Here is a 56714-nt window from a genome sequence, read left to right on the forward strand (position 1 = left end):
AGTACCTCCAGTTTCCGATGTCCAAGTCACTGAGGGTCAGTATTGGAAGGGCCAAGCTGCTCCCCTTTTTGGGTGGGATGGGGAAAGCGTCTTGGGAAGCAGCATGGCTTAGTGGAAAGAACCCAGGCCAGGGTGTTAGAAGACCCAAGCTCTAATTTTGGCTCCTCTCCCTGCCTGCTGTGTGACCTCGGACAAGTCACTTAACTGCTCTGTGTCTCAGTTTCCTCACTTTTTTGTAAAATGGGAATTAAATGCCTGTTCTCCCTCCCCTTTAGGCTGTCAGTACCATGTGAAAGATGGACAGTGTGCTGCCTGTTGATATTGTATCGACCCCAGCGATAAATGCAGTGCTTGGCAGGTAAGTGCTTAACAGATACGTTATTAGTATCATAACTTACAGCTAGGAGGAAGAAGGGAAAGGGGTATTCATTCAGATGGGGTGTTTGGTTTTGGATTGTCTCATTAGTCTCTGCCTCGGGAGAATTGAATTCTAGCCCAGAAATGTGAATGTTTGTTGACTTCACTCCATTTTCCTCTGCCCTTCTCCCCTCTCCCACACCCACCCTAAAAAGAAATGGAAACACGTTTCCATAGTGCCTGGGGAAGGTTGATGGGGAAGACGTCCTGGGAAAAAAAAAATCAGGAATCCAGGAGCTTCAGGGGAAAAGACTTTCGTCTGCACCACTCTTTACTCTTTCTGAAGCTGCTTTTCCTCAACCTCAACTGCGGCATTTCTGAATAAAAATATTTATTCCTGAGCTGTTGTTCCAAAACCTGTCACTTCTGGCAACGGAGATCATTTATATTGATTAAACACCATCCCAACTCCGAACACAAACCAAAATAAACTGCCTCTGCAGTTGAAGGGGTGAGCCTGAGGACAGAATTTGGGCGATGTTAGTTGTTGGTCCTGGATTTTCCCTCCCTTCTCCAATAACACTAATTACTATTATTGTATTTATTAAGTGCATACTTTCTACCAAGAGCAGAGGTGAATACAAGAAGATCAAGTCTCTAGCACTCCTAGGGCTCATAGTCTAAGAGGAAGCTCCTTGTAGGTTGAGAAGATGTTTACCAAGTCTGCTATGTTGTTATAGTATACTCTTCCAAGTGCTTAGTACAGTACTCTGCACTCAGTAAATGCTCAATAAATATGACTGATTGATTGACTGATTAAGAGCCAGCATCCTATTCCCATGTTGCAGATGAGGAAACTGAGCCCCAGAGAGCAATCTCTTTGTTGAAAATTAAAGAAAAGATAAGACAGATGGTAGGATTCAGGTAGGTTTAGAACACAGGACCTTGTTTAACTGTGGAACATGGTTAGGACTGCAGGGCTTAATTTGGATGGAAAGATGTCCCAGGCTCAGGTGATGATGATTGTTAGTGTGCCCTGGTGCTTGAATGGACCACTGATCTGACCTAGAAATGGCGATGCCTGATGGCACCACTGATCCAGCAGAGTTGTTATGGGACTTGGATGGATTGTTGTTCTGGCCCAATAACGGCCAGAGCTTGGACGGACCATTGATGTGGCCCTGTAATGGCAGAGGTAGGGATGGACTTTTGGTCTGGCCCTGTAATGGTGGAGTTTGGGTGGGCCAATTGCCTGACCCAGTAAAGAAAGACATTCTGCAAGGCCTTATGCCCTTATTTCTTCCAGTTCAGGAGACTTACTGGTGACTCTTCCTCCGCTTTCCTGGCTGGGGTCCACATCCGCCTGATTCTGTCTGATGTTTTGGCTTCCTTCCATTGGGTTTGTTTTTTTAAAAATAGTTTCCTATTAAATGTCTCTGTAAAACGAGCACAGGGCAAAGGAAGAGGAGATTTGACACACAGAATTAATCTCCGAAATGTTAAAGCAGCAGGCCTCTGCCAACTCTGCTCGTTTTGAACCGAGCCTACTGCCCAGACCCAAACACCATATTTCAAGCAGATGATGTCATTATGATAGAACTGGACGGGAGTGACCGGTCAAGGGTAGTTCTGCTTCTCCCCCACTCTTCATTTCGAGCAGAGTTTCTTAGAGGAAGGTGATGGGGCCAACTGGTTCCCCTCCCACCTCTCCCCAAGCTCCTCTGGAGCCACAGCCGGAGATTCTGGCTCTTTTCCTCTTTCCCCTGCTGAATGACTAAAAAAATATAAGGAGTGAAGAAAGTGGGATCCCCTTCTCTCTCCTCCAACTCTTCTTTTGCTTCTTTTGGAAGAATCGGGGAGGACAAGAGTGCCAAGAAGTCCCTCTTTGGTTTGACCTGTACCTCTGTTCCCTCAGCTATAAAATGGGGATTCAATACTTGTTTCCCTCCTGCTTGGACTGTGAGCCTCATGAGGTATAGGGACTTTGTCCAGTCTGATTGTCTTGTTTCTACCCAATGCTTGGCACGTAGCAAATGCTTAACAAATACCACCCCACCCCCATCAAGAAAGTGACCACGCCTGTTGCCTGGATGAGGTTGGGGATGAAGACTGATGCAAGTATAGCGGACTACAGGTCTAAAAAGGCAACAGCTGTCATGCCCGGGCCCTGGATTTTCAGCCTTGCCGACCCCAGATCTGTTGACAGTACCTGAATTTCCAATAAGAGTAATAATACTATGTTTTTTATATACCACCTAAAAAATTCCCACCATGCTTTTACATTTTTTTAAATGGTATTTTTCAAGTGCTTACATTGTGACAGGTAGAGATAAGATAAGCAGGTTGGACACGGTCCCCATCCCAAATAGGGCTGATGGTCTTTAATCCTCATTTTACAGATGAGGTAACTGAGGTACAGAGAAGTTAGGCGACTTGCCCAGTATCACACAGTAGACACGTGGCGGAGCCGGGATCAAAACTCAGATACTTTGACTCCCAAGCCCGCACTCTTTCCACTAGGCCACTATGTTTTACCCTCACAATGGCCTAATGCCCTAAGGAGAGGAAGGTTTAACAGTTTTACAGATGAAAAAACTAAGGCCCAGGGATTTCAAGTGACTTTCCCACATCACAGAGCCAAGAACTAGGACTAGAACCCGAGTCTCCTGACTCCCGATCCTGTGCTCTTTCCATTAGACTTCCCTCCATCCCCAACCCTGAACTTTGGGAATCATCAGCGAGCAGCAAGGAGCCGCCGAGTTGAATCCTTGAATCCCAGGAACAGGGTGGAGGGTGAAAAGATGGAATAGCTGCAGGCCCCCCCTTGGAAACTGACAAGGCTCATTTAGCAACTACAGCATTGTTTGGTCCACAGGCTCTCGGTCAGAAAGAAAGCTGAGCGACAGGAGATTGGAAGCAGATACGAGGGCGGGCGGGAACGCGGAGCCACTGAACAGTGCCCAAGTTTCAGTCCTGCGTCCTTGGATGCTCTGGGAGTGGTCTGGGCACCCCCAAGAGAAGTGGGTCCCACCTCGGAAAGATTTCAGAGGAAACGGGGAGGGTGGTGACTTGGGTCCAGGTTGATCTGGGGGAAATTAGTCTGGATAAAATGCAGCATCTTGAAGTCAATCAGGGGAAACTGGAACCCAGGCCCGGAGTGTCTGTAATTTTAAGACAGGATTTGGGGACACAGGGTGGTGCTTGAAACTCTCCTATTGAGTGGGAGGAGGAAGGTTGGAGGAGGAAAGGGAATGAAGTCCTGAGGTCCTGCCCACATTCTGCTGCTTCAACCCCTTGGTGGAAGCCCCTTCCTCCTGCCCCCAACCGTAATCCTCCCTGCCCTCCTCTCCCAGGACCCCTCCTGCCTGTCTTCCCCCCCACCTCCTGTTAGCCCATCTCACACCAGCTAGAGCTCTGGACAACCCACTCAAATCACCCTCTTCAGATTCTCTTCTGGGAAGGAAGAATGTAAGCTCCTTGTGGGCTGGGAAGACATCTACCATCTCTATTATATGTTTATATCGTATTCTCCCAAGTCCTTAGTATAGTGCCGGGCACACCGTAAACACTCAATAAATACAGCTGATTGATGGATTGACTGATGCCGCAGCCCTCTCCTTCAGAGGCGAACTGACTCTAAGCGAGGCCAAGCCACTGCTGAGCCTGGCTTTAGGCATCAAAATAAGACTTTATATAGAAATGGACCTGAATCAGATTGGCTCCCAAAGAGAAGCAAAACCTCCTCCAGGCAGCCTTCCCTGATCAATTCATCATCATCATCAATGGTATTTATTGAGCTCTTACTGTGTGCAGAGCACTGTACTAAGCATGTGGGAGACTACAGTACAATTTCCAACAATCCCATTCACATCAACAAAACAGTTTACTCTTAGCCCGTAACACACATTTATACCCATTTGGCACATGTGACTGCAGTATATGTATTAAATAATTTTACACTCATTTCTTCTGATCATTCATCCTGCCTTATTCACTCTACCCACCCACCTGGTATCCTGGTTCTGTCCATTGCTCCCACTGCCTTATGGAATTTTTGCTTGTCTCTCCATTAGATTGTAAGTCTCTCGAGAGCAGGGACTGCGTTCTTTTACTCTTATCCTCTCCCAAAGGCTTACTACAGGGGCTGGCACTCATTGGAGACTCATTAAATACCATTCATTGATTGCCCACGATTACCAGCTGCCCTTCAAGGGATCAGAAAGGAACAAGGCCTCAACTTTTCTCTGACCTGACCTGCTTCTGGCATAGGCCCTCCCTGGATACTAATGGATGAGGATGACAAATAGAGCCCAGCTGTTAACAGCTACTTTGATCATTAGATTGTAAATTCTGGGAGGATTAGTTTCTCATTTTGCAATTACCCACAGAGTCCAAAGCAGAGGGATCGCGGGCAGTCAAGTGTTACTGTTACTGGCTCTTTCAAGGCCACCCGCGGACTTTCTCACTCCACAGAGATAAATCCATCTCTCCCAAATACAGCTTCCCATTCTTCGTGCTGAAGAGAGGGCGAATCTAAAGAGAAGGCCTAGTGGGGGGAAAATGGGAATCAAGAACCCTGATTTCTAGGTCCGGTTCTGCCACCGGCCTGCAGCGTGACCTTGGTCAAGTCACTTATCCTCTCTACTCCTCGGTTTCCTTGTCTGTGAAATGGGGATGAAGGAGATACCTGCTTTTCCCTTGCTCTTGAGAACCCCATGTGAGGCTGCTACTGAGATGGCAGCAGAGGGGGAACAATCCCAGCTTGAAGAGGGCTCCTTCGACTCTTACCGGGCTCTTCACGCAGAGGGTGCTGCACCATCACCACCATCATCCTCATCATCAACAGTATTATAATAATAATAATTCGGGTATTTGTTAAGCACTTACTCTGTGCCAGGCACTGTCGTAAGCCCTGGGATGGACACAAGTAAGTCAGGTTGGACCCAGTCCCCGTCCCACATGGGGCTCACAGTCTCAACCCCCATTTTACAGGTGAGGTCACTGGGGCACAGAGAAGTCAAGTGACTTGCCCAGGGCCACACAGCAGACAAGTGGTGGAACAGGATTAGAACCTATGACCTGATTCCCAGGCCCGTGCTCCATCCACTACACCATCCTGCTGTTGGGCACTTTCCAGGATAGGGCACTGTCGAGGCTGTATCTACCATGGTGCATAGCACAGAGTAAGCACTTAACAAATACCTCAATTATTAGGATGTTTAAGACCATAATGAAGTAAATACATCAGCAGGCAGCTACAGAGAGTCTACATTTTTCCATCTGAGGGACTGACGTGAATGTGGCCAGCTGCAGCCTCCTGGCCAGCCTGGTATGGATCAGGAAACACTGGTTTGATTTCCAGGCCCTCTTGTTTAGATTCAGTTGATCCCCCTCGATGGGAGACAGGAGTCTCGACGATATTCTGTCAGAGCGCAGACAGCGGGAATCCAGGCCCAGAAACGGGAGCCTCTGAGAGGCAATTCAGACCCCGGCTTGTCCTGGCAGGTGCCCAGACTTATCTGGCTCAGGCCCTGGGTCCAAATGCTCAGCCAGAGCGCTTGAGAAATCAATCAATCTGTGGTATTTATTGAATGCTTATTGCAGGTACTGCACTTCCCAAGCTCTGCGTAGTACTTTACTCCACACATGCAGTAGGCGTTCAGTGAATACTCTCCACAGATTGTTTGATTTCCACTAGGACACAGCCCAACCATGCGATTAATCCTCTCACATAACTGTCTTGGGCAAGTATGTATTCAGGACTCATGGAAAGAGCTCAGGATGGGGCGTTAAAGGACTAGGATTCTACCCACCACCTCCTCTTTTGGCCTGCTGTGTGTCGTTGGGCACAGTATTTAACCTCTCTTTGCCTCACCTGTAAACTGGCCGTAATTACCTGTTCTCCCTCCTTCTTGGACATGAAAACAGTGAGGGACAAAAACTGATCGATTTGATTTCTTGTCTCTACCCCAGCATAGTACTAGGCACAGAGAAATCGCATACTACAACTACTAATAATAATACTATTTATTCTGGACAAAGAAGCAGAAGGCAAGGGGAAGTTTGGTGTGGGCTGAATCACTTTGGCCCTAGCTTAAAGTTTATGTCTGAGCTAAGTGCCAAGCCCCCAGGAAGCCCCCAGAGTGGAGGTACGAGGGAAGGGGTGGGGGGTTAATGTGTTTGGTTTTTAAGTCTTTCCTCTCTCTGGGTATGAGCGCTGTGTAAATTCTCTTTCTGAACGGGAGTCCCAGTAACATTTTGGTGCCAAAGAGGTCACCGAGAAGAGAATCTGAGCTCTGGATTAAAGTCGGTCCATTGTTCATGTTTCTCTTAATGGAAATAGCCTGCTCTTTCCCAGTGAGACGATCCTGACAGAGACTGTTCCTTCTCACTCACTATCCTGATTAAATGCTAGCCAGCCTGGTTTTAGGGGAGGAAGAGCCTTTTCCAGCCCTGTCAGAGATTCTGGGACCGGCCCCAACGGGACATTAAACCCCAGCACTTGGGACAGAGCTTGGCGTGTATTGATGGTGAAAGAGTCTCCTGTTGAGAAGGATAGGCGAGTCTCGATCCAGGCACCGAGACTTCATTCTAGTGCTAGTGGTTTGCGCACAGTTGCGCGCACTCTGTCGTCCCTGCAGATTCATACCCCCTTTCCCACTTTTCCTTGCCTGGATGGCATCTGGGGGCAGGAGGGCTTGAGGGGTGGCAGAGAGCCTTATTAAAGTCAGATCTCCTCCAAGAGGCCTTCCCCAATTAAGCCCTCATTTCCTCTTCTCCCACTCCTGCGTCACCCTTGGTGTTTGTCTTTATGTCCTTTATTCACCCCTCCCTCAGCCCCTGCTCCCCACCTCTGCTAAATCTTTCAATTTTCTTGCCTTCAAACCTAACGTGATCTTTGGCAGGTCAAATGCTATAGTCAAGAGCTTAAGAGTCCTGCTTCCTGCCCCTATTCTGCCCTCTTTTCTCTCCCTGGATGGCCACAGGGCTCAGCTGATATCACTTCTCCCTGCCCCAGCCCATGCACCCCCCAGATTCCTTGGACAATTCAAGCGCAAATCCCTTTCCATTTGGGAATATATGTACCTCTGTCCCCGCCCAATAGTTTATTACCGTAGGGCGGTCGGCCAGGGCTGTGCTCTGTATCGCCGGGTTGTGTTCTATCGAAGTGTTTATTTTCCTTCTGCCGAATTACATTATTGGAAAAACAGGCCTAATTGAGTTCTTCTGGACTGGCGTTCCGAATAGCTGCCAAAGACCCTGGCTGGAATGGTGTGGGCATGAGACTAGAACTGGAAGAAGAAGAAATGGTCAGAAGAGTTGGTGGCCAGTCAAGGCTCTCCACGGGTCAGGGGGTGACCTCTCCCTGTGCAAGTCCAATATTTAAATTTCAAAGTCTTCTCTTTCCCAGTCTATTTAGCCAAAAGGCATCTTGCGCTAACACGTCAGGATTACCTGTCATTTGCTAATGCTAAATAGAGCAAAAAATGGATGTTGAAATCAGTTTTAATCTCCTATTCAAGTTAGTCGAAATACTTTAAAAGTTGAGGGAAAGGAAAATATCTGAGCCTTGAGTAAGTCATTTAACCTCCTTGTGCCTCAGTTTCATCTGTAAAATGGAGATGAGATGCCTGTTCTCCTTGTGAGCCCCAGTGAAGGACAGGGACTCTTTCCTGTCTGATAATCCTGTATCCACCCATATATCTTCCCCGAGAGAGCCAGGAATGGGCAAGACTCCTCTTCTGTGGACTGGCCCCTCTGGGGTTTTGGGGGACTTGCCCCTCCATGAGATTTTCTCCAACTCTCTGTCTCCCTCTTCCCCATCCCTCATACCCCGATTTGCTCCAGTTTCTCTGCCCTGGTATTTTGACCCCGTGCGGTGACTTTGGCATGGGCCTTGGAAACTCATATTTTAACATTTCCACCCCAGAGGCTGTTGAGAAGCAATTAGGTTCCACTTCTGAGCATCCCATATTTCTTCCTTCTCTTCCCCAAGATCGGAGCACAAAAGATCAAAAGATCCCTCACAGTGTGAAGGGGGAGCAGGGGAGGGCGGGGAGGTCAAGAGACAAACAGCTTCGTTTGATCTCCGACCATGCAAGTTTACAGCCAAATGAGACATTTTCCTGAAAGAAAAAAAGTAAGTGAAAACAAATTGCCTGTTTGCTGCAGAGTGTCACCCAAAGAATAAACCAGGAAAGGCAATGGGGAGAGGGAGGGGACAGAGCCATCCCTGGCAGGCAAGGCTGTGGGCAGCATCCTTGTTTTCTCAGTCAGCCCCGTTTGTGATTTATCCCAGTGATGGGAGAGACCACTTGGAGAGTTGAGACCCTGCCTCCGATGCAGAAGGGAAGCCACTGACAGCCCTCAAGACTTCCTCACCCTTTCTCTTTCGCCTTCTGCCAACCTCACCCAGCTCTTCCCCAGCTCCACCCTGTTATGCGTACACATCCCTTTTGAAATCCCAGCCACTCCAGGAAACTCCATTCTTAATAATAAGAGTGATAGTAATAGTATGTGTTAAGTGCTGGCTAAGTGTCAAGAACTCTTTTAAGTGCCGGGGTGGTTACAGCTGATCAGGTTGGACACAGCGTCTGTCCCACATGGGGCTCCAAGTCTTAATCCCCATTTGACAGATGAGGGAACTGAGGCACAGAGGAAGTGAAACGACTTGTCCAAGGTCACACAACAGACAAGTGGTGGAACTGAGGCGTAAACTTTGACTAGACTGGCCTCAAATCAGAAGAGAGTTGTTTGGATTTCTCCAAGCATCTCGATGACAGAAACTGTAAACTCCTTGAGAGCAGGGGTCATGTTCACTACTTCTATCGTACAGCCCCCTCCACAGGCTCAGTTTAGTGCTCTGCACATAGTAGGGGCTCAGCACACGTGACTGATAATCCATAATTTATTTTATATATCTGGAACTCATTTATTTATAAGAATGTCTCATTCCCCCTCTAGATTGTCAGCTTATTGTGGGCAGGGAACATGTCTGCCTACTCTCTTGCATTGTACTGTCCCAAGCACTTAGTTCAGTGCTCTGCCCACAGGAAGTAACACACGGACGTTAAGTTAGGTGGATTCCAAAGGTTCTGCAGTGTAGTGTAATGGCGTCATTGAGAACATTTTGTGTAAATCTTCCAGAGGGTCTTCTAACCCCCACCCCAACCCCTGCTTTTCTACCTAGCTGCCACTTCTGAGCCACGGGACTCTGTGTTGAGAGCTACAGTGAGGGGAAGCTGGGCCCTGTGAATAAAAATACTGGACGGAAAGGCATCCAGGTCCCTGTCTGTACCTGATGGGGCAGACCCGCCGAGAACCGGGGTGTCCGGGTTGAACTCGGACAACCGGCCGCCCTGATCTCATCGGAGTGGTGTCGACCTAGATGTTTATTCTCATTTGGACATTTGAATCCACTGTTATTTCCCCGGGCTCGGATCTCTAAGAAACATAGGTCCCGTTCTCTGCCAGTTTCCCCGAGAGCCTTCAACAACAATGCATTATCCAGACAGGGGAGTTGAATCATGACTCCTCAGTTATCCAGAAAGAGTGAAGACAGGTGGTTTTGGAGGAAAGGAGGCGGAGGGTTTCTGGATTGTATATAGGGAACAGCCAAGTCCCTGTAACAAGTGCCCAGATAAAAATAGTGGTGTTTGTTAAGGGCTTACTCTGTGCTACATACTGTAATAATAATAATAATAGTGGTATTTAAGTGCTTACTACATGTAACACACTGTACTAAGCGCTGAAAGCTCAGGGGAAGTTTCAAAATAATCAGGTTGGACATGGGCCCTGTCCCACATGGGGCTCACTAAGTAGGAAAGAGAACAGGCACTAAATCCCCATTTTACAGATGACGAAACTGAGGCACAGCGCAGTTAAGTGACTCGCTTGGGGTCACATAGCAGGCAAGTGGCAGAGCTGGGATTAGAACCCGTGTCTCACGACTCCCAGGCCTTTCCAGTAGAGCATGTTATTAGATAGTGGGACTGCTCAGGAAATGACTGCTGGATTAGCTTCTCTAGACAAGCTGCGATGAAGCAAGAGCCATTTCTAAGGGCTCTGAGAAGGCAGAATGAAAGGAAATATGTCCCCTGCCAGACTGACTTCTAATTCTTTTATGCGAAAGGGCAAAGAAAATAGATCTGCATTATGTTTGACGGGCTCTCTCTCTCTCTCTCTCTCTCAGTCCCTCAGTCACTAGGCCCAGGCGGATGGCACCTGCCATATATCCTCTTGGGCTTGAAACATTCAAACGTTGGGAATTATTTGGAGAGATAATTCATTTTTATTTCCCCACTATATGTTTTCATTTTCATCATCCCTCATTTTTTACACCCCCTAAGTCACCATCCATCTCTAGTGCTCCTCAGAGCCCAGCTCCGGAGTCGACATTTACTGCTTCCAAATGCTCAAACGTTATCACTTCTCCTCGCTGCCTTCTAAGTGGTTGGGAGTGGCTGCAAGCCATGCAAGCACACAGAAACACATACACACACACATAGGCAATCACAGTCTCTCTCTCTCTCTCTCTCTCTCTCTCTGTCTCGCACAGTTCTAGCAGCAACAAGAAGATTTGGACCGTACTCCCTCCCTGGCCAGCTGCCCGGAGTCTCGTGGAGGAAAGCAAAGAATCTGGGGACAGACCAGCTGGCTGGACCCCAGAGAAGACAAGAAAGGCCTCTTGGAAGCAGCAGCAGCTAAAAATTAAGCCCCGACCTGCAAGACTCCCACATCCCCGATGCCAGGCAAGAGGCACCTGAGAAAGCAGTGAGTTGACCCACAGGAGAGGAGCCCCCTTTGAGCCATCCAGAAGTCCCAGGCCAGTTAATAGGTCCGTATTAAATGCACAAGTGGGCCATCAGCAGGGGCAGTGGTCATCGTCGTGGTATTTCCTGAGCTCCCGCCGAATCCAGTGCACTCTCCTGAGCCTTTGGGAAGTGCAAAGGAAGCAGGAAGCACCACAGACACACATGGGGCCTGGTTTACGAAGCTGTCATGGTTCTTGCTCTTAAGGAGCTTCCATTCTGGCAGGGCAGACAAGACAGGTGACACTCCCACGGCATAATCAGTGGAAGTCTTCTTCTCCCCTCCTCTTCTTGCCCACCCCCTCCAAGGAAACTGCTTAGTGGGAAGATTGGGCTAGCTGTATCCATTTCTTTGCTCTAGCTCTAGGGTAGGAGCTCCAAGCCAGGGAACAATCCCGTCGGTAATAGGATCTATTGGGTCAGGTGTAGAATTTAGCTGCATTGGGGATTTCGGCTGGGTCCTCAGAGCCCAAATGAGTTCAGCAGTGAGCCCGGTAACAGGCGGTCAGGCCAGGAACCAGAGAAGGCAGAAAAGAAATTGGCCAGGCACCTGATAAAATCAGGCTGCGGGACAGCAAGGATTTTAGCCAAACCTCCAATACGACCGTAGGCCCAACTATGTCCTTCTTAGCATAGCTGGTGTTCATCATCCGAGTTGGGATGGTGCCAAGACACTCGATTGAGTGGGGTGGGTCAGGCGGGATTCCGTAGAGCAAAGGAGGCCTACTTTTATATTGGCTTTTATGATCTGGATCAGACAGACGTGGCGGAGATCACCTGTCTGGCTTCTGTTGTAATTTCCCAAGTAGCAGTAGTGCCAGTTTTTAGTGAGCACCAGCTAATAATAATAGCAACTGTGGTATTATTAGCACTTATTGTGCATAAGGGACTGTGCTAATCACCGGGGGAGATGCCATCTAAGAGAATTGGAGACAGTCCCTGTCCCACATGGAGCTTGCAGTCCAGATGGGAGGGAGAGCGGCTATCCGATCCCCATTTTACATGTGTTGACACCGAGGCACAGGGAAGTTAAGAGACTTGCCCAAGAGCATCCAGCAGGCAAATGGCAGAGGAGCCGGGATTGGAACCCAGCGTCCTCTGACTTTCCAGACCTGGGCTTTATTCACTGTGTATGCTGGGCACAGTGTACTGCATTAGTACAAAACAGAGAAGTGACGTGTTCCCTGGCCACAAGGGGCTAACACTGATGGGAGACAGATGTAAAATCATTTGCAAACAGTGTAGCTAAGATGAATAATTAAATGTTCAATTAACTCAATTCTCCCTCCCACGTGGACCGTCCGCCCCATGTGGGACAGTTATTGGGTCCGATGTGCTGCTCTTGTACCTCCCCCAGCACTTAGTACGGCACAGCGCTTAACAACTATCATCATCATTATTATCAGTAGCAGCAGTGTATTATCAGTCTAATCAACATACATCCCAAAGTACCGAGTTCACCGTCTAGTGGAAAGAGCACGGGCCCCGGAGTCGGAGGACCCGGGTTCTAATTCTGCCTCTGGCCTCTTGTCTGCTGTGTGACCCGCGGCAAGTCAATTCACTTCTTTGGGCCTCAGTTACCTCACCTGCCAAGTAGGAATTAAGACTTGGAGCCCCATGAGGGACATGGGCTTTGATGTCTTGAATCTACCCCAACACTGAGTCAGTGCCTGGTACATAGTAAGTGCGTAACAAATACCATTTAGAAAAAAGAAAGACTTACTAGTAAGGTACTTTTCTCTCCCTAGAGACTTAGCAGTGATGATGATGACGATGGTGGGTGTTGGCAGCGGGAGAAGGATCCGTGCCCCGGATGGAGCCCAGAAATTAGAATGCATCAGGTGACCGTCTGTCTCCCAGAGAGAGAACTCGGAGAAACGGAGTCCTCCCGAAACCAAGTGGAAAGATGCCGGCCGCACTCAACGGCCCCACGGCGAGTCGCAAGGTAAATCGTTCCCGTCCCTGGAAGTTATTGCCTCAGAGCGAGAAAGATCGGAAATCATTAAATAAAGTTTACCCGCCGGCACTTTTACGGCTCAGTTAAGAAAATACTGAATAAACGGTGAAATAATAGCCAGGAGAGGGCTCCTCCCGGGAGACTCAATGGAGCCGTTTGAAAGTTTGGAAATCCATGTTTATTGCACTTGGCAGGGCCTGACAAATCTCCGGGCCTGGAAAAATCGCTGCCCTTGGATTTGTCGCTGGAGGGTTATGCGGCAGTAAATTCTCAGTCGGACTGGCAATCAATCAATGAGTGGTATTTATCCAAGGCGTAGCATGTGCAGAACGTAATAGTAATAATAATAATAATGATAATAGTACTTGTTAAGCACTTATTATGTTTGCCGAGTACCGTTCTAAGTGCTGAGACTGCTTGGGAGAGTACAGTACGATAGATTTGGTAGACCTGATCCCTGCTCATAAGGGGTTTTCAGTCTCCAGGGAGAGACAGACATTAAAATAAACAGGAGCCCGGACCTTCCTGGGGGTGGAGCAGGGACCTGACACAAGCCGTGTTCCAGAGTGGCCTACTGGATAGAGCACCGGTCTGGGAGTCAGAAGGACCTGGCTTCTGATCTCGGTTCTGTCACTTATCTGCTGTGTGACCTCGGGCAAGTCACTGAAATGCTCTGTGCCTCAGTTCCCTCATCTGTAAAATGGGGATTCCCGTGAGCCCCGTGTTTTAGGAGGGACTGTATCCATCCCTATTATTTGCGATGACCCTAGTGCTTAGAACAGTGCTTGGCACATAGTAAGCGCTTAACAAGTACCACGTATATTATTGGTTATTACTGGGCACTGGCTTGCTGAGGCCCCAGAGCCAAACCGGGAACTAGAGAAAACATGAGAAAAATCCAGATTAGAGTAGTTTCGAGAACTTTAACTGCCAGGTCTTCCCTGATTGAGCCTCCATTTCCTTTTCTCCCATTCCCTTCTGCGTCACCCTGATTTGCTCCCTTTATTCATGCCCCCGCCTCCCACAACCCCACAGCACTTATGAACATATCCATTAATTATTTGTTAATGTTAGACCGTAGGACTCCTCTGGACCGTAAACTCATGGTGGGCCGGGAATGTGTCTGTTGTATTACGTTGTACTACCTCAAGCTCTTTGCACATAATAAGGGCTCAATAAATACACTTGATGGATGGAAAAATCCAGCCTAGAGCAGATTGGGGAACCTTCACTGCCAGCCCTTCGGGCCAGTGCCGGCACACAGCTAGCTCTCCCGGCGCCGCAGCCGAGGGAGAGCAGAGTAAAGCCCCTGGGCTGATTCGGCCCTGGTCAACCCCTGGGTTGACCCGGGATGCAATTAGCTCTCCCCACACCACCAGCTCGTTCTCTGGCCCAGTGCACCAGCCTCCTGCCATTCCCCTGCCAAACTTTCTTCCCAGTGGAAAGACAGTGGGCTGCCAAGAGAACGTTCCAACAGGAAGGGGTGAAGGCTGACAGCCACAGGCCTCGGCTCCCATCTGTCTGCAATTACTGTGGAAAGCAATCCAGGGAGGAGAGCGGGGCCGGGGGGAACCATCCCATTCCGACTCTTCAAGGAGTGCAGGGCAGGACTTCAGGGTGACCAGTCTCCTTCAGCCGGAGGTTGAGTCAGTCAGTGATCTACTGCCCAGTGGATGGGAGAGTGTCCTAGATCGAGTCTCCTGATGTAAATGATAAACACAAGGATTCACGTATCATCCAATAGCGGCTATCGAGCTTCTTCAGAGTGCAGAGCACCACAGAAGCAAGACACTCATTCCCTGCCCTCACGGAGCTTACATTCTAATGGAAGGATGTGTTGAAGGAACTCCAGCTGATTTTTGAGAAGCCACTGAAGGCATGTGAAAGTCCTCTCTGACCCTGGGCTGGGGAATTGAGGATGGAGGTGCCATACTTTTGTGGGAAAGACCTTATTCATTCAGTCATATTTATTGAGCAGTTGCTCTGTGCAAGCGCTTCGGAGAGTACTTTGTAACAATAAACGGACACGTTCCTTCCCCACAACAAGCTTACCATCTAGAGGACGAGCTTACAATCTAGAAAAACATGACTTCCAAAGCCCCGACTCAATGCAATATTATATTCTTTATTTATTGTTAGGCATCGACTCTGTGCCAGGCACCGTCCTAAGTCCTGGGGTTGATAGAAGCTTATCAGGTTGGAAACAGTCCCTGTCCCGCGTGGGGCTCTGAGTCTTAATCCCCATTGTACACATGAGGAAGCTGAGGCACAGGGAAGTGAGGTGACCTGTCCAAGGTCACATAGCAGACAAGTGGCGGAACTGGGATTAGAACCCAGGTCTTTCTGACTCCCAGGCCCCTGCTCTATTTGCTTGGCCACGTTGCTTTCTCTGTATATGTTCTGATCTTCAGAGCCAGTCGGTCGTATTTATTGAGCGCTTACTGTGTGCAGAGCACTGTACCGAGTACTTGGGTGACTACAATGTAATAGACACATTCCCTGCCCACAACTCTCCAACTATCACCCCCATCTCCCCGCCCAGCTCTTGTCCCATGGGTTGCTGCATTCTTCCAGTGGGTTGCTGCCTTTTATCATCATTTTGCTGCATTCTAACCGTGGAATGTTATTTTCTTCCAGTAGGTTTTGGCCATCTCTAAAATCATTCATTCATTCAATCGTATTTATTGAGAGCTTACTGTGTGTGGAGCACTGTATTAAGTGCTTGGGAAGTACAGTTAGCAATAAGGAGAGACAATCCCTGCCCAGTCTAGATGGGTCGTTTCAGGCTGCCAGTGGGTTTGGGGCATTTTTAGCCGCTAACCTACAGGCTAACGTAGAGTTGGGGGTTTCCAAGGTGCTTTTAGGCTTTGCTTTTGGCATCCCGGCTGTCTCGTGGTTTCGTGTCGCTTACGTTCTGACTTCTTCATCGAGCCACAGGAAACCACCTGGCTTTGTTTAGAAGTGTTCTTGTGGCTCTCTGGAGAATGTGCCTAAGAGATAGTCTCCTGGGCATGCCTCAGGGCTTAGTCCAGTGTAGAGAGAAGAGACCCAAGTCCTAGGAAAAATAAACAAAAGCCTCTCGTTTCCCAAGAATCGAACAAAAAAGAAAAACTAAGATGATCCGATTGCTGTCACCCAGTCCACTTTGGGTGACCAGCATTTTGTCGGTTACTGCCTTTGGAGCAGTGCCTTTGGGTATTTTGGGGAGAAGGGAAATGTCAGGGTGTCGACTGCATTTTCTTAGACCCGCAGCCTACCAGGACTCTCCCGACTTTTGTGCCTCCCTCGAGTCACCAACTTCGCAGGCTGGGAACGGTGGATCTGAGTTCTTACCTGAGGAAGTGTCCGCTTCTTGTTTTATGGCTCTTTCCCCGGGGATCTGGATTTGAAATGCCACAGACCAGTGGCATGAGTTGAGTTGATACCCACCAGTCACCCACCAAGACAGGGCCAGCTCCACATGGTAAGAAATAAAGACAGCAGCCCCGGGGCGCACCGTCAGATAGGGGAAGGGGAAATGACAGAAAAAGCAGTTGAGCAGGTGAAAAATTCCCAGCTCTGGAGGTTTAATCGCCTCAAAGCAGAGAAACGTCTGAAGCTGGCCCTGTCGACCTCCCAGTCAATCAGTCAGTCGTATTTATTGATCATTTGTTGTGTGCCAAGTCAAGCATTGTTCTAAATACTATTAAAAAACCTATTTAGGAGGCCCTTACCATTGTCCAAGTAGCAAGTCAGATACAGAATAATCTGATGAGACTCAATCCCTGTCCCAGATGGGGCTCCCAGTCTAAGAGTGCAGCGTGGCTCAGTGGAAAGAGCACGGGCTTTGGAGTCCAAGGTCATGAGTTCGAATCCCAGCTCTGCCACTTGTCAGCTGTGTGACTGTGGGCAAATCACTTAACTTCTCTGTGCCTCCGTTCCCTCATCTGTAAAATGGGGATTAAGACTGTGAGCCCCACGTGGGACAACCTGATTCCCCTGTGTCTACCCCAGCGCTTAGAACTGCTCTGCACATAGTAAGCGCTTAACAAATACCAACATTATTATTAAGAATGAGGGAAACGATTTTATCCCAGTTTTACAGATGAGAAAACTGAGGCCCAGAGTGGTTCGAGTGATTAACAGGGTTACTCAGCAGGACACTGACAGAGCTGGGCCAAGATTTCATCCCACATGGGACAGGGACTATGTCCAACCTTATTGACTTGTATCTACCCACATGGTACATAGTAAGCGCTTAACAAGCACCATATTTATTATTATTCCTGCTCTCCCTCCCCCCTCGGTTGTGAACCCCATGAGGGACTTAAAGTCTGTTTATCTTTCTTAAGCGTCTTCTCCCCTAAAGAGACTGCGAGTCCTTTATGGGACAGAGGCGAGTCTGAATTAGCTTATTCTGTATTCACCCAGGGGCTTAGTTCCGGGCTTCGCACGAAGCAGGTAGCATCAGTGCGACTCCATTGCGATGGACCGGTGCGACTGTGTGTGATGCCGTATAAGACGGTGTGTGACCAGGGGTGGGTAGGATGCCTCTCCGTCTCACACTGTCTTCCCGAAGATCCTCACTCGGCTCCGAGTCGGCTGCAGTCCCATCTCTCGCCAAACCATCCAGATGCTGTGCAGATTCCCAGCTCACCCCGTGAGCCGTAATTCACCGGGTCCAGGCGGCCTGGGCCGTCGCCACACTAAGTTCAACTGAAGAACCGGTTGGCGGGGGGAGGCGGGAGGCAGGAAGGCATCCAGCTACCCATTAGCCCTGTCGCTGTTTTCAGACCACTTCAAAGCAGGGAATGAAAAATATGTCTGCCTCTAGTGCTAATCAGATTAATAGGTCCATAAGCAGCACAATGGCAATTAGGCCAATTAGACAAGGCTTCTCATTTTCTAAAGGGAGATAAGCCTCAATTCCCTAGAGCTGCATAAAGCCCCAGAGCTTGGCCACCAACAGCTCCTTCACTGGGGGCCTCAACCAGAGACCGGGGGTTTCACAGCAGGGGAAGGTTTAAAGTGCCAAACTGCTTAGCACATCCCAGATGAACTTGACTTGTTCCGAACCCAAATCGCGGACTCCTTTGTCCTCTTTCAAACTGTAGCTGTCCGAGTTCAGTTGAGGGGCCCAGTGACGGTGTATGGATCCGAAAGCTGGACAGTGAAAATTCAGGATGGAAAGAACATCGATTCTTTTGAAATGTGGTGTTGGAGAAGGCTTTTGCTAATACCATGGACTGCCTGAAACCAAAAAAGTGGATTTTGTAGCAAATTAAACCAAAATGGTCTTTGGAAGGCCAAATGACTCGACTTAGATTTGCATATTTTGGACACATAAGCAAAAGGACTAATTCTCTGGAGAAGACACTAATGCTAGGAAAAGTCCAGGGAAAACACGGAAGAGGTAGAGCAGCAGCTAGATGGATGGAGACCCGTAACAAAGATAACGGAAGAAAGATTAGAAAGGTTCCGGATTACAGACGGGATGTTCTGGAGAAAGTATATCCATGGAGTCGCTGTGAATCGGAAATGATTCGATGGCACTTAATAATAATAATAAAAAAAAAAACTCAGAGCCAACGAGCGGTCCAGTGCTCTGGACTTGTCCCGGGACAGTGGCCCAGCGTCCCTGAGAGCTGAGAATCCAGAAGGCACAGGGGGGAGCTGAAGTTTCATCTTGGGCTTCTGTATCTCATTTAGTTTTAGTTCTGCCCCTGCCTCCCCAAACTTTAATCTGTAAGCTCCTCGTGAGCAGGAATAGGCTGTACCTCCCCAAACTTTAATCTGTAACCTCCTTGTGAGCAGGAATAGTCTATACCTCCCCTTTGTATTGTACTCTCCCCAGAGCTAAGAACAGTGCTCTGCACACAGTAAGTGCTCAGGAAATACCACTGATTGATTGAGCTCTGAGGCTCCCCCCCGTCATTGAGTCATGACTCCAGCTTCTCTTATCTTTTGTGTTTCATTTTGGCAGATTCCTGTTCCAGTCGATCCATAATCGATCAACCAGGGGTATCTATTGAATATGTGCTGTAAGCAGAATACTTAAGGGCTTGGGAGAGTACAGTAGCAGAGAAGTTCCATCCCTGTCCTCAAGGGATACCATCTAATGGTGGTGACCCACAATATAAATTACTTACGATCAGGCAGAGCAGGAAGAGAAACAAGGACACGATTGTTAAGGCTAGAGAAGGGAAAGATGGCTAGAGGAATAAGTTATTAAATAATGGCTCAATCAGTACCATTGATTGATTAACTAAGTAGATAAATAAAGGAAGCAGTGTGGGCCCGGGAGCCAGGACTCCTAACTTCCAATCCTGGCTCTGCCACATGTCTGCTTTGTGACCCTGAGCAAGATAACGTTTAGTAAAACAGTTAGTAAATCGCTTAGTAAACGCTTAATGCTTAGTAAAATGGGGATTCAATACCTGTTCCTCCTCCCTTTCAGATTGTAAAATGAGGACCGAGTCCAATCTGATTATCTTGTCTTTACCCCAGAATTTAACATGTAAATCCTTAAAAAATACTGTCATTATTTTAAGTAAAATTCAAAAATGGATACACGTCTAAGCGCTAAGGTTCCAGTGCACTAAATATCACTGGCTTGTAAGCTCGTTCAGGGTACGCTACCAAGCTCTTGGGAGAGTACTCTGCACGTAGCAGGTGCTCAATCGGTACAATCGATTGATTGACCGATTGATTGGATAGCATCCCTAATGGTCCAAAAATATTTGTGCCGGATTTGTCCGTAGGACCTACCCTCCCTGTCCAGGACATCAGGTGAAAATGATAGAAACCATTTCCCCATCTGAAGGCAGCAGTGACATCCTCCAGACTGAAAGCTCCCTGTGGGCGGGGAATGTCTCTTATCAACTCCATCGTACCGGCCTTTCCCAAATGCTCAGTCCAGTGTTCTGCACAGCGTGAACACTCTGTAAATACCATTGATAATGATCCTCAAACAAGATTCTCAGCTGTCAAGGTCTGTGGGGATAGCTAATCCAAGCAGTTGGGTTGGAAAGGCAGACGACGCTATGTCCAAGGACTCAGCTCAGCTTTTGGCCGAAAAGTAATCTCAAATTCATCCATAGCCGAGTGGTAGCATTTAAGTAAGCACCTACAATGGCCAAAGCATTGTGCTAAGCCCTGGAAAAATTACACGGGAGAGTATGAGACCGGTCCCTGCCCCTCAAGGGGCTTGCAGTCCCAGAAAACCCTTGAAAATCTCTTTGCGGAGGGCAGAAAAGTACACAAAAGCTTGATGAAAATGGCAAAGGCAGGCCAGACTCTAGCCAGAAGTCCACAGTGCTCTGCACATAGTGAGCGCTCAAATGATACGATTGAATCAGCGTGAGAAGCAGCGTGGCTCACTGGAAAGAGCACGGGCTTTGGAGTCAGAGGTCATGGGTTCAAACCCCGGCTCTGCCACTTGCCAGCTGTGTGACTTTGGGCAAGTCACTTAACTTCTCGGTGCCTCAGTTCCCTCATCTGTAAAATGGGGATTAAGACTGTGAGCCCCACGTGGGACAACCTGATTCCCCTGTGTCTACCCCAGCGCTTAGAACAGTGCTCGGCACATAGTAAGCGCTTAACAAATACCAACATTATTATTATTATTATTATTATTGAATGAATTGTACGACGATGGCGAATGCCATGATTGGCAGCACAAAGATGTGACTTTGTTATGGAAAGGGAGATGCTTTCTTCACCACATCTCAGTCCAGGAAGAGGAGGTGCGGGTGCCACTGCCTCGGTTAGATTTGAAAAATGCATTCACTTTTGCTTATTGCCTTTAGCTAAATGCAAACCATCTCTGAAACAACTTTTCCACTGCTAAGCCCATACCCCCGGTCTCGCCGGGGCAGTTTTTTTTTTTCTTTTTAAAGGCAATGGACCTTTTCATGTTTCATTCTGTCCTTGTTCAAGGGGGGCAGAATCCCAGCCTGGAAAATACAAAATCATCCCGTGACAGTCCATTAGATTCCTTTGGTCTTTGTCTCCCTCTTCTGGGTTGGAAGAAACCAACTGCAGCCCTCAGGTCACTCTGCTCAAGGAGAGGGAGGTAATTTGAGATCCCTACCTAATATTTGCGGTATTTATTAAGCCCTGAGGTACATATAATATCATTATAGCAACAATGAAAATATCATCCTATTTGTCTAGTGCTTACTCTGTGCCCAGCACTGTAATAAGCACTGGGGTAAGTGGACCTAATTAGGTCAGGCACAGGTCATATTTTTATTACCCTATTTATGTTGTTAATGAGGTGTACATCCCCTTGATTCTGTTTATCATGATTATGTTGTCTTGTTTTTGTCCGTTTGTCTCCCCTGATTAGACTGTGAGCCCGTCACTGGGCAGGGATGGTCTCTATCTGTTGCCAATTGTATATTCCAAGCGCTTAGTACAGTGGTCTGCACATAGTAAGCGCTCAGTAAATACTATTGAATGAATGAAAGGTCCTTTTCCAAATGGGGCTCAGTCTTTCTTCTCCCCATTTTATAGATGCGGAAACTGAAGCCCGAAAGGTTAAGGGACATGCTCGAGGCCACGTGGCTCACCAGGGCCAGAGCTGGGGTTAGTAATCGGGTCTCCTGACTCCCAGCCCCATGCTCTTTCCAGCAGGCCACACTTCCTCCCATATCCATCACCTAATTAGATACTCTGGCAAGAAATTTTTTTCTGAAATCAAAATAACTTCCCCATGGACAGAATCAGCCACCTGTCCAATTTCTAATAAGAAAGCTAGAATGTCATTAAGGCTTTCCCACCTGTGCCAGATGGGAGAGTGAGCTGATCAGAGAACTAATAGGAAAAAAAGCAGCAGCAAAACAGGAAAGAGTGAATACAGCTTAGCCTTGATTAACTGATTGAACGCTCACCTTCTTGAAGTGGACCGCATGCATCCACCTTGGCCTACAGATTCCAGTTCATTTCATACTACTTAATAAGCACATCTCGTATCCAGAGCACTGTGCTGGGTTCTTGGGAGAACACAGAGCACTGTACTGAGCACTTGGGGGTTCAGGGGAGGGGTATAGTAGAAGTAAAAGACTTGATCCCTGCCCTTGAGGAGCCTTCAATCTACCACGAAGCTAGGTTAGGCTGAGTTTGGTCACTAGGAATGTTTCAGACAAGACGGGAATGCAGTTAGCGGGTGAAGGGGTTGTCTGAAACCTACCCAGGTCGAACCGGAAGTGACCCAAGCCTCAGTGTGGGAGCAAGGACGGGGGATGACACCTCACATATTCTGTAGTTTTATAATCCCTTAATGTGCAGGGACTATCACCCTCATTAATCAGTCAGTCCGTCTTATTTATTGAACCCTTACGGTATACTGGAATCCCTAGACACACACCCTGCCCGTAGCCCCGGCGACCCAGAAATGAGTCCCAAACCACCTGGGGTCCAGCCCGCGCCCACTTTTAACATTTCTCAGACTGGATAAGCCATGGCCTTCACCGTCCAGGATTCCTTTCCTCTTGGACAAAGGCCAGGATGGGCCAAGATGGATCAGTAACTGATCTTCCAGGCCGCGCGTTTCTTTCGGAAAGGTCTGGCTGCTGCTAAAGGCCGCCACCCTGCCGTCACTCAGCACCACAGTAAAATTACAGATAGTGCAGAGCATCGTAGTAGACGCTTGGGACAGACCAACCAGGCAACCACTGGAGCATTTTTGAGTAGCCAGGTGACATGATCTGGGCCCCAGCTGACGGGGCTTCACCCCTGCTCACCTACTCGGATGTTGCCCTCTGAGCCCCGGTGAGAATCCGACGGGCAAGAGCGAGAAAGTGCAAGTTGCGCTACGCAAGCCACTGGCACTGGAATCAGTTCCTCCACACGGGGTCTTGGTCTTGAGGTGTCCGGAGCGAGGCTCCTCCGTTATTGCTGACGGGAGACTCCGTCATCATAATTTACATGAGACCATAGAGGGGAAGGGAAAAATGTAACCAAGTAGCCTAAGAAAATCTAACCTTATGACACCACTTAATGGAAATGTCATTTTCTTTAAAAATTGGAACGAATGAGATAGAGGAGGGATGACCTCTTGCAGAAGAATTCAGTTGTTCTTTAAACAAATGCTGATTTTTCAACTTTTATTTAGAAAACAAGGAAAGAGCAGACTCCCCCCTCCACACACACACACATAGTCACAGACACACACACCCCCCTGTAGGCTTGCTCCGTGAGCGAATGTCCACTGTAACTCAAAACCAACAGAACCATGAGATGCAGGGTTGTGGGGTAGCGAGGGTCACTTCCCAGGCATAAAAGCACAGAGACCAGACGCCGCTCTGGAACGGCCAGGGGCGTCGACCTGGCCCGGCCCCCCGGGGAGAAACGACCGCTCCGTAGCCGGGGGCTACCCGCCCCTCAGTCCTCGGCATCGTCGAACTGTCCGGTCTCGAAGACCATTTTGGTGTAGTGCGGCGTGAGCGGGGCTGGGTGGTGCCAGCTGGGGTCGTAGATCAGGTCGCCTATCGGGATCCGGGGCACCCAGCGGTTCTCCGGGGAGCCGGTGCGGTGGATGTCTTCCGCATCTGCGGAGGTTCGACGCACAAGTTAGAAGAGGAGGCCGGGAGGTGGAGGACACGTTGGTAATTTTCTAAGTTGCTTTTCCCGGCCTCCGACGAGCAGGGGGAGTCTAGGCCGGGAGCCTTCCCCAGGGAGGGGGTCCCACCCACGACCCCCAGTGCCTACCGTAAGGATTCAGCTCTGCGTCCCAGTCCTCTTTAAGTGGAGACTGGGCCCTCTGCTCCGTCGCCGGGGAGCCGTCCCCCTGCCCCTCCTCCACCTCCCAGTTCTTCAGGTCGCTGTCATAATCGTCGTCGTCCTCCCCGGGACTAGACGCCGCCGAGGCCTCCCCGTCAGATTGGTTGCAGTCGGGGCTGCCCTGAGCTCCCCTGGATAAAAACTCTTCAGCGGGAAGGTGGTGGGGGGTGGCGGAGGGGGTGTTGGGAAGAGAAGGAGGAGAGGAAATTCCATCAGCCCCTGGGAAAGCCGGCTGTTTTGAACGTGGAGCTCTCCACAGCCCCACGGGAAGCCCCCAGTCCACATTAGGACGGGCGGGCTCTGCACTGGCAGAATCGGGGGGGCCTTGCGTTCAGGGGTGGTGATAGTGGCCCGAGGCTCCAACTTTGGGATTCCAATGTCTACTCCCATGACCTCTCCATCCCCTCCCCTCACACGCCACCCCTTTGGTTTTGCTCCTCTGCAGCTGGACCTGGGAGAGTAGCAATGCACGTATCGGGGTGAGGCCCGGGGGCCAGCGTCCTCGTGGCTCCGGAGAGGCCCCGGAGAGCAAGACCCTGACCGAAGGCCCCCACGGTCGGCGCGGCTTCGGATCCCGGCAGAGCCCCGCGGACGGGATCTCCGGAGAGGTAGGAGGAGAGGGGGTCGGGAGCGCCGCCGACGCCTCTGTGCACTTTTCACAGCCCTTAGGAAAGCATCTGCCACCACGCTGAGATCTGGGCTCTCGATGGAAAGCGCTTATTAGTGAATTGGGCTGCGTATGTGGTGGGGCCAGGACGGAGAGCCCCCCGGGGCCCTCCCCGACGCCCGCTGCAGACACCTACCGAGACTGGGCCTCCACCTCGGCCCCTTCTCGTTCTCGTCTTCCTCCTGTGGACGCCCGTGCCCGGGTGCAGGCATCACCTGTGGATGAGAAGAGAAGAGAGAGCAGTATGCGTAGTGGATAGAGCACGGGCTCGGGAGTCGGGTCATGGGTTCTAATCCCCGCTCCGCCACCTGTCTGCCTTGTAACCTTCCGCGAGTCACTTCACTTCTCTGTGCCTCACCTACCTCATCTGTAAAATGGGGATCGAGACCGTGAGCCCCACGTGGGACAGGGACTGTGTCCAACCCGATTTTCCCTCTCTTCGCCCCGGCGCTTAGTACGGTGCCTGGCACGTAGCAACTGCTTAACCAATACCATCGTTATTATGATCAATAAGGGGGAGAAGCCTTTATGGGAACCGGGGTTTTCACCAGACCCTGGGGTCCCTTTTGAATGCAAGAGGAGTCTTGAGGTCTGGACATTTGTAAGAGTGCCGGGAAGAGTCAGGGTCAGTCATTCAGAGCCACTCGTAGTTGTAGAGGCAGACTGAATTTAGTGGTTCTGTCCTTTAACCACTCCAGGCAGAGTGGAGTCTTCCCTTTCCTTAAAAAGTTCCAAAAGATTCCATGATTTTCCCGTTATCCATTCTGTCAAGGCCGATACCAGTTCCTTCGGATGCCCCCCGCTCAGTAGGAAGAGGGTGACATTAGTGGGGTTATTGACGAGGAGGAGGCATCATCACCGCCACAGCTCTGTTGTGTGACCCTGAGCAAGTCACTTCTCTAGACCTCAGTTTCCTCGTCTGCAAAATGGGATTGAGAGTTCAACTTTCCTTCCCTATTAGACTGTGAGGGCTGTGAGGTGACTGTATCCAATCTGATCATCTCATGTCTACCGTGGTGTTTAGGAAGTGCTTAATAAATGCCATAATTAACCAAGGAGGCACAGAGCAGGAAGGGATTTCAATCAGTCATTTATTGAGTGACTCCCATTTATTTATTTATCTCATTTATTTGTTTATTCATTCATTCATCTATCTATCGGCTCCCAGCTCTGCCACTTGTCTGCTGTGTGACTGTGGGCAAGTCACTTAACTTCTCTGTGCCTCAGTTCCCTCATCTGTAAAATGGGGATTAAAAGTGTGTGAGCCCCACGTGGGACAACCCGATGACCCTGTATCTCCCCCAGCGCTTAGAACAGTGCTCGGCACCTAGTAAGCGCTTAACAAATACCAACATTATTAGTGAGTGCTTACTGTGTGCAAAGCACTGTACTAAGTGTTCAGTAAACTGCAATGTAACAGAATTGTTAGATGCGTTCCCTGCCGAGAAGGCGTTTACAGTCTAGAGGGACCTAAGTGCCCATCTTAAATGACCCTTGCAAAAAAGAAATAGTTTTTAAAAAATGGACTAAGGGCCTACATGAGAAGCAGCGTGGCTCAGTGGAATAGAGCCCGGGCTTGGGAGTCAGAAGTCATGGGTTCTAATCCCGCCTCTGCCAGCTGTCAGCTGTGTGTCTTTGGGCAAGTCACTTCAACTTCTCTGTGCCTCAGTTCCCTCGTCTGTAAAATGGGGGGTTAAGTCTGTGAGCCCCACGTGGGACAACCTGATTACCATGTATCCCCCCCAGCGCTTAGAACAGTGCTTGGCACACAATAAGCGCTTAACAAATACCAACATTATTGTTACAGGACATTTGGAGAGCACATGAAAGGGGGAGATGGGCCGTGGATTGCCCCATGCTGTCGGGCACCTGGCCGGGCACAACCACAGATTTAATTACAATCCCACTAGATTGTAAAATCTTGGAGATTTTGCCTTTACCAGCTGAAATAATAATAATAACCATGGTGGCACTTACTACTACTACTAATAATGTTGGTATTTGTTAAGCGCTTACTATGTGCAGAGCACTGGTCTAAGCGCTGGGAGAGATCATCAGGTTGTCCCAGTCTTCATCCCCATTTTCCAGATGAGGGAACTGAGGCCCAGAGAAGTGAAATAATAATAATTAATAATAATGTTGGTATTTGTTAAGCGCTTCTACGTGCCAAGCACTGTTATAAACGCTGGGGTAGATACAGGGTAATGAGGTTATCTCACATGGGGCTCCCAGGCTTCATCCCCATCTTCCAGATGAGAGAACTGAGGCCGAGAGAATGATAATAATAATAATGATGGCATCGGTTAAGCGCTTACTATGTGCCGAGCACTGTTCTAAGCGCGGGGGGGGATCCAGGGTCATCAGCAGCGTGGCTGAGTGGAAAGAGCATGGGCTTTGGAGTCAGAGGTCATGGGTTCGAATCCCAGCTCTGCCACTTGTCAGCTGGGTGACTGTGGGCAAATCACTTCACTTCTCTGTGCCTCAGTGACCTCATCTGTCAAATGGGGATGAAGACTGTGGGCCCCACGTGGGACAACCTGATTCCCCTGTGTCTCCCCCAGCGCTTAGAACAGTGCTGTGCACATGGTAAGCGCTTAACAAATACCGACATCATTATTATTATCAGGTGGTCTCCATCTCCATCCCCATTTTCCAGATGAGGTCACTGAGGCCCCGAGGAGTGAAGCGACGGGCCCCAAGTCACCCAGCTGACAGGCGGCGGGATTCGAACCCCCGACCTCCGACTCCCCCAGCCCTTTCGCCACTGAGCAGCGGCGCCGTCCGGGCCGGTCGTTCCCCGGTCATTGGGGGGCTCGGGCCGGGGGGAGCCATCGGCCGGGAAGGGGAAAAGGGGTGGGGGGGAGAGGACACGCGCCGCCCCGCCGCCTCCTACCTGCGGGCCCGGGCCGCCCGGCGACCCCGCCATGGCCCCTCTGCCCGCCGCCCGGACCGCCGCCCCACGTGACGCCCGCCGCCCAATCAGCCGCCGGCAACGTTCAACCAACCGCCCGCGGGAGACCGGCGCCCGCCACGTGGCGTCGGGGGCGGGGCCTGATTGGCGGGGCAGGGGGGCAAAGGGCGGGGCTTAGGGCCAGGGGGCGAGGCCTGATTGGATGAGGGGAGGGGGGCCGAGGGTGGAGCTTAGGAACGAAGGGGCGAGGCCTGATTGGCGGGGTCTAGATGTAGGGGCGGGGGCTGAGGTCTTAGGGGCGGGGTTTAGAACCAATGGGCGGGGCCTGAGGGCTAGGGGCGGGGTTTAGCCTCAATGGGCGGGACGTGATTGGTGGAGCCTAGGTGTAAGGGCGGGGCCTGAGGGGCTAGAGACGGAGTTGAGGACCAATGGGCGGGGCCTCAGGGCATAAGGGCGGAGCTCAGCCTCAATGGGCGGGACGTGATTGGTGGAGCCTAGGTGTAGGGGCGGGGCCTGAGGGGGCTAAAGACGGAGTTGAGGACCAATGGGCGGGGCATAAGGGCGGGGCTTAGCCTCAATGGGCGGGACGTGATTGGTGGAGCCTAGGTGTAGGGGCGGGGCCTGAGGGGGCTAAAGACGGAGTTGATAACCAATGGGCGGGGCTTAAGGGCATAAGGGCGGGGCTTAGCCTCAATGGGCGGGATGTGATTGGTGGAGCCTAGGTGTAGGGGCGGGGCCTGAGGGGGCTAAAGACGGAGTTGATGACCAATGGGCGGGGCATAAAGGCATAAGGGCGGAGCTTAGCCTCAATGGGCGGGACGTGATTGGTGGAGCCTAGGTGTAGGGGCGGGGCCTGAGGGCCTGGAGACGGAGTTTAGGACCAATGGGCGGGGCCTGATGATTTAGGGGAGGGATAGAGGGACCATCCTTCCCATCCCGCAGGCCCGCAATCTCGGTGTCATCCTTGACTCGTCCCTCTCGTTCACCCCACACATCCTATCCGTTACCAAGACCTGCCGGTTTCACCTCTACAATATCGCCAAGATCCGCCCTTTCCTCTCCACCCAAACGGCTACCTTACTGTTACGGGCTCTCGTTATATCCCGGCTAGACTACTGTGTCAGCCTTCTCTCTGACCTCCCTTCCTCCTCTCTCGCCCCGCTCCGGTCTATTCTTCACTCCGCTGCCCGGCTCATCTTCCTGCAGAAACGATCTGGGCATGTCACTCCCCTTCTTAAACAACTCCAGTGGTTGCCTATCAATCTCCGCTCCAAACAAAAACTCCTCACTCTAGGCTTCAAGGCTCTTCATCACCTTGCCCCTTCCTACCTCTCCACCCTTCTCTCTTTCTACCACCCACCTCGCACGCTCCGCTCCTCTGCCGCCCACCTCCTCACCATCCCTCGGTCTCGCCTATCCCGCCGTCGACCCCCGGGTCACGTCCTCCCGCGGTCCTGGAACGCCCTCCCTCCTCACCTCCGCCAAACTGATTCTCTTTCCCTCTTCAAAACCCTACTTAAAACTCACCTCCTCCAAGAGGCGTTCCCAGACTGAGCTCCTCTTCCCCCTCTACTCCCTCTGCCATCCCCCCTTTACCTCTCCGCAGCTAAAGCCTCATTTTCCCCTTTTCCCTCTGCTCCTCCCCCTCTCCCTTCCCATCCCCACAGCACTGTACTCGTCCGCTCAACTGTATATATTTTCGTTACCCTATTTATTTTGTTAATGAATTGTACATCGCCTCGATTCTATTTAGTCGCCATTGTTTTTACGAGATGTTCTTCCCCTTGACGCTGTTTATTGCCATCGTTCTCGTCTGTCCGTCTCCCCCGATTAGACCGTAAGCCCGTCAAACGGCAGGAACGGTCTCTATCTGTTGCCGACTTGTTCATCCCAAGCGCTTAGTACAGTGCTCTGCACATAGTAAGCGCTCAATAAATACTATTGAATGAATGAATGAATGAATGAATGAATGAATAGAGAAGCAGCGTGGCTCAGTGGAAAGAGCCCGGGCTTGGGAGTCAGAGGTCGTGAGTTCGAATCCCAGCTCTGCCCCTTTGTCAGCTGTGTGACTGTGGGCGAGTCACTTCACTTCTCGGTGCCTCAGTTCCCTCATCTGTAAAATGGGGATTAACAGTGAGCCTCAGGTGAGACATCCTGATCACCTTGTATCTCCCCCAGCGCTTAGAACAGTGCTCGGCACATAGTAAGCGCTTAACAAATACCAACATTATTATTTAGGATCAATGGGCGGGGTCTGATTGGTGGGACCTAGATGTAGGGGCGGGGCCTGAGGGGCTGGAGACGGAATTTAGGACCAACGGGCGGGGCCTAAGTGTAGGGTCAGGGCCTGGGTGGGGGCTAAGTGCAATAATGTTGGTATTTGTTAAGCGCTTACTATGTGCAGAGCACTGTTCTGTGCGCAGGGGTAGGTACAGGGTAATCAGGTTGTCCCACAGTCTTCATCCCCATTTTACAGGTGAGGTAACTGAAGCACAGAGAAGTTAAGTGACTTGCCCACGTAATGTTGGTATTTGTTAAGCGCTTACTCCGTGCAGAGCACTGTTCTAAGCGCTGGGGGAGAGACAGGGTCATCAGGTGGTCCCACGTGAGGCTCACAGTCCTAATCCCCATTTTACAGATGAGGTAACTGAGGCACAGAGAAGTTAAGTGACTTGCCCACATAATGTTGGTATTTGTTAAGCGCTTACTATGTGCCGAGCACTGTTCTAAGTACTGGGGGAGATACAGGGTCATCAGGTGGTCCTACGTGAGGCTCACAGTCTTCACCCCCATTTTACAGATGAGGGAACCGAGGCCCAGGGAAACGAAGTGACTTGCCCAAAGTCATACAGCTAAGTAAGCCCGTCAAACGGCAGGGACCGTCTCTATCCGTTGCCGACTTGTTCATCCCAAGCGCTTAGTACAGTGCTCTGCACATAGTAAGCGCTCAATAAATACTATTGAATGAAAGTGGCGGAGTCGGGATTCGAACCCAGGACCTCCGACTCCCAAGCCCGGGCTCTTTCCACTGAGCCGCGCTGCTTCTCTAGGATGAGCGGGGTCGGGGCCTAAGGTCCGATGGACGGTCCGAATGGGCAGGGGGCGGGGCCGCCAAGGAGCGGCGTTTACCAGGGAGAACAACGGCTTTGGGGCTGGGGGAGACACCCCGCCCAAGGTCACCCTACCCCCCCCCACACATTCACCCATACAACCCGACAAGCGGCCGGAGAAAACCCCAAACCGGGTGAGTAGAGACTGGAAGCGGGCCGGTGAAGGGATAAATAGTAATAATAATGATATTTGCTAAGCGCTGACTAATAATAATAATATTGGTATTTGTTAAACGCTTACTATGTGCAGAGCACTGTTCTAAGCGCTGGGGGAGATACACGGTAATCAGGTTGTCCCACATGAGGCTCACAGTCTTAATCCCTATTATACAGATGAGGTTACTGTGTCCCGAGCACTGTTCTAAGCACTGGGATAGATACAGAGTTAGCAGATTGTTCATTCAATTCAATAGTATTTATTGAGCGCTTACTATGTGCAGAGCACTGTACTAAGCGCTTGAAATGAACAAGTCGGCAACAGATAGAGACAGTCCCTGCCGTTTGACGGGCTTACAGTCGAATCACGTGGGGCTCACACTCTTCTTCCCCATTTTACAGGTGAGGGAACTGAGGCCCAAAGAAGGGATTGTTTTTGTCAGTCTTCCCCGATTAGACTGTAAACCCGTCAAAGGGCAGGGACTGTCTCTATCTGTTACCGATTTGTACATTCCAAGTGCTTAGTACAGTGCTCTGCACATAGTAAGCGCTCAATAAATACTATTGAATGAATGAATGAATGAATGATAAGTGACTTACCCAGAGCTGACAAGTGGTGGAGCTGGGATTAGAACCCACGACCTCTGACTCCCAAACCCGGGCTTTTGCCACAATTCATTCATTCATTCAGTCGTGTTTATTAAGCGCTTACTAGGTGCAGAGCACTGTACTAAGCGCTTGGAATGTACAATTCGGCAACAGATAGAGACAATCCCTGCCCAACAACAGGCTGCTACTACTACTGCTAATGATGATAATAATGATATCTGTTAAGCGCTTACTATGTGCCAAGCACTATTCTAAGCGCTGGGGTAGATACAAGGTAATCAGGTTGTACCCCGTGGAGCTCAGTCTTCATCCCCATTTTACAGATGAGGGAATTGAGGCAAAGCAAAGTGAAGTGGCTTGTCCAAAATCACACAGTAGACAAGGAGCGGAGTTAGGATTAACTCCTCTGACTCCCAAACCCGGGCCCTTTCCCCTAAGCCGCGCCGCTTCTCCGATACAGTGCAACTCATCAGTTTGGTTTTGGTTTTTATTGTACTTAGCGCTTACTATGTGTCAAGGTACTGTACTAAGTGCTGGGGTAGATGCAAGTTACCCCGGTTGGACACAGTCCATGTCTCACAGTCTTAATCCCCGTTTTACAGATGAGGTAATTGGGGCACAGAGAAGTTAGGTGACTTACCCAAGGTCACACAGCAGAAAAATGTCAGACCGTGCTTTTTCCATCATCCCTCCCTTCCCTTTTAATTATCCTCCAACTGCAGAGGCCCCACTAATGACTGTGAGGCAGCTATACAAAATAACACAGGTGTAGCAGAAATTTTAATTTATGCAAGGAAAATTTCAAATCTTTGTGAACATTTTAACTCTGCTTGTTCAAACTCTGTTCTTCACTGATTTGAGTAAGTCAATAATGACTGCTGGTAAAAGTGGGGTAAGTTTAGGACTGTTGGTGGGAGAGGATGGATTTTGTTTTCCCTCTGGCAAATGTGCTAAGTGGTCCTGCAAATATTTGTTGTTTTAACTGGAATCAGTGATCTTGGGGAATATTCTCATTTTAAATAAGAAAACTGGCAAGAAAGTTTGAGGTGGAAAATCCATTCCCTCCTTGGAAAAAAAGGTACAGAATTCTGAAGACACGCTGAAGTATGAACTGTTTATTTTATCACATTTACATTTATTTCATTGCTTTAAAAATAAAATGCATTACGTATAACAGAAGATAAATTGGTGAAGTTTGAGGTTCTGAAATTAGAAATCACAGGAGCCAAGTTCCTCATGCACTTGGTAATATTCTAGCACAATGGGGAGCAAATTTAAGGTTGTGGGCCAATTTTTAAAGCTCCAAATTCTAGATCAGTGGTTCTCTGCCCCCTTCCTCCCACCCCCTCAAGGCAATCTTGTAAACTTTAGCGGGTTGAAATGCTTTGGATCTTCACTTTTCTTACACACCCACAGTCCTTATGCCATAACATTGTCTTCACTATGCGATTTCCATGGAATGTTGTTGAGGAATCGGGCAAGTTAGGGCTGTTGGGATAGAACCTGGTGTCAGAAGGAACAGTTGCGCATCTGGACGGGATGATGACCATGGCCTTCTACTAAGTGACCTGTGAGCAAAGCGATGACACCACCACTCTTCCTTTATAATAATAATGTTTTAGAACTGCTTCTAATGGCACCTCTAGTCTAGAGCAAGGAGGCGGGTTGCCAGCGGAGGCAGAGAGGGAGCGGCCAATAGGGAGTCTGTGTATTTGGATGTGAGAACGTGTACCATATTGGCCCGATGTGTGTGTGGGGGCCCCAGGACCCAGATCTCTCGCTCTACCTGGATGCTCACAAATTTGAAGGCTCCGTCCTATCACCTTGAGAGGCTCCACTGGGATTATCGGGGTCCCATGTAGAGCCATGTGATAGGAGAGGGACCCACCTGCAGGGCAGCCTATGCTCTAAGGCGCTCTAGACCGTGTCTGGTTCCTCGGGGGCTAGAATGGAGGCCTCCTGATGTTCCCCCTTGTTTCCAGGGCATTTCTATGTGGTGGCTTGATCTAAATGGGGGTGGGGCCCCGGGAGGCCACATGGACAGCTTCCCCCCCAACCCGGCACTCCACCCCCGTGTTCCAGGGAGCCACCTTGGCCAACCACTTTGGCCGAATAATTTTTCACGTTGGCCAACTATTTTTCACGTTGGCCAACTATTTTTCAGGATCCCCGTCCACCCCACAGAAAGCCACGGGCGCTTTTCGATTTGAAATCTCGCCCACTGAAGGCACAACCCCGGCAGACAGAACCAAGACTAGAACCCAGATAATAATAATAATTTTGATATTTAAGCATACTATATGCCAAGCACTGTTCTAAGCGCTGGGTAGATACAAGGCAATGGGGTTGTCCCACGTGGGGCTCACAGTCTTCATCCCCATTTTCCAGATGAGGTAACTGAGGCACAGAGAAGTTGAGTGACCTGCCCAAAGTCACAGAACCGATAAATGGCAGAGGCGGAATTAGAACCCATTGCCTCTAACTCCCACGTCCGTGCTCTTTCCACTGAGCCACGCTGCCTCTATAATTTGATTTCCAGAGCCGCACTCTTTCCCCTGCACTGACACGGGGCTAGTAAGGTTATATAGTCAACCCTTGAATAATTAAGAGTCAACTATACTAGGATGAATCCGCTCCCGGTGAATCTTTACAATGCCCCCCGCCAAAAAACCAACCTCACTTTATTCACATATAATACTGTTTCTTAAGTCAGGGTGCTAATTCACTATTCAATTTGGAGAGTCACTAGCCAATTTTGGAGTTTAATATGATCCTTCTCTGGGGTTTGGAATTTTTATTCACATGCTTTCAGACCTTTATTACACACATTTCCTGGGCCTTTTCTGAAGACCGATTTTTGAGGCTATGGCTTGGGAACATGCTCGAGTCCTGAAGAGGTTTATCTTTCCTCCATATGGAAGCACGACCCTTTCCCGTATAGCTCTCTGCCCCAGGAGGGAGCGGACCTACCAATTAGGAATAGGACCATGTGGTATTTGTTTTTTAAATGTCTATTTGAGAATAAACGAAGCCAGCAAACCTTGCCTCTAGATTAACGCACACTGTAGTTGTGCTCATCACGTTCACATAAATAATGCTCCAGTTGGCTGGTTCTCACTTCACCCTCTCACAAGTGACCAATCTGCAGCAAACTGTACTTGGCCACAAACTCCTCCACCAGCACCCCCTGCAGCATCTTCATAGCTCTCCAGTGGATCTGACCACAGTTCTCTATTTTGCCCTGCGGGTGATTCAACTCTTCTTTAATGTAGTCGAGCCAGAGATCTTCAAAAAAAACAAAAAACAAAAACAAAATGAACACTTTTTTTGTGAAGCACTGTAGTAAGCATTGGGGTCAATATGTGATAAGCAGGTCTCACGTGGAGCTCACGGTCTAAACACGAGGAAGAACAGGTATTGACCGCCCCCTGCATCTTGCAGATGAGGGAAACTGAGGCTCTGGGAAGTTAAGTGACCTGCCCAAAGTCACAGAACAGACAAGTGGCAGAGCTGGGATAAGAACCAAGGTCCTCCGACTCCCAGGCCTTTTCCACTATGCTACGCTGCTTTTACAATTTCATCAATACAAACAAACATCTGGCTTTTACACAAAGACCAGCAATTCAGCATGACACACTTTTAATGAAAATGAAACAGGTTTTAGGGGCCCGAGGTCTCCCTGGCGCGGCAATACGGAACACTGGGACACTTAGGACAACTTCATTCCTCGTAGCAGGGAATGTCCCATTTAAAGGAATTAGGGCGAGGACAATCAGAATGGTGAAGAGGGTAGAAGTCGGGCAAGAGATTTGTATGCTTGTTTCAAAGACTCAAAAGTTTGGTCTCAAAGTGTGCACTTGGGTTTATTGAGCCTCAGTGAGCTCCAATGCCCTCACAGGAAGCTAATGCAGACACTCCCCTAACTCAATTTTATGGGGGACAAGAATGTCTGCATTATTCATTTTGCTAATATCTTCATAGGGAGGGCAAAGGAGGTGGGGGGGAGATCAGTGTGGGCTAGTAAACTCTTCTGAAATAATTCATCTGGCTAAGGTGTGGACACGATTCACTTGGCCTATGCTTTTGGGGTCCCAGACTAATTTCAGAATGGACACCAATCTGACAAGTCTGTGTTCTGGGCTATTTCACACTCAAAGGTGATGCCACTGGTGGCTGTGTAAGAGGCTGAGAAGTCCAGTGAGTGACCCCTAATCCCCATCACAACATGCCAACACACAAACGTGTCACTTGTGTTGTGTTTGTGGTTTAAAAGCAGCACCTGGCCCTGTTTGCACTCATGCCTCCTTTCTCATTATCCTTAACAAGTCTCAGCTGGCAAAGAGTAACTGCTTTCTTGATGGCAATTGGCCAGGTGGATCTGTTCATAGCAACACTCCCATTTTTTGATTGGGATGCTGCATGGCCTGAGGCTGTTTTTTGCCAGGCTGGGCTTTTCCAGACTTCAAAATACAACTGCCGGGCTCTGTGCCATCAGATGGCTTTCAGCCCCAAATCAAGGCCTGCTCATGGCCTCAAAATAGACCGCTCCCTTCTCCCTTGTTGTGGTTCTAAGTTGGAGCCTTCACCCTCAGTCCTACCAACAGGCATGAAAGAAAAAGAGGCACTATGTTAGAGAATCCCAACCCAAGGACAGCATTCTGTGAATAAGGGTGCATCAACCCAGATTAGACACCCCCGAAGAAAATGTTACCTACCGGATTCCAAAGAACCAAACTCCCTCAAGGCCCGCTCATAATATTCTCTCAAGTTCACCATTTTACAGACTTCCTAGCAAGAGAAGAAGGCAAGATTGTTTTAGGGCAGGATCTGAGCAATCCAAAATTAGGGGGAAGACTTGGAGACATTACTAACAACTGGCCCTTTTTCAGAGCCCTACAGAAAAGAAGCCTCAAATTATCCCACGTTATCAATGTCCCAGTTTTCTGTCACAACCCAAACTCCCACTAGCACCAGCCAAGTTACCAATACTGCACCCAACTCTGCCATTTCACTTTAACTCTACAGAGTTGTCACTTCTTGATCATTCTGGAGAGAAAAGGTTTTTGTTTGTTTTTTTTGATAACTTGTACCTCCTTTTATTTAGAATGATTTGCTCTTCTGAACTGAAATAATTCAGTTCTTCCTTACGGCCTCCCAACATCCTATCCTGCTTCACCCACCACCTCTCAAAAAATTCCAGCAACCCTCCAACCGGTTTGTCATTTGCCGTTTACACATTAAGTTGGTCTGGAACCCAGTGCCACCAAACAAGACAGTTCAGGCAGGGTGTAGCCCTACAGTGAGTTACCGTGAGGTTTTAGCAGAGAGAGAGCACACGTGCTCAAGGGCAGAGGTCAGAGCCAGAAAATCACTTCTTGCAGATCAGAAGAGAAAGCAGGTAAAGAGACACCTAGCACACTCACTTGTTCCTTTTCAAACTGCATCATCTTCTTGAAGAAGTTGATCGAAAGCGGGCGGTTCTCATGCAGACTAGAGAGGAGCAGAGAAGACTCATTTTAATCGCTTGCAACTCCCACCCAGAAATTTAAATCTGTTCTATTTAATAAACCCTGACTCGTCAGGCCTCAGCAGCCATTACCTAATTCATTCAAATTATATTTATTGAGCGCATACAGTGGGCAAAACACTGTACCAATCACCCACCGCTATACTAAGGACCCAATCAATATATTATGGAGAACCCTTCAGCTCCAGAGGGAATGGTCTGCAAGCGGAAGCAAAATCAGAGCATCCGCCCAGGGCACAACACATAATGAGGCTTGGAATTTCTTGGACTCTTCTCAGAAAAATGGATTCCAGGGCTTGGTGTTAAAGTTAACTTCTTGTGCTTTTTTTTTCTTTTTTTTGGTTACCTGATGAAAACTTTCTTGGCTTTTTTGTATCCCCCAATCCGGTAGGCCCAATCAAGGTATTTCTCCTTCATTGTCACTGAGATGGCAGATGCAGGACTAAGGACAGCTTTCTGAAGAAAGAGAAATAAGAAACTGCCTGCAATAGGGAAGCTTGCTCAATTCTAATTCAATGACTCTTATGGCTCAGGATTCAGACCATTGCTCAGCAGGAATAACAGTTTTCTGGGACCCCCCAAAACATATCCTCCCTGCACCCCAGAGCTCAGTGACCCCAGTAAAAGACAAAAAAAACGGGGGGGGGGGGCAATACCTTGAAGAGAGCTTCTGTGTCTTCCTTGCTGTTTGCACCCTCACTCCACTCCACCCGCAAGATCCATATTGGCAAGCAGTCCTGCAAGCCAAAATCAAGCAAGGTCACCTAGGCCAAGAGAGAACTCAACGGCAAGAGGAGACTGTCCAGAGAGTGGGATCTCTGGCACGGGCTGGGCACGCTGGTCCACCCATTCTCCTTCACAATGCCAAATGCTCTTTTCATCCCTTACCTAGCAACCTAACTGATATGGGATGCAAACACTGAGCTCAGCCCTATAAACCATCTAAATCCAAAAATTCAAAAGTCATTGATCGAGTCACATCAAGGGCTGCTCAGCATCAACCCAAACATAACCCCGTTCTACGCTTGTCAAACCCTGATCTTAACCCTGAGAAGTTCTGGTTGATACTTTGGGTCAAGTTTGATTTTTGAAATTGATGACTTAATTCTGCCATAAGCTGCATTTCTTTATTACTTAAATAGGTGAAATGCTCCAAGCCAGCTGCATCTTCTTGCAAACCTATCTGCTCATTCTTTTTTCAGTAGGTACTCACTAAATACCATAAAAATGACAAAACTGGCATTTAAGTGCTTTCTAAGTGCCAGAGCACTGGGGTCGATGCAGGATATTCAAATCAGTCAGTGTCCCACACAGACTCACCATCTAAGAGGTGGGAAAAGCAGGTATCTTAACCCCATTTTACAGATCAGGAAACTGAACCATTGAGTGACTGGCAGATTCAGTGAGAGAGAGGATTGGGGAAATGGTCACCTACAAGAAAATAACTAACATTAGGTTAGTAAAAACTCCAGCAACAAAATAGGCTCTTCTACAAGGGAACAGGAACAGTCCCACAAGTAGAACAGCAGCATGACCTAAAGGAAAGAGCATGGGCCCGGGAATCAAAGGACCTGGGTTCTAATCTTCAGTCCATCACTTACCTGCTGTGCGACCTTAGGAAGTCATTTCACTGCTCTGGGCCTCAGTTCCCTCATCTGTAAAACTGGGATTTAAGAGCTGTTCTCTCTCTCCTACCTCAAATGTGAGCCCCCAGGTGGGACCTGATTACACAGCATCTACTCCAGTGTTTGGCACATATTAAGAGCTTAACTAATACCACAGTTACTATTAATAACATTAGAATAGGTAACCTGCTGGGGAAGGAGTTGGAAACAGGTTATAAAAGAAGGGAATCCTTGAAACGCATGAAATCTCAACGGCGGAACGGTAAACCCTAAGCAGATACGTTCGCCCCTTGGGGTTTTTTCAATAGCAAAGCGAAAATGAGGAGGTGAAACATCTCCCAGACCTTGGTTTGCAGTTTGAGAAACGCTTCCTCAAAATTCTTGGTGATGTCACCGCTCTTCAACTGGATCAGCACCTGCAGTCTCAACTGCCACATGTCCACCGATTCTTGGTAGAGGTCGGTCACGGACAGTGCCACGTCCACTGCCGTCTCCGAGAGCTTCTGCTCCAGCAACAGTTCCAGCTACGAGGCAAGCGGAGGGTCAGCTAGCGCCACCTCCAAACTATCGGCATAGGACTTGGGGAGCAGGCGAGTGTAGTTGGGGAAAATCCCCCTATAATCAAAATGCCATTTTAGCCGAACCCTGAACTCGGCTAAAGTACTCGGCGTGGAATTTCTCGCCCCTCTCTCCAGATCATCTCATTGAGGGGCTAAAAAAACCAACAGAGAGGCCAAAAGGCAGATGGGGAAGAAGCAAGAGCCCTGGATAATCCAAAAACCAGATCATCAGTCTCTGAATTAACTAAGAGTTAATGGCTCACCCAGAGCCCACACCTACTAAAGGCCAGAGGCAACTCACACTCTTAATTGCTCTCTCACATTAACTCTCTCTCTCTTCCCCCACACGCAAACTAACACCCACCCCTCATGCACAGTGTAATGGCTGAAACTCCTATCGTCTCCTGCTGGAGAAACTCACTTGCTCAAGTCCAGCAGCCAGACTCAGTTTCCCTCCACATCAACTTACCCACTGCTTGTACAAAGACTCGGGCAACAGCTTCTCCTCGTGGGCCCTTCTGAACGCCGCCATGGTCCTTTCCAACCTCTGAAACCACAAAGTCGATGTCCTCTATGAACCCTGCATCGGTCCCTAAGGCTCTGATCAAGGAAGCCGTACCCTCGACCACTCTCTCCTCTGACAGTGGATGGGGGAGGTCGAAGGGAAGCCTCTTGAAGCCTTCTATGGAAACTTTCGATCATCTTACCTTCTCCCTCAGCTCTTGGCTATTTGTTTTCCTATTCGATCTCTCCAGGCAGAAGTTGACATAATATTTCCACATGGCCGCTGCAAAGAGCCAAAGAGAATGTCAAACCAAATGCAGAGAAGGGTTTCCTCAGAGTAGTCGGCTTGAAGAGAAGCATCTTAGCTCTGATCATTCATTTATTCACCGTGGTATTTATTGACCCCTTATTGTTGCAAAGCATTGTACTGAATGCTTGTACTGAGAGTACAATACAGCAACTAACAGTCACATTCCCTGCCCACAACAAGCTCAAGGTCTAGACCAGATAAATTATTAACGTCTACAGCCTTTGCAGGTGGAGACATTGGCTCAGACATCCTAAATACCCAAAGGTTATCAAAAGAGAAAAAACTCAGTGTACCCACAGATAATTTACAGAAGCACTTTACACGAGAAGGGCCACGTCTGAGTTAGAACCGAGAGGTTGTGGAACATTTCTACACGAGAAGTTGCGAGGCTGACCTGTTGGCAGGGTTTTCACTGCCTCCTCGAAGACCGCACAGCACCGCTCCTCCTTCTGCCCTACCTCGGCTGCTTTCGCTTTTTTGGGCACAGCTTCTGCCGATGGCTCGGGCTTCACCTCTAGCTCTTGCCTGGCCACAAAGTCCCAGGTGAGTGGGTCATCTGCATGCAGAGTCTGTAAGCTGGAACACACACCTTACAGTCAGCTGCCTCTGCTGAAAACCCCATGTAGGCAGGAATAATAATAATGCCACTGATTAAGCACTTATTTATTATGTGGCAACCACTGTGATAAGCACCGAAGAAGAAAGAGGATAAATCATATCAAAGGCACTGCCTGTCCTGCAAGACACTCACGGTCTACGAGAGAGGGAGAGAGGGAACCTTATCCCCATTTTACAGATTAGGAAAGTGAGGGCCAGAGAGGTTAGATGACCACATAGGTGTCACAGCAGGCCAAGCCAGGGCTACAGCCCACATCTTCCAAATTCTCGCCCATACTCTTTCCGCTAGACCACCCTGCCTCCCCTCAGTTCTGCCAACTGCCTGCCCCTCATACTTACTGTTCGTAAATTTCTCTTTGTAGCTCTTGGGTAAAGTCAAATAGTTTGGCGATCGAAAGTAGGGAAAGGTGAAATTCAGCTCCTAAAATATTAAAAGCAAGAAAGTGACTTTACTGCATACAAGGACCAACCAACACCTCTGTGTCAGATGAAAAGTAGTCAGTAGTAATAGTTGTTAGCAGAGAAGGCATTTATTGAACACCCACTGGGTGCAATGTACTGTACTGTGCACTTGGGAAAAGTACAGCGGAAGCACAAGACAAATTCCCTACCCACAAGGAGCTTATACTACACTAAATCAGTGGCAACTAACAGTTTCCTTATCTGGAGCCTTCATTTAAAGAGTGCCCCATCAAGAGATATGCTTTTCCAGGTGAACATCTAAAAGTGATTCACTCTGACTCGTTGGGCTCAAGTGTATTTTGACAATTAGCATAAGGTTATCAAAGTGCTCCAGTGATTCTTACGAATAATGGCGACTCTCCATTTCCCATGGGATACTTTCTCCCTGTTTCCAAGCAAAAAGAGTGCTCCTGCTCCAACACGTACCTTTAATTTTCTTCACTGCTTCATGAAAGATGACTTGTGCCAGTTTTCCCTTAAGGAGCTCCTCAGGAAAAGTGAACTTCCTCTAAAAAATGGTGTAAAGCAAAACTGTTCACAGAGGGGAATCAAGTAGCTTTTATTCCCTATGGCACTGTATAAGGGAAAAACTACTACGGCAAGGAAAAGGACATTTTAAACCCCCATCTCCCCAGCCCAAACTCATTACAATTAGTCTTAACAAATTACCCCAGCAAAGGTATGGGAAATAAGATTAAGTCATGCTCACATGGGTGATTTTTGAAGATATCTTAAATTGCGGGGTCAGGTTAAACTTTCATTCTAGTTTTTTTTTTTTAATCATACTTTCTTTGTTTTTTTCACCCTCAGCAAATCTAAAGTCTCCTCCTTTTTCAAAGCAATCCAATCTGCACTTTTCACAAATCTGCGATTCTGTCGGGCCTGTCTTTCCAAACACTTCAAGATCTTGAAGTTACAAATGAAACCCCAACTGGCATCTCAAAATGGCCTACTCCACACTGTCTGTTCCACCGAGGAACTTAACTCTCAATTAGCCTTATTTAGCTGACTCTTCACAAGGAACAAAAATTAGGAGAGACCTACCAAAGTCATCTCGGCTTGTTCAAACATTTGCTTTTCCTTCCTCTGCCTCTCAGCATGCATGAGCTCCATCCTAAAATACTTTTGAAGGAAGAAAATGAACAAGATCATTAACACAGGGAAGACATCGTTCTCTCTCACTAAGAACAAGGGAACATTGATCGGAGCAAATTAGCAGAAGAAAAATAAAGCTTGAACTACAATATTAAACTGAGGATACAACCTAAGGGACCAAAATGGGTTAAACATCTGCTGTACTTTCTCCAAAAGAACATCAAATATAAATAGCTATGAGCCACCTGGACTGTATACTCAGCTTCAGTGAGAGTCATTTAAATATACGCATAGTCTTAAATGCTTTTTTTACATTCATTCTTTTGTGTCTTCTTTAAAGACATCAGGGTCAACACGATTCACCTCCCTAAAGATGACCTTATGGACTTAGGTTTTGTTACTGGGCCAAGATCTCTTTCATCTTTTGTCACATGGTAGAAACATTTAAGAAAAGGAAATTGCACCTTTTGTGATCAGTTGGTTTCCGAGTGCTCCTGCAAAATTAAAACCATGTGATACCTCAGTCGTGTCAGAATATGTACCTATTGAAAAGGTGTACCGAGGTGCCCTACTAACCTTTGAAAAACTTTTCCCAGAGCTGAGCGTGGGGTTCTGCCCACAGTAGGCACTTACTAAGTACTATTCCTATTACTAATCTTCTTAAGGGCCATTTTTGTAGAAAATCAGACTTATCCTCCTTTGCGGATGTGGATGCTTGCCATAGTCCCTGTCAGGAATTTCGAACGCTATTCACCCCAGGTACACCAGGTTTTGGCGGTGCCATCTGCATCAGAACTTGACACTTTTATAAGCTCAATGCTTGGCTAACATCGAGAAGGTCGTCTGTTCACTCATACCTCTTCTGATCAGGTTAAGAGAAGGCCACTAGAAATACAATGGACTCTCCATAAGGTCATATCTGAGGTCCCAATCATCCCAAGTTACCTGTCACATTACCTGAATTTTCTCCCCTACTTTTGCAGTTCCTCATCACCAAAATGACGGCACATTTTATAAAAACACCAAGTCCAGGCTTGTGGTTCAGAATGCCATCTGATGTTTCATCAGTTAATTTTCAAATGAACCAGAGGGAAAAAAAAAGACTGCTTTCTGGACCATAAAAAGGCATGGAAAGGCTTTAATGCAGGGAATTCTAAGTATGTGTAACTCAACGGAATAGAGTTCAGTTTAACTGCAATTCATGCTTGGCATCTTAATATCCAGGGACAGAAACCCCATCCTCGTCACCTCAGCCGCACATGCGCATGCACACACAGCTACAGACTCACTTCTTGGTAAAGTTTGGGAGACTCGGGATGAAAACGCAAAGCACGGAGAAACAAGTGCCGGGCACTTTCGGAAGACAGGCGATCCTCCATTTCCCATTTGGCTGCCATAATCCACAAAGCTGAAAGAAAAGGAGAAGGAAAAAAAAAACCACTTGTTTCCACTGCTAGCTGTTCAAGCAGCAGGCAAAAAGGATCACTACTCTTCCCTTTTTCCAACTTCAGTTCTTTAGCGCACATAGTATAGGAAAACTAAGGCTATCCCGAGGAATTCTGTTTATGAAACAGCACTCGGGGGTCAAGTCACCCAACTTCCATCTCTGGCTGCAGCAGATGTCTGCCTTCTCAACTGCAGTTCCCTTAGAGTGAGCATTTTCGCGAAAGGATTTGGCTAGAAGACAGCAGAATCAGGAGATGTGGGGGCGGGGAGGTCGCAGGAAACATGACACTGGCCACAGCAGGTGCTACAGCACAAGTTTTCCCTACGGTGGGATTTGTCAAGCAACCCCCACGATGGAGAAGAACTTGAATTATGAATTAAGACCTGTCTAGCCGGGAAAAATCATTCAAAGCCTTCTTGCACTGTCTTTCACGTCACAGCCCACGCTTTGGAAGAAGGATCCTCCGAGTCCAACCGTGCCCAAGGGGAAGTCTTTAGGGAGCCAGTCCAACGATCTCTCTGCCCACATCTCAAAGCACCATCTGCTTTGGAGCAGGGTTTGAACAGAACCTCTGGATTGACAGAGGGATTCAAGAGGGAGGCCTGAAGGAAATTCTGAGGCACCTGGTTTGTCCGGATGAATCGCCAAGAGAGAAGAGAACAGTTTGCTGAGCTGGGTTTTCATATTCTATGAGACACAAGACACAAAGCTCTGTTTCAGAGACATGAAATGTTTTGTTCCCAGGCATATCTCTCTGCCAAGACCGCATCGTGCCTGTTGGAGGCTTTGGGTTTTGAGCTTCTGGAGGAAAAGATCTGGCTCTAGTTTGTTCATAACATCCAGAATGCAGGCACCAGTACTCTCACGCCAACTTAGACAAAGCAACCGAAATCCAGTCACAAGCCACGAAAACTAACCATAATGAACAGACTATGATTACGTGAAAGAAACAAGGTCCAATTTCAAAAAGGTACGCTTGCACTGGGCCCAAAAGTATACAAGGCCAAATTTAAAAATAAGCCAATTAAAATCAATACTGCAGCCTTTGCTATTTCTGGAATTCTTTTCCAACCTCTGACTCTGTCTCACACTAGTTGTCATTCACCTCTTCTTCAGAGATGCTTTTTAATCCAGCGTTTTGGGTTGTCGGGGAGAGAGGTGAAGGGGACAAGGGGGTAAATGACTTCTGACTATACTCACCCACTTCTTGCAAAAAGCCACATGGGATAGCCAAAGCTGAATGTCATCCTATGGGAAACACAAAGAATAGGCAGCTTTTGACATAAATCCCACAGTTAGAGGTAGATCTTTCCATTAGGCTTATGAGACCCCGGAGCGGAACTCAAGTCCACCAGGAAAGGGTCACTTCAACTTGCTCGACTTTTCAAATGAGCGCTTGGATCCCAAGAACCTACGGTTTCCCCGCCTACTAGTTTTCCGCTAGGTCTTGTAGTCACGGTGTTGAACATCAGGGCCGAGTCGCAGACCCATCCCAAATCGAGCTATCACCCTGGACTGTTCTGCCTAGGCAATGCCTCGGCACCCAACCCGTAAACCACCCAGGCAGACCTGCCGGTTGCCCGCTCTGCTCCTGTGTTAACCCTTCTCTTTATGAGTATCATTCGTTTAAAAGATTGTCTGCACTCAGGCAGTTAGCACAGAGGGTCATCCACTTCTCCCGTAACATTCCTAATCAACGCCGGGTTAGACTCGTGTTCCGGTCCGCAAGCTTTGACCGGCAGCGTAACCGTTTCTTCCCACACCGTGTTGTATTCAGGTAGTTGCAGGGGGTCAGGGGGACATACTCCCCGCAGCGTTCTTTCCAAATACGCAACGGGACAACCCGCGATATAGAAAAGCTAGTGTATCTAATACAATGCCCTCAGACTGCTTGTACCAGGAAAAGGACACCCGCTTACCTGCCACTTGGCCGTGGCGCGTTTAAACACGCCCTGTATCCGGCGTATAATGGAATACTCGATTTCATCCTTTTTAAACCAATAGCCGGTACGCTGAAAGAGAAACGCAATGCAAAGATTCGGCCTCATCTGTTCAACAGCCACCTAACTTCTTAGTGTCACAAGGTGATGTCGGTGGCAGGGGGGAGCCATTGCTTGAGCCCAGTTCTGAGCACTTTTTCATCCCCCTGAAAATAGAATCTTTTCTATATTGCTCATCCACTTACCACTCTTCTCTTCTTGATTAGTTCCAGAAAATTAATTTCATACTAGAAGGGAAGGAGAGCAAAGCATACCATTTCAGATATATAAACAGATCAAAACAAGAGGATTTAAAACTAAATATATGAACAATGCAGCTGAACAGTTGTAATCTACCAACAGGAGTTTAAGCCAAGCCCCAAGGCCTCGCCCGAAGCTACAGAATTGTTTACTGCCAAACTGGACATCTTATAACGAATGCGCAATTCCTAGCTTTCCCTGGAGAGCAAGAGATCCCACTTGGGAAAGCCACACAGCACTAAATGGTCAGATTGGCTACCGGGTTAATTGCCAGGATAACATGTTATCATCAACCTGGGATTTAAACTTCTGTAAAAAGGAAAGCGATCAAATTAATCCACTGACCTGAATATAACCGATAAAGTCATCTTTGAAAAGCGCTCTTCTTTGAATTTTGTATTCTAGAGCCGAAACCTTCTTAATTACAGCCCTGCCGAAACATAAGAGTTTCAAAAAAGATGAGAAACGGTGGGAGATGGGAGTACTTTTACCTGAATACTCTGTGGCTTAACATTGTAAAAATTGCAAGCATCAAAAGTCGAAGTGCCTTTGGTCTTTGAGAATACTTTCCAGCAGAGCCCCCACAGTATGGTTTTGCAGTCCAAAAATACATACACTCAGTACTGCCGTGTGGAGGGTTTCAGTCCACCTTTTGGCTAACACAGAAGGTTGTTAGGGAATTACGAAGTGGTATCCTGAGAACGTGAGCCTGGATACTGGGCCGCCGGGCCAGACGGAACAGCTTACGTTCATTAGTTCGTTCAATAGTATTTATTGAGCGCTTACTATGTGCAGAGCACTGTACTGAGCGCTTGGAATGGACAATTCGGCAACAGATAGAGACAATCCCTGCCCACTGACGGTCTTACAGTCTAATCCGGGGAGACAGACGGACAAAAAACAAGACAACTTAATCACGATAAATGGAATCAAAGGGATGTACGCCTCATTAAGAAAATAGAGTAATAAAAATATATACAAATGAGCACAGTGCTGAGGGGAAGGGAGAGGGGGAAGCGCTGGGGGACACAAGGTGATCAGGTTGTCCCACGTGGGGCTCACAGTTTTCATCCCCATTTTACTTCTGCGAGGACGGCGTAGAAATCATCGAGGTCTTGAGCATATGCTTTCCTTAACGCGAGATTCTGCAAAACCACAACTCCTTCTTTTGCTATGGTACTCAGCACTTCTGTCAGCCCGGTCGATGATCACTCCAGGTTGCATGCACGTGGAGCGCTGATTTCCCCCTAATTAAACTTTCCAGGGTTTTTCCTCGTTTCACGTTTTGGTCCTTCTCCACAGATAAATTTAAAAATGGGATTTCCTTCCCCCTAAACTTGATCAGGCGGAGAGCTCTTCAAAATGTCTGCCTCCAGAATGGTGGCAGAATGCTTCTGACATTGGTCTACCATCGCACACTCTTCAGAATGAGATCGAAGGCAATGGTCCCACCCTTATGATGCTGTGCATGCAGGGGACCCGTCTGCACACTAACTGTTACACTGTACTCTCCCATGCGCTTAATACAGTGTTCTGCACACACTAAGTGCTCAATAGATGCAATTTGGCTTAGTGGAAAGAGCCCGGGCTTGGGAGTCAGACGACTTGGGTTCTAATCCCAGCTCCGCCACTTGTCAGCTGTGTGACTTTGGGCCAGTCACTTAAGTTCTGTGTGCCTCAGTGCCCTCATCTGTAAAATGGGGATGAAGACTGGGAGCCCCAAGTGGGACAACCTGATGACCTTGTATCTACCCCTGTGCTTAGAACAGCGCTTGGAACATAGTAAGCGATTAACCAATACCATTATTATTATTATTGAAAAGTGATTTGTGGCAGTGTGGCTCATTGGAGAGCCCAGGCTGGGGAGTCAGAGGTCATGGGTTCGAATCCCTGCTCTGCCACTTGTCAGCTGTGTGGCTGTGGGCAAGTGAATTAACTTCTCTGGGCCTCAGTCACCTCATCTGCAAAATGGGAATGAAGACTGTGAGCCTCACGTGGGACAACCTGATGACCTTGTATCTACCCCAGCGCTTAGAACAGTGCTCTGCACATAGTAAGCGCTTAACAAATACCAACATTATTATTTGCGAACAACAGTTCCATCCATATGCATTGAGAAGCCCATGACAAAAACATAGGGCTCTTCCTAAATTTTAAGTCCAACACAAACCCTAGGCCCAGCCCCCAGATCAATCAGTCGATGGTCAGCGCTTAGAACAGTGCTTGCCACTTAGTAAGCGCTTAACCAATACCATCGTTATTATTTACTGAGCACTTGCCACATGCAGAGCAGTACAATACAAATACACGTTCCCTGTTCACAGTCTAGAGGGATCCCCCTCCTCCCCTACCCCACTTCCCAACTATGTGCAGAGCACTGTAGTAAGCGCTTAGGACAGTACGATAGAAAGGACTGAGCAGACAGTTTCGCCGCTCACAGTCTTGAAGGATCCCCCTCCTCCTCCCCTCCTGGGTCCCCTTCGACCCCTACCCCAGATCCCTCCTCCTCCCCAACCATGTGCAGAACACTGTAGTAAGCGCTTGGGAGCGTACAATAGAAAAGACGGTGTAGACACGTTCCCTGCTCAGAGTCAAGAGGAATCCCTGTCCTCCCCAGCCCTTGAATCCTCTCCCTCCTCCCCAGCACTTAAATCCCTGTTCTCCTCTACCCCTCCTCCCTATGTGCTGAGCACTGTACTAAGCGCTTGGGAGAGTACAATACAAATGACTGAGCAGGCAAGTTCCCTGCTCAAAGTCTAGAGGGATCCTCCCCCTCCTCCTCTACCCCTCCTAAGTGCAGAGCACTGTACTAAGCGCTTGGGAGAGTACAATACAAATGACAGAGCGGACACGTTGCCCCCTCACAGTCTAGAGGGATCCCCCTCCTCCTCCGCCCCTCCTCCCCAACTACGTAAAGAGCACTGTACTAAGCGCTTGGGAGAGCACACTAGAAAAGACTGGGTTGACACTTTCCCTGCTCAGTCTAGAGGGATCCTCCCCAGCACTTAAATCCCCGTCCTCCTCTACTCGTCCTCCCTACGTGCAGAGCACTGTACTAAGCGCTTGGGAGAGCACACTAGAAAAGACTGGCCGGACAGGTTCCCTGCTCCCGGTCTAGAGGGATCCTCCCCCTCCTCCCCAGCACTTAAATCTCCTTCCTCCTCTAACCCTCCTCCCTACGTGCAGAGCACTGTACTAAGCGCTTGGGAGAGCACACTAGAAAAGACTGGGTGGACACTTTCCCTGCTCAGTCTAGAGGGATCCTCCCCAACACTTAAATCCCCGTCCTCCTCTCCTCCTCCTCCCTACGTGCAGAGCACTGTACTAAGCGCTTGGGAGAGCACACTAGAAAAGACTGGCCGGACAGGTTCCCTGCTCCCGGTCTAGAGGGATCCTCCCCCTCCTCCCCAGCACTTACATCCCCGTCCTCCTCGACCCCCTCCTCCCTACGTGCAGAGCACTGTACTGAGCGCTCCGCTAGGAAGGACTGAGCGTCCAAGCGGGGATGTCCTCCCCGTTCCGCCCCCGGGGTCTCACTTGATCTCTTTGCGGGTGAAGAGGCCGACCCGCTCCAGCTGCTCGAACTCGGGCAGCCGGTCCTCGATGCGCTGCTCGACGAGCTCGGCCATGGGGGCGGCGGGACCGGCTCAGCGCGGCCACGTGGGGGGGGGGGGGAGGGGGAGGGGGAGGGGGCCGGCGGAGCCACTTCCGGTCCCTCCGCCCCGCCCGCACCCACGCACGCCGACGTCGGGCGACGCACGCTGACGTCGGGCGACGCACGCCGCCGCCGCCCGCGCCCCCTGGTGGCCCCTCCCGGCCTAGCGGGCGGCCGCCGGCAAGGACCGGCCCGCCCTCCTGGAAGCCCACCTCCTCCACGAAGCCCTCCCCCGTCACCTTGCCCCGGGCCTCACTGCCCTCAGCTGCCAAAGGGGGGGGGGGGGTGAAGACAGCTGAGGCAACCTCCTGACCTTAATAATAATACTAATGTTGGTATTTGTTAAGCGCTTACTCTGTGCCGAGCACTGTTCTAAGCGCTGGGGTAGACACAGGGGAATCAGGTTGTCCCACGTGGGGCTCACAGTCTTCATCCCCATTTTACAGATGAGGGAACTGAGGCGCCGAGAAGTGAAGTGACTCGCCCACAGTCACACAGCCGACAAGTGGCAGAGCTGGGATTCGAACTCATGAGCCCTGACTCCAAAGCCCGTGCTCTTTCCACTGAGCCACGCTGCTTCTCAGCCCCGTGCTCATCTACACATATCATTTATTTCCCTATTTTCTTAATAGTAATAATGTTAGCATTTGTTAAGCGCTTACTGTGTGCCAAGCACCGTTCTAAGCGCTGGGGAGGATACAAGGTGATCAGGTTGGCCCATCTTCATCCCCATTTTCCAGATGAGGTCACTGAGGCCCAGAGAAGTTAATTGACTTGCCCACAGTCCCACAGCTGACAAGTGGCAGAGCAGGGATTTGAACCCACGATCTCTGACTCCCCAGCCCGTGTTCTTTCCACTGAGCCACATAATAATGTTGGCATTTGTTAAGCGCTTACTATGTGCAGAGCACTGTTCTGAGCGCTGGGGGAGATACAGCGAAGCAGCGTGGCTCAGTGGAAAGAGCCCGGGCTTTGGAGTCGGAGGTCATGGGTTCGAATTCCGGCTCTGCCACCTGTCAGCTGCGTGGCTGGGGGCAAGTCATTTCACTTCTCTGGGCCTCAGTGACCTCATCTGTAAAATGGGGGCGAAGACTGGGAGCCTCACGTGGGACAACCTGATGACCGTGGATCTCCCCCAGCGCATAGAACAGTGCTCTGCACCTAGTAAGCGCTTAACAAATACCAACATTAAGACCGGGAGCCCCCACCTGGGACAACCTCATCACCTTTCCCTTCCCTCCGCCCCGTGCTCGTTCATTCATTCAATAGTATTTACTGAGCGCTTACTAGGTGCAGAGCACTGGACTAAGCGCTTGGAATGGACAAAGCGGTGACAGATGGAGACAGTCCCTGCCCTTTGACGGGCTCACAGTCTAATCGGGGGAGACGGACAGACAAGAATAAATAATAAAGAATAAATAGAATCAAGGGGATGAACATCCCATTAAAACAATAGCAAATAAATAGAATCGAGGTGATGTATATCTCATTAACAAAATAAATAGGGTAATGAAAATATATACAGTATATATATATAGGGCAATGAAAATGTATACACTATATATCTGTATATATCATTCCCCTATTTATTTTCTTAATAAGAATAAGAATAATAATAATGTTGGTATTTGTTAAGCGCTTACTATGTGCAGAGCACTGTTCTAAGTGCTGGGGGAGATACAGGGTCATCAGGTTGTCCCACGTGAGGCTCCCAGTTAATCCCCCATTTGACAGATGAGGTCACTGAGGCCCAGAGAAGTGAAGTGACTTGCCCACAGTCACACAGCTGTCAAGTGGCAGAGCCGGGATTGGAACCCGGCGTCCATCCCCTTGATTCGATTTATCTGGATGATGTGGTCTCCTTTTTATCTTGTTCTGTTTGGCTCTGCTGCCCGTCTCCCTCCCTTAGACCGGGAGCTCGTCATCGGGCAGGGATAATAATAATAATAATAATGTCGGTATTTGTTAAGCACCTACTTTGTGCAGAGCACTGTTCTAAGCGCTGGGGGAGACCCAAGGTCATCAGGTTGTCCCACGTGAGGCTCACAGTCTTCAGCCCCATTTTACAGATGAGGTCACTGAGGCTCAGAGAATAATAATAATGTTGGTATTAGTTAAGTGCTTACTGTGTGCACAGCACTGGTCTAAGTGCTGCGAGAGATACAGGCTCATCAAGTTGTCCCACGTGAGGCTCACAGTCTTCATCCCCATTTTACAGATGAGGGAACTGAGGCACAGAGAAGTAAAGTGACTTGCCCACAGTCACACAGCTGACAGGTGGCAGAGCTGGGATTTAAACCCATGACCTGTGGCTCCCAAGCCCAGGCTCTTTCCACTGAGCCACGCTGCTGGTCTCTCTCTGTTGCCCAATTGTCCATTCCAAATGCTTAGTACAGTGCTCTGCACATAGTAAGCGTGCTCAATAAATGTGATTGAATATCTGTTGCCAAATGGTACATTCCAAGCGTTTAGGAGAGTGCTCGGCACATAGTAAGTGCTCAATAAATACGATTGAATATCAGTTGCCGAATTGTACATTCCAAGCGCTTAGTACAGTGCTCTGCACATAGTAATTGCGATCAATAAATACTATTGAATACCTGTTGCCGAATTGTACATTCCAAGCGCTTAGCACGGTGCTCTGCACCTAGTAAGCGCTCAGTAAATACTATGGAATGAATGAATGACCCTGTACCTACCCCAGCGCTCAGAACAGTGCTCGGCACATAGTAAGCACTTAGCTAATACCAACATTATTATTATTTTCAACCCCCCCACCCACCATCAGTTGCCACTCTAGCACTGTTACCCCATTCCCGATGACTTATTTATATATCCACATCTAGAAAGGGCTATGCCTCCATCTAATAATAATAATAATGGTATTTGTTAAGCGCTTACTATGTGCCAGGCACCGTTCTAAGCGCTGGGGGAGGTACAAGGTCATCAGGTGGTCCCACGTGGGGCTCACCAACTTAATCCCCATTTGACAGGTGAGGTAACTGAGGCACAGAGAAGTTGTGACTTGCCCAAAGTCACACAGCTGAGAAGTGGCAGAGTGGGATTAGAACCCACGATTTCTGACTCCCCAGCCCGTGCTCTTGCCACTAAGCCACGTTTATTTATTTATTGAATCAAGAATATTCACTGAGTGCCTACTTTGTGAAGAGCACTGTACAAAGTATGTGGGAGAATAGAGTCAATAAGGCCTCAGAGAGATTACAATCTACTGGGACATCTGAAGAAATAGAGACTAAAACTATATACCTAATAATAATGGTATTGGTAAGCACTTACTCTGTGCCAAGCACTGTTCTAAGCGCTGGGGTAGATACAAGGTAATCAGGTTGTCCCACGTGGGGCTCACAGACTTAATCGCCATTTTACAGATGAGGTAATTGAGGCACGAAGAAGTTAAATGACTTGTCCAGTCACACAGCTGATAAGTGGCAGAGGCAGAATTAGAACCCACACCTTCTGACTCACATTCTACTGAGGGGTTGTCTTAAGCGGGCTGCAAGTTATCTCTGTTGGTAAGAGGTTGTAAAGCCACAAAAGACACTCGATTATAGAGGGAGGATAGGAGAGAAAACACATATGATAGGAAAATAAAGGAGAGAAGGAGGTTCTTTGGAGATCCGCCCTCCACCTTCCTCCACCGCGGGCTAAGTAGAATGTTGCTCAAAATCCTCCGGCTTCAAAGAAATGAGCAATCTTACTCCTCTCCCCTCTCTTACATTCACAATCGACGTAGAAAATTAGCGATACCAAGAACTCCTGGTGGGTGTGGGGAAGGGTGACGTCCTAGAAATTTTTTCAGGAAGTTTTGATCAGGGTGGGAGTGAAATTTTCTGCTTTGGTTGAACTGAATACCTTACTAAACTGATCTGTGGCAGAATATAAAACAATCCTGCAGTTGACATGTATACTAGTGTCTTTTAGTCTGGGGAAAAACGCAGCATTGGATTAAATTGTTTCTGCTTTAATCTTATCAGGCAGATGTGATTGATCATACGCTGGTAAAACTGACTCACAATTTTATAATATGGCTAATTAGAGCAATGGATAATTAATTTAAAAATATTTCCACTCTGTTACACGAAGGTTTCCATCTGGCCCCCTAACGTTTTTCTTGTTAAAAGTTTGTGGAGAATTCCTCGAGCTTGCTCATGAACTTTTGCCAATCACGTACAGTACAAACTCTCCCTGTGGCAGAAAATAAGACGGGTGTGGTATCAGAAACAGATGTTAAATAGGTTTGGGATCCCTTTCCGAGCACCTGACTTGTTTAAATCTGCCATGCTCATTGTGATCAGAGCACCTATCTGCTAACTTGGTTGTACTGCACTCTCCCGAACGCTTAGTAGAGTGTTCTGCACATACTAAGCACGCCACAGACACCATTGATTGCTTGATGAAGGTAATTTTATTTCTTCAACTATTACTGCATCTCATTAACGTATTGCTGATAGTTCTCTAGTTGAAATATCACAGAATGAACTTCCCAAGACCCTAGTAGATTGCAAGGCACCAAGTGGGTGCTCAGTAAATGGGTAACTGCTATTTAATTTTATTTAATCCTCCCATGGATTAAAACTAGGTAAGATACAGAACACAACAAATATTAATAAAGGGCTAATTCTCAACATGGAAATGAGTTCCCAGAAATTGTTGGCAAAGGTGCATTTGTTTAAATTCGCTAGCTAATGATTTAGCCTGGTAAGAAGGGCACAGGAGTGGGAGTCAGGCACTTGGGCAGAGCTTTAGTCCTGGCTTCAATCCTTGCCACTGTGAGACTTTGGTTTAAATAAGTCACTTAACTCCTCTCCTGCCTCAGTTTCTTTCTTTAGAAAATACAAGGTCTCCCCCCTTTTTAGATTTTGCATCCCTAGGTGGGACAGGGACTGAGTCCAATCTGATCGACTTTTATTATTTACAGAGCTTTGCACAATGTTTGACATTTAGAAAGACCTTGATATATTTTTTTTTGAAAATCTGTTCCATTATGACTAGAGCTCATTCAATTTCAAATGCTTTCTTGGTCAAATTTCCCAGTCGCCCCTAAACTCTCTTCAATTTCACCTCATTCTCCGAATTTAGCACTAACACCCAATTCAGAATCTATTTCTATTTGATTTGGGCCAAAGTAGGTAAATCCAGAATTCCTGGTCTCTCCCGGGTGCTTAGGACACTGCTCCACACAGAAAAGGTGATCAGTAAATACTATTGATTGATGAAGGCACGAGGGGCATCTACTCTAATGTGCTTTGGATCCGGGAAGAGTCAACATAATTGCGGTCTTTCCATTTTCTAGATTTCTTCAATGGCTACCATTGAGAGAAGCTCATTTTTTCTATGTGGTAATGGATTTAAGTTACGGATTTCTTCATTTTGATGTGACCAGGCTTTCTTACGTTGTATGATGGCATTTCATTAACCTGACGCAGAAGCTTCTGTTGTCATTCATTCATTCAGTCATATTTACTGAGCCCTTACTGTGTTTGGAGCACAGTTGACTACAAAGTCTTAATAATAATAATAACAATAATAATAATAATGTTGGTATTTGTTAAGCGCTTACTATGTGCCAAGCACTGTTCTAAGCACTGGGGTAGACACAGGGGAGTCAGGTTGTCCCACGTGGGGCTCACAGTCTTCATCCCCATTTTACAGATGAGGTAACTGAGGCACCGAGAAGTTAAGTGACTTGCCCAAAGTCACACAGCTGACAAATGGCCGAGCCGGGATTTGAACCCATGACCTCTGACTCCAAAGCCCGTGCTCTTTCCACTGAGCCATGCTGCGTTTGTGTCACCGAATACTAATTTATTCTCAAGGAGATTCGAGGAGATTGTTACAAATATTAGCCACATCTCCTTGCCTATTTCTCAAAGTGTGTACTAACTACTTGATTGTAGGCAGATTTTTCTTTCAAGCCACTTTCTTGGGTTTACAGTGTACTCACTGCCCGTCAGAAATACTTTAACACATTAGGGGCTCCAAACGATCATTCAAGTTGCGAGCCCTGGCCTCTTTGGGGCTAGGTAGGGTAGCTTTCAACCATGGGAAGGGAAAGTTGAGGGAGTGGACCTCTTTGGTGGCCCAGGAGTTCCACTCTCTAAAGTTACGTCCTGGACTAGAGGCTCAGAGCTGCTGCCTCCCAAAATCCAGCATTGGACTTGGAGGTCCTGGGTGACCACTCACTTGGTCTGACCCCGAAACCAGCTCTGCCTTACGTTTCGCGGAGGAAAGAAAAGATGACATCTGCCATCTTTAATATCTCGGCTCTTTCTTTCAGCGTGGCTCCGTGGAAAGAGCGCGGGCTTGGGAGTTCAGAGGTTGTGAGTTCTAATCCCGGCCCTGCCACTTGTCCGCCTGTGACTTTGGGCGAGTCATTTCACCTCTCTGTGCCTCAGTTCCCTCATTGGTAAAATGGGGATTCGGGCCATGAGCCCCACGTGGGACAACCTAATTACCTTGTATCTACCCCTGCACTTTGAACGGTGCTTGGCACGTAGTAAGCGCTTAACAAATACCATCATTGTTATTATTAACCCTTTCTGTGTGACGCCTTCCTCTGTTAGAGTAAGCTCCTTGTGGATAGAGAACACATCTTGTGTACTTTGCCAAGCACTGATGGAATTATCACTGCAAGGATCCTTTCTTTCCACTCTAGGGCTCCTGGGGGGTCCCTATCTGTAAATTATTTTAGCACCTGCCTCCCCGGCTAGAAGGCAAACTCACAGAGGACAAGAATCACATATACTAACTTGTATTCTCCCCGTAAGTGCTCAGTAAATAGGATTGATGGATTGATTGACTGATAGCATCCCATTCAATAGGTATTCAGTCAATCACTGGTGTTTTTGAGCTCATCCTCTGTGACGAGCACTGGGCTGAGCGCTTGGGAAAGTACAATAGAGTTACTATTACTGTTCTGAAAGCCTGCGGCAGATTCTTGTCATTGTCATTTCCCCTATGACAATCATTAATTGGTCATCCAGCCCTTTGGAGAGCAGTGATCCAGCTACTTTATCCAAGAAATTTGAAATATATTGCAAGCCTACCTAGTTAATCTTCACAATTCTGCTGAACTGTGATCTCCATTTTACCTCCGGGATGCGACCTGATGCACAAAGTTGTGAAATGCCGAGATCAGACGGCAAATCAATAGCAGGTCTAGGAATGAAATCCTGCTCGACCGATTCTTTCTTCACACTGCTCCAGCTATTACGCCATATGGTCTCTCTGAACCAAAGAGCAACCTTTGCATACACCATCATTGTAAGTACTCAAAAAAAGCCATTTCCAATCTTGTTTATTTATTAT

The 56714-nt window shown here is 48.4% G+C and overlaps 2 protein-coding genes and 1 long non-coding RNA gene across 4 annotated transcripts; 1 reads left to right on the plus strand and 2 right to left on the minus strand.

Annotated features, from left to right (window-relative positions):
* Positions 1–275: 275 nt before the first annotated feature.
* Positions 276–24699, plus strand: LOC114816892. Its single transcript, XR_003764695.2, has 4 exons — positions 276–358; positions 10916–11130; positions 12917–13113; positions 24335–24699. It is a non-coding gene; the product is annotated as an uncharacterized LOC114816892 (long non-coding RNA).
* On the minus strand, positions 23199–27520 carry COPRS (coordinator of PRMT5 and differentiation stimulator). Of its 2 annotated transcripts, XM_029079591.2 has the most exons (4): positions 27450–27520; positions 24693–24771; positions 23818–24033; positions 23199–23657 (listed from the first exon to the last, which is right to left on the minus strand). In XM_029079591.2, exons 1-4 carry the CDS (start codon positions 27480–27482, stop codon positions 23491–23493), a joined length of 495 nt encoding a protein of 164 aa, XP_028935424.1. In that variant the 5' UTR covers positions 27483–27520; the 3' UTR covers positions 23199–23490. The 2 variants fall into 2 exon arrangements, with proteins under 2 accessions (XP_028935424.1, XP_001518380.3); XM_001518330.6 differs by lacking the exon at positions 27450–27520 and having other exon boundaries at positions 24693–24846.
* A 6530-nt stretch (positions 27521–34050) lies between these two features.
* Positions 34051–49390, minus strand: UTP6 (UTP6 small subunit processome component). The gene is made up of 19 exons (XM_029080011.2): positions 49268–49390; positions 46076–46160; positions 45676–45717; positions 45410–45502; positions 44691–44738; positions 44114–44177; positions 43333–43451; positions 41993–42070; positions 41375–41456; positions 40826–40907; positions 40263–40444; positions 39762–39841; positions 39524–39601; positions 38839–39018; positions 37526–37606; positions 37216–37325; positions 36766–36832; positions 36058–36130; positions 34051–34627 (listed from the first exon to the last, which is right to left on the minus strand). The coding sequence occupies exons 1-19, from the start codon at positions 49357–49359 to the stop codon at positions 34470–34472; spliced, it is 1794 nt and encodes a 597-aa protein (XP_028935844.1). The 5' UTR covers positions 49360–49390; the 3' UTR covers positions 34051–34469.
* Between the last annotated feature and the right edge of the window lie 7324 nt (positions 49391–56714).

Source organism: Ornithorhynchus anatinus, chromosome 15 (genome assembly GCF_004115215.2).
Source record: "Ornithorhynchus anatinus isolate Pmale09 chromosome 15, mOrnAna1.pri.v4, whole genome shotgun sequence".
Lineage (NCBI taxonomy): Eukaryota > Metazoa > Chordata > Mammalia > Monotremata > Ornithorhynchidae > Ornithorhynchus > Ornithorhynchus anatinus.

Coding starts and splice junctions, on each gene's coding strand:
- COPRS (XM_001518330.6), bottom strand. CDS start 24,840: ATGACCCGACTCCCGAGCCCGTGCTCTATCCACTACGCATACTGCTCT. Junction 24,034..24,692: donor GAGGTGGAGGCCCAGTCTCG/GTAGGTGTCTGC, acceptor TTCCCGCTGAAG/AGTTTTTATCCAGGGGAGCT. Junction 23,658..23,817: donor CGCAGAGCTGAATCCTTACG/GTAGGCACTGGG, acceptor GAACCTCCGCAG/ATGCGGAAGACATCCACCGC.
- UTP6 (XM_029080011.2), bottom strand. CDS start 49,359: ATGGCCGAGCTCGTCGAGCAGCGCATCGAGGACCGGCTGCCCGAGTTC. Junction 46,161..49,267: donor TTCACCCGCAAAGAGATCAA/GTGAGACCCCGG, acceptor ATGTTTCGGCAG/GGCTGTAATTAAGAAGGTTT. Junction 40,908..41,374: donor AGCAGTGAAGAAAATTAAAG/GTACGTGTTGGA, acceptor TTAATATTTTAG/GAGCTGAATTTCACCTTTCC.